The sequence below is a fragment of the Phaseolus vulgaris genome, chromosome 4 (genome assembly GCF_051622355.1).
Source record: "Phaseolus vulgaris cultivar YP4 chromosome 4, ASM5162235v1, whole genome shotgun sequence".
NCBI classification, from domain to species: domain Eukaryota; kingdom Viridiplantae; phylum Streptophyta; class Magnoliopsida; order Fabales; family Fabaceae; genus Phaseolus; species Phaseolus vulgaris.
The window spans coordinates 36,543,389-36,615,477 of record NC_143501.1 but is presented as its reverse complement, the minus strand read 5'-3'; the positions used below and the strand labels follow the sequence as shown (position 1 = coordinate 36,615,477).

The 72,089-nt window shown below is 37.7% G+C and overlaps 4 protein-coding genes, 2 long non-coding RNA genes and 1 pseudogene across 7 annotated transcripts in view; 3 read left to right on the top strand and 4 right to left on the bottom strand.

Moving 5' to 3' along the window:
- Positions 1-32,646: 32,646 nt before the first annotated feature.
- On the bottom strand, positions 32,647-33,324 carry LOC137838694 (uncharacterized). The gene has a single exon (XM_068647926.1). The coding sequence runs from the start codon at positions 33,322-33,324 to the stop codon at positions 32,647-32,649; it is 678 nt and encodes a 225-aa protein (XP_068504027.1).
- A 2,357-nt stretch (positions 33,325-35,681) lies between these two features.
- LOC137838695 (uncharacterized) lies at positions 35,682-36,290 on the bottom strand. Its single transcript, XM_068647927.1, has one exon. It carries the CDS (start codon positions 36,288-36,290, stop codon positions 35,682-35,684), a length of 609 nt encoding a protein of 202 aa, XP_068504028.1.
- Positions 36,291-38,737: 2,447 nt separating this feature from the next.
- LOC150028034 (uncharacterized) lies at positions 38,738-39,127 on the bottom strand. Its single transcript, XR_016520592.1, has 2 exons — positions 39,065-39,127; positions 38,738-38,977 (listed from the first exon to the last, which is right to left on the bottom strand). It is a non-coding gene; the product is annotated as an uncharacterized LOC150028034 (long non-coding RNA).
- Positions 39,126-40,462, bottom strand: LOC137838696 (uncharacterized). Its single transcript, XM_068647928.2, has one exon. The coding sequence runs from the start codon at positions 40,251-40,253 to the stop codon at positions 39,126-39,128; it is 1,128 nt and encodes a 375-aa protein (XP_068504029.2). The 5' UTR covers positions 40,254-40,462.
- A 2,501-nt stretch (positions 40,463-42,963) lies between these two features.
- Positions 42,964-44,354, top strand: LOC137838698 (uncharacterized). The gene is made up of 2 exons (XM_090301748.1): positions 42,964-43,321; positions 43,561-44,354. The coding sequence occupies exon 2, from the start codon at positions 43,568-43,570 to the stop codon at positions 44,234-44,236; it is 669 nt and encodes a 222-aa protein (XP_090157874.1). The 5' UTR covers positions 42,964-43,321; positions 43,561-43,567; the 3' UTR covers positions 44,237-44,354.
- Positions 44,355-45,666: 1,312 nt separating this feature from the next.
- Positions 45,667-48,979, top strand: LOC137838699 (receptor-like protein EIX2; annotated as a pseudogene).
- A 22,687-nt stretch (positions 48,980-71,666) lies between these two features.
- The window catches only part of LOC137837542 (uncharacterized), a 3,283-nt gene continuing 2,860 nt past the window's right edge, over positions 71,667-72,089 (top strand). Inside the window, exon 1 of one of the 2 annotated variants that reach the window (XR_011085483.2) lies at positions 71,667-72,089. This exon is cut by the window's right edge and continues 51 nt beyond it. This is a non-coding gene — a long non-coding RNA (uncharacterized LOC137837542). The other variant, XR_011085482.2, reaches the window with a different exon arrangement.

Below are 72,089 nucleotides of genomic sequence, written 5' to 3'. Positions count from 1 at the left end.
CAAGACCATCCAAGATTCAAGTGATGAAAGTGAGGAAGAGACTCTTAGCTTGCTGTCCAAGAAATTCGACAAGTTCTTAAAGAAGAACCTAACAGGTTTGACAGCATGGATGCACATTTCATGACCGTAGATGAACAGATTGAGGCAGTACATAACCAAATCTTTGATCTTCAATATGCTAATGATGATGAATGAAGAAAAAAAAAACAACCGGTTGATGTATCGAAACAACCGATTGTTTTTGGTGGTTATATCAGTTTTCTATTTTTCTGCTTTTGCTATTTTAAATATGATGTATTGAGAACAATTATCTTTTTCATCTCTTCTTTTTTTCTATTTGTGAAGACAAATAGGGGGAGCTATATGTTGTGTTTGGTTTCAGTTTTTATTTTTCTGCAAAACAGTTTATATGAGTTAAACCTCATAGGTTTTTGCTCTAATATTTGTTTGATGTTTGCTCTGATATTATGTTCTGAATTTCTATATTTTTTTCTATGCTAACCAAATATCAGAAGTTTTATGCTTTGCTTAAAACTGTGCTTTGCAGGAACTGCTTCAGATTCAATCAGGTACAACACAAGCATCAGGGATTTGTCTTCATCAAATAGGGGGAGATTGTTGAACCAAGTGGTGTTCAAGCTTTGAAGAATCCAAACCCTTTGAAGGATGTTGAAGGCTGGATGGCTTTAAACTAGAGGGGGGGGGGGTGAATTGTTTAAAGAGAGTTTTCGCAAAATTTTAAGTCAGGAATGAAATTATATCGAGAAACAAATGATAAAGAATTCAGTTTGCCAAAAACTCAAAGCAAAAACAACAGCACCAGAAAAACAATCGGTTTTTTATACCAGTTTGCAAATATTAAAACTGAATTTAAAGAGATTAAGGATAGAGAGAATGCACACAAATGTTTATACTGGTTCACTCTAAACCCAGAGCTACATCCAGTCTTCTCAGAAACCACTTAGGAATTCCACTAAGCAATCAAACCTAGATCACTTACAACAAAACCAAGAAAGTGACCTTGATCCCCTCAAGAAACACACTTCTCTTGGCCAACACACCAACACTAAGAATGTTGATCTTGATCCCCTCAAGAACACACAACACTTCTCAGCAAACACACAGAGTTCTTTCAACAGATACAAGGATTACACTTGTTACAGAAGCAAATCTGAAATCAATACAAGAGAAAATCCTATTTCACACTCTTTGATCAATCTCAATCTCTAAGCAATCTCAACTCTTTCAAAACTCAAAAACTATCTTCTTGTAAAACCAAAATCTGATTTACTGTTTTATATCAAAGTTGTTGTTTGTTATGAAATCTTAACAAACTATTAATTGCCTTTAAAGATTGGTCAAAGCATTAAAAACTGGAGCGTAAACAGTTAGAAAATCATTTAATGCTCACTCAAAGCACAAACCATTTTTCTGTTATGGTACAAAAACAAACAATCGGTTGTTTCCTTGAATCAATCAGTTGTTTTGGTTTTAACAACTCAACCATTTGAAACAGTTTTCAATCTTTTCTAAAAACACCTAAGTATAAAACAATCGGTTGTTTCGACAAAACAATCGGTTGTTTTTCACTTAGTTTGAAAAACATTTTTCTTTTAAAAGATTGAGAATGCCTATGCTTTGGATTCAATCAAGAGTGGATTACAAAACTCAATCTACCTAGATCCTATCTAAGACAACTCAGAAACAGCAAGCACAACCTAGCCTTCAACATCCTTCAAAGAGTTTTGATTCTTCAAAGCTTGAACACCACTTGGTTCAACAAAGATGACACTCAAGACATGTATGGTAGCAAGAAACCTAGTGATTTCAATGCTAACAAATATACATGCTATGGTTGTGAAGAACACAGGCATATAAAGGTTGAATGTCCAAATAAAGAAAGCAAGGAGAAGAGGCCAAGCAAGAAGGTTGATAAGAAAGGCAAATAAAAAAAGGGCCTACATTTCTTGGGAAGATAATAATGTATCTTCATCAAGTTCCTTATCAAGTGAAGATGAAGAAACCAATCTGTGTCTATTGGCCAAGGAAGAAAATGATGCAAGCAGTGAATTCTAAAGGATTAAGAAATCTTGAATTAAAATACCAAGCTTATGAAGGGAAAAGATTCTATTTGGACATTTTATTGTTGTTCTTTATTGCACTCAACTATCTTGAAAGTCAAGTGAATTTCTTTCATAATGCTCTATGGCTCATTAAGAGTACAACATTGTCTAAATGGATAAAACCTTATATTTTTTCTTTACACTTGGATTATGAAAGATCTCATTTGATATCTTTAGGTGTAAAAGCTTTCATCCATGTAAAAGCTATGTGAAGCATTTCTGTACCAACCAGTCCTCGGTCATCGACTCCAGAGGCTGACCTCAGACATCACGCACCGGTGCCTGATAGTGGAAGGGGACCACGTAAGGTGGGCCCCAAACGCACCTATCAAGGTATGGTTCAGTCTTCGGACATCGGTACTATAAACATCAATGTTGGAGATCGACATCAGACCTCGCCAAAGAGGGAGAGATCGGACGTCGAGGAACTATGCAGGGATTTGCAACAAACGGGGGAGCGCACGGTGGATGAACGTGCCCCACCTGTACCACTTGGGCACGTCCCATGACGTTCTCTCAAGTGATCATGGATACAGCGTTGCCAACCATATCTCTGGGCCTGAATGTCAACTTTACAGGTGTATAGAACCCAGAGGTCCATCTCACGGCGTTCCACACTCAGATGATGCTCACATTAGGGTCTGACGTTGTGTACTACAAGCTGCTTATGAGCACTTTGGCAGGTGCGGCGTTGGAGTGGTTCGTCAGCCTCCCTGATGGACACATCACTTTCGACCAGTTCGCGACGTTGCTCAGGGAACAATACCCTGTTAACAGGGCCCCCACTCGACTTTCTTATGATGTCTTTGACATTAAAGTGTACTAGGGGGATTCCCTAAAGGAGTTCTTGAATAGGTGTGGGGTCCAGGTACTGAGATTAAAACTGACAAAAGAGGCCATGACGGTGCACGCCTTCGTCAAAGGAATGTTGCCATGATCTTTCAGTGAATCACTGCTAAGGTTCTACCCGAAGAGGTTCACCGAGATTAGGCGTCGGGCTTTGGCGCACATCGTTGCAGACGATCGAGTAAAAGAGAAACAGGTCGACCTCAACCCATGAAGGTGAACGAGGCAACCACAGAGAAGAAAGGAGCGGGGAAACCCTATGAACAGTCCCCAGCAGGGACACGCACGTGAAGGGACCCGCCCTCGAAACATAATTTTCGTGTGGAGCTCAAGGAGCTGATCACTATTCCAAACATAGTTGTAAGGTTGAAGGTACCTACGAAGATCGACAGAAAGATGGGGCCCAACAAAAACGTTTAGTGCGAATTTCACCAACCACATGGCCACTATATACGCAATTTCTTGGCCCTAGTCTAATTTCTTATGTCATCGTCTCACCATGGACCCCCAGGTCAGGCCTGTTCGCCAAAGAAGAAGGAAGTTCAACGATGAAAGGCGTCAGGTCATTAGAGAAACGCTGGCCACATCAGGGAGATCCAATACCCAGAGTGGCTAGCAAACGTTGTGTTGGTAAAGAAGGCTAACGGAAAGTGAAGGATGTCCGTAGACTTTACAGACCTCAACAAGGCCTGTCCAAAGGACTCCTACCCATTACCCAGCATAGATGCCTTGGTGGATAGTGCGTTTGATTGCAGACTGCTCAGCTTCCTGGATGCCTTTTCTGGTTACAACAGATCATGATGCACCCTAGGGACGAGTGGAAGACAACGTTCGTGACAGAGCTGTCTTGTTATTGTTATAAGGTGATGCCCTTTGGGCTGAAGAACGCAGGTGCCACCTACCAGAGGTTGATGGACAGAGTGTTAACGACAATGTTAAGGCGGAATGTCCAAGCATATCTAGATGACATGGTGGTCACCTCCCAGCGAAGGGAGCAGCATGTAGCAGACCTGAAAGAGCTATTCACCACGATAACGAAGAAGTGTTATGAGAATAGCCTTAAGACGAAGAGAGGAGTGTTCGCCGTTACCACACAGCCTCCAAGAGAAGAAGGGGTCACCCGTGTAGAGATCGCTCGGGAGAGACGGTCAGAATCTGCCGGAGACATGTTAGAAAGGGAGATCGGCGGTAAGGTGTTCAAGCTTAGCAAGTCTTTGGACCAAGAGACTCAGGACCAGATTGCCGAAGTTATAGCACGACATCTGGACGCATTTGCCTGGTCTTCCTCAGTCATGCTTGACACAGACCCAGACTTCTTATGTCATCGTCTCACCATGGACCCGCAGGTCAGGCCTGTTCGCCAAAGAAGAAGGAAGTTCAACGAAGAAAGGCGTCAGGTCATTAGAGAAACGCTGGCCACATCAGGGAGATCCAATACCCAGAGTGGCTAGCAAACGTTGTGTTGGTAAAGAAGGCTAACGGAAAGTGAAGGATGTCCGTAGACTTTACAGACCTCAACAAGGCCTGTCCAAAGGACTCCTACCCATTACCCAGCATAGATGCCTTGGTGGATAGTGCGTTTGATTGCAGGCTGCTCAGCTTCCTGGATGCTTTTTCTGGTTACAACAGATCATGATGCACCCTAGGGACGAGTGGAAGACAGCGTTCGTGACAGAGCTGTCTTGTTATTGTTATAAGGTGATGCCCTTTGGGCTGAAGAACGCAGGTGCCACCTACCAGAGGTTGATGGACAGAGTGTTAACGACAATGTTAAGGCGGAATGTCCAAGCATATGTAGATGACATGGTGGTCACCTCCCAGCGAAGGGAGCAGCATGTAGCAGACCTGAAAGAGCTATTCACCACGATAACGAAGAAGTGTTATGAGAATAGCCTTAAGACGAAGAGAGGAGTGTTCGCCGTTACCACACAGCCTCCAAGAGAAGAAGGGGTCACCCGTGTAGAGATCGCTCGGGAGAGACGGCCAGAATCTGTCGGAGACATGTTAGAAAGGGAGATCGGCGGTAAGGTGTTCAAGCTTAGCAAGTCTTTGGACCAAGAGACTCAGGACCAAATTGCCGAAGTTATAGCACGACATCTGGACGCATTTGCCTGGTCTTCCTCAGACATGCTTGACACAGACCCAGACTTCTTATGTCATCGTCTCACCATGGACCCGCAGGTCATGCCTGTTCGCCAAAGAAGAAGGAAGTTCAACGAAGAAAGGCGTCAGGTCATTAGAGAAACGCTGGCCACATCAGGGAGATCCAATACCCAGAGTGGCTAGCAAACGTTGTGTTGGTAAAGAAGGCTAACGGAAAGTGAAGGATGTCCGTAGACTTTACAGACCTCAACAAGGCCTGTCCAAAGGACTCCTACCCATTACCCAGCATAGATGCCTTGGTGGATAGTGCGTTTGATTGCAGGCTGCTCAGCTTCCTGGATGCCTTTTTTGGTTACAACAGATCATGATGCACCCTAGGGACGAGTGGAAGACAGCGTTCGTGACAGAGCTGTCTTGTTATTGTTATAAGGTGATGCCCTTTGGGCTGAAGAACGCAGGTGCCACCTACCAGAGGTTGATGGACAGAGTGTTAACGACAATGTTAAGGCGGAATGTCCAAGCATATGTAGATGACATGGTGGTCACCTCCCAGCGAAGGGAGCAGCATGTAGCAGACCTGAAAGAGCTATTCACCACGATAACGAAGAAGTGTTATGAGAATAGCCTTAAGACGAAGAGAGGAGTGTTCGCCGTTACCACACAGCCTCCAAGAGAAGAAGGGGTCACCCGTGTAGAGATCGCTCGGGAGAGACGGCCAGAATCTGTCGGAGACATGTTAGAAAGGGAGATCGGCGGTAAGGTGTTCAAGCTTAGCAAGTCTTTGGACCAAGAGACTCAGGACCAGATTGCCGAAGTTATAGCACGACATCTGGACGCATTTGCCTGGTCTTCCTCAGACATGCCTGACACAGACCCAGACTTCTTATGTCATCGTCTCACCATGGACCCCCAGGTCAGGCCTGTTCGCCAAAGAAGAAGGAAGTTCAACGAAGAAAGGCGTCAGGTCATTAGAGAAACGCTGGCCACATCAGGGAGATCCAATACCCAGAGTGGCTAGCAAACGTTGTGTTGGTAAAGAAGGCTAACGGAAAGTGAAGGATGTCCGTAGACTTTACAGACCTCAACAAGGCCTGTCCAAAGGACTCCTACCCATTACCCAGCATAGATGCCTTGGTGGATAGTGCGTTTGATTGCAGACTGCTCAGCTTCCTGGCTGCCTTTTCTGGTTACAACAGATCATGATGCACCCTAGGGACGAGTGGAAGACAGCGTTCGTGACAGAGCTGTCTTGTTATTGTTATAAGGTGATGCCCTTTGGGCTGAAGAACGCAGGTGCCACCTACCAGAGGTTGATGGACAGAGTGTTAACGACAATGTTAAGGCGGAATGTCCAAGCATATGTATATGACATGGTGGTCACCTCCCAGCGAAGGGAGCAGCATGTAGCAGACCTGAAAGAGCTATTCACCACGATAACGAAGAAGTGTTATGAGAATAGCCTTAAGACGAAGAGAGGAGTGTTCGCCGTTACCACACGGCCTCCAAGAGAAGAAGGGGTTACCCGTGTAGAGATCGCTCGGGAGAGACGGCCAGAATCTGTCGGAGACGTGTTAGAAAGGGAGATCGGTGGTAAGGTGTTCAAGCTTAGCAAGTCTTTGGACCAAGAGACTCAGGACCAGATTGCCGAAGTTATAGCACGACATCTGGACGCATTTGCCTGGTCTTCCTCAGACATGCCTGACATAGACCCAGACTTCTTATGTCATCGTCTCACCATGGACCCCCAGGTCAGGCCTATTCGCCAAAGAAGAAGGAAGTTCAACGAAGAAAGGCGTCAGGTCATTAGAGAAACGCTGGCCACATCAGGGAGATCCAATACCTAGAGTGGCTAGCAAACGTTGTGTTGGTAAAGAAGGCTAACGGAAAGTGAAGGATGTTCGTAGACTTTACAGACCTCAACAAGGCCTGTCCAAAGGACTCCTACCCATTACCCAGCATAGATGCCTTGGTGGATAGTGCGTCTGATTGCAGACTGCTCAGCTTCCTGGATGCCTTTTCTGGTTACAACAGATCATGATGCACCCTAGGGACGAGTGGAAGACAGCGTTCGTGACAGAGCTGTCTTGTTATTGTTATAAGGTGATGCCCTTTGGGCTGAAGAACGCAGGTGCCACCTACAAGAGGCTGATGGACAGAGTGTTAACGACAATGTTAAGGAGGAATGTCCAAGCATATGTAGATGACATGGTGGTCACCTCCCAGCGAAGGGAGCAGCATGTAGCAGACCTGAAAGAGCTATTCACCACGATAATGAAGTACAGGCTAAAGCTGAACCCGAAGAAGTGTGTGTTCGGGGTGGAGGCAGGCAAGTTCTTGGGATTCCTACACACTGAACGTGGGATAAAGGCGAATCTTGAGAAGTGCGCTGTGATAATAGTGATGAGAAGCCCGATCTCAGTTAAGTAGGTGCAGCAGTTGACAGGGCGCATGGCCGCTCTGTCCAGATTCGTATCGGCAGGAAGAGATAAAGGTCATCCTTATTTCCAGTGCTTAAAGAGAAATAGTAGGTTCATATGGACCAGAGAGTGTGAAAAGGCGTTCTTAAAGTTGAAGGAGTACCTGGCCAGTCCATCAGTGTTGTGCAAGCTAGAACTAGGTACTCCACTCCGCCTATACTTCATAGTTATAGAGAAGGCGATCAGTTCGGTGTTGCTGCATGAGCAAGATCAGGTGCAGAAGCCGATCTACTTCGTCAGTAAAGTGTTGCAGGGGCCAAAGGTGAGATACCAGGCCTTAGAGAAAGTGGCTCTGGCAATAGTGTTCTCAGCGCGAAGACATCGCCACTACTTCCAGAGCTTCATCGTAATAGTGATGACAAACCTTCCAATTCGCAAGGTCTTACAAAAGCCAGGTGTGGGAGACAGGATGGTGCGATGGGCAGTGGACCTCTTGGAGTGGAGCTTTCCTCGACAGCCACACACCAAGAAGGAGCAGGTTTCAGATGGGTACTCTCTGTGGATGGTTTCTCCAACCAACAAGGTAGTGGGGCTGGTGTCATCTTGGAAGGGCCAAATGGGTTGCTAATTGAGCAGGCCTTGCGCGTCTCTTTCAACGCCAGTAACAACCAGGCGGAGTGTGAGGCCCTGATCGCTGGAATGTTGTTAGCAAAGGAGATGGGTGCGAATGGTCTGCTGGCGAAGGTCACAAGCCAGGTCACGGGGGAATACCAAGCTAAAGACCCTCAGATGGTCGCATACCTAGAGTATGTCCAGGTACTGAAGGAGATGTTTGAGGTGTTCGAGTTAGTCCACGTCCCCAGAGAGCAAAATGCCCAAGCAGACTTGTTTGTGAAGCTTGTCAGTTCGGGCAAGGGGGGCTGACAGAGAACCGTAATTTAGGAGACCCTGAGGACACCTCGAACTACCGCATACAATATGGCAGAAGTCCAGCAGATCAACACATCGGAAGGGGTAAGGAGGAGTCATCGGTCGTTAACATAGGAGACAGTGAACACGCCCAGAATAAGCGTGTACCCGGTTGTTGGGGAGATGTCGTCACAGGTTTACCAAGTTGAAACAAGAGAAACTTGGATGAAATCCTACCAACGCTATTTGGTTGATGAAGTACTCCCGCTAGAGCCCACAAAGGCCAGAAAAATCAAGAAAAATTTGAGCAAGCACACCTTGATTGATGGAAAGTTATTCAGGCATGGGTTCACCCACCCTATCCTGGTATGTGTAAGTGGTGAGCAATGCACGCGCATTATGGCAAAACTGAATGAAGGGATATGCAGTAGCCATGTCGGTGGCCGATCCCTCTCATCGAAATGCAGGATATTACTGGCCAACCATGAGGGAAGATTGCACGAGGTATGCACAACGGTGCAAGCAGTGCCATGAACATGTTGACTGACACAAGGTGCCTCTAGAGGAGTTAAGGTTGATCTCTAGCCCATGTCCATTTCATACTTGGGGGATCGACATTATGGGGCTTTTCCATTAGCAGTGCGAAAAATGAAGTACCTCGTGGTTGCCATAGAATACTTTACAAAGTGGATAGAGGCTGAGACAGTAGCACAGAATACAGCCCATAAGATCCAGCACTTTGTGTGGAAGAACATAGTGTGCCGCTTTGGAATCCCAAAGAGGTTGGTGTCTGACAATGGTACCCAGTTTGCAATCCAACAATTGGGTAAGTTATGTACATAACTGGGAGTAAAGCAGGTGTTCGCGTTAGTTGAACACCCCCAGACGAACGGGCAGGTGTCTGCCAACCGAGTTCTACTCAGAGGTCTGAAGAGAAGGCTAGACAAAGCCAAAGGGACTTGGGCAGAAGAAGTTCCTAGAATTGTGTGGGCTTACCACACTATTCCCCAGTCCACAACCAGAGAAACGCTCTTTAGCTTGGTGTACGATTCAGACGCAATGATTCCAGTAGAAATCTAGGAGAACTCGTCGCGTTTCCAAAACTTCGTGGTCGAAGAGTCCAATCAGGAGAGAAAGGTGAACCTGGACCTACTGGAAGAAGTAAGGGAGGAAGCAAGGATTAAGGCTGAAGTCTTGAAAAGGAGGGTGAAGTACAAGTACAACTCCAAGCTGAGACCTCGGCAGTTCCAGGTCGCCAACCTGGTGATGCGAAAGGCACATCCGCACCAGCTAGAAAACAAGTTGTCTCCCAAGTGGACTGGTCCTTTCAGATGTTAGAAAGTGGCGTGATCCCTCGTACTTGGAACGCGACCAATCTTAAGTTTATTTTAGTTAAAGTTGTTATGCATTGTACATGGTTTAAAGGGGACACTCTTTATCCCTCATAAGGGTTTTTTAACGAGGTCACCGAAATAAAATTTTAGTCATTCAATTAAGAAATATGTGTGCAGTGCAGTTAATGAACCTCTCCCTTGAAGTCATACAGCAAAATCGGAGGTAGTATGGTTCCCCCAGTGAGCCCCCTCTTGTGTGAGTTCACCAAGGAGATGAATAGTATGGTTTGCCAGTTAATGAACCTCTCCCTTGAAGTGTTAAACCAAGAGCAGAAGTAGTATGGTTCCTCAGTGAACCTCCCTCTTGCGTGAGTTCACCAAGACTGAGAATAGTATGGTTCGACAGTTAAATGAACTTCTCCCTTGTAGTGATACGCCAAGCTTGGGAATAGTATGGTTCCTCAGTGAGCCTCCCTATTGCGTAAGTTCACCAAGGTTGAGAATAGCATGGTTCGGTCGTTAAAGACCTGTCCCTTGACTTTTTACAACAAGGTTGCGGTGAGTTATTCTGACCTGTCCCTTGGCTTCATATAGCGAGGTAGCGGTCATTTGATAAAAACCTCCCTTGCCTTATGGGCGAGGATGAAGCCAGTTAAGAACCATTCACTTCGGTTAAGAAACACCAAGGTTGGGAATAGTATGGTTCCTCAGTGAGCCTCCCTCTTGCTTGGGAACGCCAAGGTTGAACAAAATTGTTCATTAGTTAAATTCATTCTTACGCTCATGATGCAGGGTCGAGATCGGAGGGATACACTTCTCCCTTGCTTGTAAGCCAAGGTCGAGAGCGGTGTGGTTCACCAGTGTTACCTGTAAGACATTCCCGTCAATCTGAAGGGGGTAGGGATGAGGTCAGCAGGAAGCCTTACCTTGCAATAAGAAGATCAAAAACAGCAGGAGGAGTTTTCCTTATCCTCGCACGACAAAGATTAAGCCAGTTAAAGGTTTGCGCACATGTCCGTAGTATCTTGGGATAATAAAGGTCGAGAAAGGTTAAGGCAGATGGAATTAGGCGCGCTACCTAAGAGGTAAATCTACGTCGAAGGCGTTGTTAGTTGATGTTAATGCAAGTAAAAGCAGCTAAGTGATCAAGACAGAGTAGTTCAAAAAAAGGGAAGATAGCCATAAACATATAAACATGTATATACAGAGGGCAAATTGTTTGAGAAGGTGAATTACAAATGGAAGATTACTCCCTAGGCACGAGTTGCCCCTCAACGACCTGCTTGGACTTAGAAAAAGAGGAAAGATCCACCTCTGAATGCATGTAGGCAAACTGAGCTATGACATCTTGGAACCCCTCACCATAAGCGTCGACAACATCGTTAGTAAGCTCTTCTTTTGTCTTCTTCAAGAGCTCGACCTTCTCAGCTAGCTCCCCCTCCACCTGCCCCAGTTGGACTTCCCATTGGATGGCCCTCTCCTCTAGTTTCGCCATCTTGGCCTGTTGATGAGCATATATTTATTCACACTTAATAGCCTTAATCATAGATTATTGGACTATAATAATTAATAAATCCATTGTTTTAATTAATATTCTTATAATTGGGTTTATTTAGGCCTTAACTATTATTATTGTTAATTTTGTGTTTTTAGGGTAAATGATCTGAAGCATCTACCTTTGTGAATGGGCCAAATATGCAAAAGTCCAAGTTGCTTCTTTGAATCAAAACAGAAAACAAATTATGTTGGAGAAGAAAGAGAAAATAAAAGCTACAAGATTCCAGAAACAGAATTGGAAGCAAATCTTCTGCAAAATAAAAAGAATTATGGAAAGTGGAAACTGTTTACAAAATCTAAACTGCAATATCTTCCCAAGATCCTTGGAGCAGAAAAGCCTTATAAAAGGACACAAGCATCAAGTAGAGAGGGAGAGAGCTTCATAGGGTTTTCTTAGTTTCTTTTCTTATTTGTAATTCTTTTGCCTCCGCATGGAAAGCTAAACCTTTTGGTTGATTCCTTTGTGATTCCCCATTGAGTTCTGAGGTTTTGATCAATAAAAGTTTCTATTTTTAATTCTCTATAGCAGTTGTTTTTATTGTCTAATGTCCTGGAAAACTAGTTTTTGTGAGAGGTTGTACTTGAACGCATGATTGAGAGTCTTCCTTATCTTAAACTTTGGTTTCTTAGTTAGTTCGTATTGTTCTAATTAATTTCTTGGGCGCATGATTCAAGAGAGAGGAGATAAGCATTCCCATGGAGTATACGCATGGAACAAAGTGGGTATTGATTAAATCGGTAGACGCATGCTTTACTGGTGAGCTTCAGTTGAATTAGGTTTGGCGCATGTTCAATCTAGTTTAGCTCTGCAGAGGATTGAGAAAAGAATAATCTTTAGAGAGCCCGTGAAGAATTCATTGGTGGAAGAACTTGGGAGTCAATCTGCATTCTTTACTGATTCAAATCATCATTTATATTTTCTTGCTAAACGATCGTAACCCCTGTTTCTTTACCATTATTGCTAATTTTCATTGTTTGCAGATAGGTTTTGAATTCTATTCACTGAAATTACTATTGGATTCGTTGGGAGACGACTTGGGGTCATCTGACCACAATTATACTATCATCTCTCTAGTGTTAGACAAGACTACGCTAGAATCATATTAATTTGACAGCAAAACGACAGCTATCACCTGTATCCCTCAACCTTCTCTTTCAGATCGACCACCTTGGTGTAGAGGGGAAAGATCTTCGCTTCCAATTGGACGACTTTATTCCTCGTCCTCGGTGCCGACGGCCACAACTACCCCGTTTAGCCTATCATGAACAGGGGCTGGTTCATATGAGTTGGGGGTAGAAGTGGTAGAGGGAGGAAGATTTGTGGGAGTTAAAATGCCCACACCAGCAGCGACGACCCTGCGTTTGGCAAGCAGCGCGACCAACTTCTTTTTCTTGTCTTCGTGGAAGGCCATGTGATATGATTCCAATAGCAAGATATAGATGATTCTTTGACATTTTATGGAATCAACTTGAGTTGGAGAATGAATAGGCACTTTTATAGAAAGGGATAAATGTTCTATGTTTCAAGAACTCACCAAAACTTGCACCAAACACCAAACTCACATGGAAGACCCATTTCTTGCCAATTGAACCAATTAAAAGAAGCAAGAAAGCAAATGAACCGTTTAAATTGCCTAGGAAATGAAATGCACCGAACAAATCAATAGGAAATGAAGAAGAACCAATTGAATTCCAGCAAAAGAGAAGATGAACCGAACAAATCATGAGCTAAAGCAAAAGCACCGAATGAAATTGCTAAAAAGGAACCTAAGACATGTTTTAGAGTTCATATGAGCATGAAAATGGAAGGAGAAGATGCTTTACAAAAGAGGTATCTAATGTTTCCCTCTAAGCACCTTCCTAAAGACTATGTATTTAAACATTATACAAGAGACACTATAAAAAGAGAAAACAATCTACCACTACTTCCTAATTCCTTAAACTTGCTCCTTGTAAGCCTATGAGGTAAGCTAATGACTTCTTGAGCTTCTTCAACTTCGGCCTCTACCTCCTCTTGTCCTTGATCTTTGGCCTCTATTTCTTCTTGATCTTGATCTCCATCATACTCCCCGAGTTGGAGAGAATTCGACCACGAATTCTACCACGAATTCTGGAGACCTACATAAAAAGGAGTTAGATCACTGATATTAAATGTATGACTACCAAGGTATGTATCACGCATATCTAACTCATACGCATTGTTATTAATCCTCTTTAGGACTTGGAAAGGTCCATCACCACGAGACATTAGTTTGTGTCCTCCTTTGGTACACTCTTGATAGATAAGAGAAAAATCAAAGTCATCGATGATAAAGATCCTTAATGTGATCAAAGCCAAGAAATTGAGAACCCAAAAGATTTAGCAAAGCATAGCGTCTAGAAAGTGCATCGGCCACAACATTAATTTTGCCTTGCTTATGCTTGATCACATAAGGAAATTGTTCAAGGAATTCCACCCACTTAGCATACCTCTTGTTAAGTTTGTTTTGGCTTTTCAAATATTTAAGAGATTCATGATCACTATGAATCACAAACTCTTTAGGAAAAAGATAATGTTGCCAAGTAAACAAAGCTCTAACAAGTGCATATAATTCCTTATCATAAGTGGAATAGTTGATATGACTTCCTTTCAATTTTTCACTACAGTAAGCTATGGGGTGGCCCTCTTGAAGGAGAACAACCCCAATGCCTATGCTTGAAGCATCACATTCAATCTCAAATGTTTTAGCAAAATTAGGAAGTGCTAAAATGGGAGCTTTAGTAAATTTTTCTTTTAAAACATCAAAAGCATTTTGTTGTGCTTCTCCCCATTTAAAAACCACATCCTTTTTCACTATATCATTGAGTGGTGCAGCCATTGTACCAAAGTTGGGTACAAATCTTCTATAAAAAGAAGCAAGTCCATGAAAACTTTGGACTTCATTCATGTTTTTAGGCGTTGGCCAATTTTGAATGGCCACTAGCTTAGCTTGATCCACATGGACCCTTTTGCCACTCATAACAAACCCTAGGATTTCTATATGATCAAGTGCAAACATACATTTAGCAAGGTTAGCATACAAATGTTCCTTCCTAAGGGTTTCCAAGACTTGTCTAACATGCATCCTATGGTCATACAAAGACAAGCTATAAATGAGGATATCATCAAAATAAACAACAACAAACTTGCCAATGAATGGTCTTAAAACATTATGCATGAGACGCATGAAAGTACTTGGAGCATTAGTTAAACCAAATGGCATAACTAACCACTCATATAAACCAAAGTTGGTCTTAAAAGCCGTCGTCCATTCATCACCCAGTTTGATACGGATTTGATTGTAGCCACTTTTAAGATCAATCTTTGTAAAAAAATTTGAACCATGCAATTCATCCAACAAATCATCAAGCCTAGGTATAGGATGCTTATACTTAATTGTAATGTTATTTATAGCCCTACAATCCGAACACATCATCCATGTGCCATCTTTCTTAGGGACAAGGATAATAGGCATAGCACAAGGACTCATGCTATCTTGAACCCAACCTTTAACAATTAATTCCTCTACTTGTTGGCGAATTTCCTTAGTCTCACTTGGATTGGTCCTATAGGCCGGACGATTGGGTAAAGAGGATCCCGGAATCAAATCAATTTGGTGTTAAATCCCTCTCAAAGGTGGAAGGCCTTTTGGAGGATCTTGAAACACATCTTGAAACTCCTTTACCAAATTATCCAAACAATGAGGACTATCTACAAGTGGTTCTAGCTTAAGAGGTCTAGGAATAGCTAAGAAGATAGGATTGTGAGCCACTATATCCCTTTGGACCTCATGCCTAGAAATAAGAAGCGTATGCTTATGAGTCTTTTCTTTTTCACTCTCCCTCTTTTTCTTCATAAGAATTTGGTCCTCATGGACTTCTCTTGGAGAGAGAGATTTTAAAATGACCTTGTGACCATGGAAATCAAAAGAGATTTTATTGGTAAAGCCATCATGAAAAACGTTTCTATCATATTGCCAAGGCCTTCCCAAAAGAACATGTGTTGCTTCCATGGGTACAACATCACATAATACCTCATCCTTGTATTTTCCAATAGAGAAATGAATGAGGACTTGCTTATTCACAATGATTTCGCCTACTTCACTAAGCTATTGCAATTTGTAGGGCTTTGTATGAGAGATAGTAGGCAATCCAAGCTTATCAACTACTCTTTTACTAGCCACATTAGCACAACTACCCCTATCCACTATTAAAGAACAAATGTTGTTTTGAATAAGACATCTTGTATGGAAAATATTTTCCCTTTGACTTTCATCAAAAGGTTGTAAAACTTGTCCAAGAAGTCTTCTCACAACCAACAAATCTCCTTCAAGTGGACTTTCACTCTCATGTTCACTAGATGATCTAGAATGTGAAGAATATGGATCAAGTCAAGCTGCTGGGAACAAAAACAGTTAAGACTCAAGTGATGAGAGTGAAGAGGAAACACTTAGCTTGTTGCTTAAGAAATTCAGCAAGTTCCTAAAGAAGAGAAACAACAAAAGTGACTCATACAACAGGTATGATAGCAAGAAACCTACTGAGTTTAACACTACCAAATGTACATGCTTTGGATGTGGTGAACAGGGTCATATCAAAACTGAAAAATGTCCCAACAAAGAGAGGAAAAACTTCAAGAAGCATGAGAAGAAAGGAAAATCAAGAAGAGCTTACAATGATGACTCGTCAAGCTCTTCTTCAAGTGATGAAGAAGAAGAAAATTTATGTTTAATGACAAGACAAGAAAGTGAAACAAGAAGTGTAAGTTCAAGCACTTCCATTAATGTTGAAAATTATAGCCATCTTCTTGAGGCTTTCAATGAGACTCATGAAGAAGCTAATAGGTTGGCCCTTTTGAACAATCGGTTGAAAGGTTTAAACAATTGGTTGGAAAATCGAGTCAAGACTTTGGAAGAAGAGTTGAACCATTCAAAAACAGATTTTAAAAGTTTGGAAATGATTTACAAAAACTCTTCTTGCAAGTGTGATTCTAGCTTTTGTGAAAATTGTGAATCACTTGAAAAGAAAGTCCACTAGCTTTTAAAAACCATGGACAAGTTTTCCAAAGGCCAATCCAATCTTGAAACTGTTCTTGCTTCTCAAAAATGTGTTTTTGGCAAGGCTGGATTGGGGTTTAATCCAAACAACAATAACAGATCTGTTTCAAAACCCTTTTCAAGTTTCTTTAAAAAAACCTATTGTTTTATCTAAACAACCGGTTGAAATTTGTCATTAATACATGAAAAGGGGCCACACTATTAGATTCTGCAGAAAGGTTTTTTGTTCCCAAAGGTATTTTGAAATGGGTTCCTAAGGTTTCTAAGGTTCCTAAGGCTCCTACTAACATCATTGGACCCAAATCTATAAGGGGACCAAATCTTGCTTCTTAACCTTTCTTGTAGGGATCTTTGGCAGCCAAGAATCATTTTTGGACTTGAAGAATGACTGCTAAAGGGAAAAGATTCTTTCTGGACTTCAAATTACTATTTTGTACAAAGCCTAGTTTTCTTGAAGGCCAAGAGAAATTACTTGATTATGGACAATGACTCATTGAAAGAACTACATTGTCAAAAGGATAAGACTTTCCTTGTTTTTATTTTCTTCTCTTGAATTTTTCTTTAATTTTGTAGTATGAAAAATATTGATTGATGTCTTTATCTTTCATCTATGTAATGTGAATATGAAGTCTATCATTCTGATTCATCTTTACCTATCAATTCTGAATCTGTGAAATGCTTAAATTGTTGTCACAGAAAAACAACCGATTGTTTTCACAAAACAACTGATTGTTTCCTTCTAACAACACTGCATTAAATTGAATTAATTTGTTCTTGCATTCTGTCTGTTGCAGATTCTTTCCCCAAGCTGTTATGGGTCAAAGTGCATTCATCATGGGTCTGATTTCGTTCAGAAGAGGGTTACTTTTGTCATAAATGGAATATATTCCATGATTTCTTGGAAAATTAAGAATCTTTATGACTAGTCAAAGTCTTCATGTGCTTCCATGTGAAATTTTCCCCTGAGTGACGTGCCACTGTGTAGTCTTGGACCAGAGTCTCTTTCTTGAAGACTGAAACCGACTAAATGCTAAGAGGATCAAAACAAGGGCTTAAAGAATGTCTACTAAAAGGAAGAAACATCCTTGGCTCATGCATAGTGGTTGGAAAAAAGAGAAACTTCAAGAATAAAGAGTATGTCCGTTTTCATTTCTCAATTTATGTAAGTGTGCCTTGTGACCATATGAACATCTCAAAGTCTTCTTTTTGGGTGAATCTATTGGGGTTCTCGGTTGTTTTTTCGATTGTTTTTTCGAAACAACTGATTGATTTTCCTTTGGCACCTCTGTATAATGTTTCCAAATTTGCTTATGCATGATTGAACCTATTTCTCTTTTTCAAATCTTGCTTTTGGATAAATATACTTTGAGTGTGCCTCAGAATCTGATAATAAAAGATTATATCCATTTGTTTTCTTGAAAGCTCTATGTCATGTTCTATTCCTAAAATGTCAAAATTGTTTATACTGCTAAAACTATTGTGTTATCATTCTGATTTCTGCTTTGTACAACCCTTCTCTTTGTCTATTTGTAGATCAAATAGGGGGAGAAATTTATGCTTGATTTGGTTGTATAGTTAGCTTTAAAACTGATGCATTATGTTGTTGTTTTTCTGCACTTGAAAGCTCTTGAACACTTCACTTTTTCTGGTTTTTCTACTAATGTTGTATATGCAGAAAACCAGTTTGTGTGTGTCTTGTTATCTTGTTGCTATACTTGATTTGTATATGCATCAATTCTGTGTTGCAGGACCTTTCATGTACAGGTGTTATGATGAAGAATAATCAAAGTGATGGTTATGGTTCAAGAGCATACAGCTTACTCAAATTCTTGACAAGTCAAAATTCATGACCTATGTAAAGTAAGTTGTATATGTTCATCCTATGCTTTTGACTTCATAAGAAAAAATGAAATTCTAAACATGCTTAAGGTAATGCAAAGGTGAAATTCTAAACATCACTTTGAAAGATGATTTGCTTTGAAAAATAACATTTTCTTGTTGTCTTAGAAAAACAACTGATTGTTTTCACAAAACAACCGATTGTTTTACCTCTGGCACATTTGAATAATGTTGTTATGATTTCTTATGCATGATTACAGTTGTTCATTTTCTTTCATAACCCATTATGAGTCATATATGTATACTTTGTGCCTCTGAATTAGATCATAAAGAGATATAATCTTTGTTTTTCCTTGAAATTCAAAGCTTTTTATGAATGACAACCACATTAGTGGTCATGGGATTGATGAATATTTGTGAATGTATCTTTGGAATGTCTGGAAGGTTTGCTCTTAACAGAAGAAAGAATATTTTTACCAAATCCACCTCTTGAGCAATCATTTTACCAACTTGAATTATTGGATGGAGAAAAGATAGGGGGAGAATCCTTGCTAAAATTGTTGGGGTCTATGGTACTTTGATTCTGCTGTTGTCATAGCTATGATACACCATAGATTTTTGCTGCAATTTTGATATGGAATTACAAGTTTGATGCTGCAATGGTGCTGCTACACATACTGGTATTATGGTTTTTCTTAATCCTGTTTTTATCCCTTCTTTCATTCTATTTGAGAAGACAAATAGGGGGAGAATGGTGTGGTTTTATGTGTTGTATTGGTGTTGTTACACTCTAGTGTTATCTGGTTTTATCATAGTTTAAATTTTGCTGCTTCCATGCTGGTATTCACCATAGTTTTGCTGCACACAAGTCTCATTTTGGCACTGGATTTTATGGCTATTTGACTGGTTTTTCTGCTTAAAGGCTTATACAGAAAAGTGGTTTTGTGTGCCTTAGTATCCTGTTGGTATACTTGCTTTGTATATGCACAAATTCTGTTTTGCAGGAACTATCAAGTTCAAAAACAACAACACAAACAAACCAGGGATTTGTCTTCATCAAATAGGGGGAGATTGTTGAACAAGATGCTCTGATGTCTCCAAATCCAAGAGGAAAGCTTGAAGACCTTGCTGTTGGGTGTGTGTGTGTTGTCTAGCTGTTTGAAACTTGTTAATTCACTCCTTAAGATGATCCATGTTCATTTGAATCTTTAATCTTTTGAATAGATGAGTTTTCTACAATGTTGTTGAAATTTCAACAAGTTGTTTTTTGAAACCACAGGTTGTTTTACCTTAGCAGTTTTTGAAAAGGTTTTTGAAAAGCTTGACTTTGCTATCAAGTCAATTCAACCGATTGTTTTGACAAAACAATCTTTTTTTTTTTCCTGAGAACCTTAAAAGAATTTTGTTAAGTGGTTTTAATATGCTTTAAATGATCATAACTAACTTGGCTCCTTTATTAAATGTTTTTGACCACTTGGTTGGTCTATATAAAGATATAAAGGTGGTTTTACGCTCCTAATCTTGGAGTAAGAGAAAGAGTTTATCAAAATAGTTTTTCCAAGATTTGAAAGAGCTTTGGATCATTCTTAAGTGTGTGGAATAGGATTGAGTTGTATTCTAAACTTTAAGCTTTGTAATACCCAGGTGTATTCTATTCCCTTCTTCCTTGATTACTGTATTTATGTAATTGTGTTGCCAATGAGTGTTGTGTGTTCTTAAGGTGTTCAAGATCAACACTCTTGGTGTGGTTTACCAAAGGTAGTGTGTTTCTTGAGGGGTTCAAGGTCACTACTTTGGTGTGTGGTGTTTGTAATCTGGTTTTGATTGCATAGTGGAATACCTAGTGGTTTCTGGGGACTGGATGTAGCTCTTAGTGTAAGAGTGAACCAGTATAAATTGCTAGTGTGCTTATCTCTTACTCTTAACTCTTTAAATTCTGTTTTTAAGCTGTTTATGTTCTAACTGGTATAAACAACCGATTGTTTTTCTGATATCATCTTAAAACAGTTTTGGTTCTTTGTTTCCTTGATTTCTTTCTCTGCAATTTAGCATTGAATTTCATTATACATTCAAAGTTTGCGAAAATCCTTTAAAAACAATTCACCCCGCTCTTGTTTAAGGCCATATATTATAACAGATAAAAGATTGCATACTTCTCGCTCTTGAGGAGGAAGGTCCTCAAGGTGTCTGGGTTTCTGTAGGTTGGGCTCCTCCGCCCAATAGAGGGGAAACTCATCCAATAGAGTGGGGTCCCTCCGGTTGCACCGCACCTTGAAGAAGTGCTTCCTGAAACCTTTGCAGGATTGCTGGAATAGTGTTAGGAGCATCCTCCCCGCAACACCGTTGAAGCTGACCCACAACTTCTTGCCCAAGCTCTTCGCCTAAAAAAAGAAGAGAAACACGTCCACTGATGGCGTATGGCCAAGGTAGTGCCACAAGATTGCGAAAGACCTCACGAACGCCCAACTGTTAGGGTGTAGTTGAGCGAGGGAAAAATCCACCTCAATAAGAAGGGCTTGCTCAAATGGGGTGAAGGGCAATCGTAGTCCAAGTCTCCGAAAGACCGCGAAGTAGATGAAGCAGAAGGGACCTTCGGGGTCTGAAGACTCATCAGCACACACCGGTTCACCTTCCCTATAAGCCACCATCCTCATGAATTTGTTGTGGTCTTTGCCAAAGACACGCGATTTGTGGCAGGTTTGTTTCTTCCTATAAACAGTTATACTCGCAAGGGAGGTAAAGCTGGAGGTCTCATTTAAAAGAGCATCAGGTGCCCAGCGGTATAGGGACTTATAGTTAGAGGCAGAAAGAGGTTGGGGTGGTGTCAGGGATGGAGCGGAGGATGGAGGTGGAGTTGTGGTTGAAGTGGAGTTAAAGTGTGAAGAGGAAGCCGGAGAAGGGTTCTGGTGAGTCTTCTTAAATAAAGCTAAAAAAGAGAAGAAAAAAAAACGAAACTTTAGAAGATGGCGATGGCGTGACTCGACAAAACCCAGAAAACAGAGACCCAATCGAAAACAGAGAAAACCTAAAATGCAGAAAACGTAAACAGTCTTAGAACAGTTATAACATGTTATGGGTAGCAGAATCATAAAGCAAGAGCAAGCAACGCATAAAGTTTATACCTTTGATCAAGCAAGATTTGAAGGTCTGAGTTTTGGATGGAGAAGAGAGAGCGTTTTGAAGAATTTCTTGAGAAATTATTTGCTTAAGTGAAAGTAATGAAACAATGACAGGAGCGTAAGGGTTTAAGGGTTTAAACAGTGCACGAAGAAGTTCAAGCGCCAACAAGTCCCAGCCGTTGATCATGCCACGTGTACGCTGGTTTAAAAGGTTTGGTGAGACGTCCCATCACCCAGAGCCACGTAGGTCGCCTAGGCCGATCACTTAGTCTCTTCACTGAAACAAGTTACAGCTCGAGACTATGGGCTTGTGTACCGACCAGTCCTCGGTCATCGACTCCAATGGCTGACCTCAGACATCGCGCACTGGTGCCTGATAGTGGAAGGGGGCCACGTAAGGTGGGCCCTAGACACACCTATCAGGGTATGGGTCAGTCTTCGGACATTGGTACTATAGACATCGACGTTGGAGATCAACATCTGACCACGACAAAGAAGGAGAGATCGGATGTCGACAGTCTGAACAGTTATATTGGGCCACGTAAGGTGGGCCCAAGAGTTATACTAAGTTATCAGTTAAAACCTCAGATATAAAAAAAGTCTAAGTCACGAGGGATCCATACAGGTGGTGTGTATAGCGCATACATGCACGACACAACTAAACAACCCTTAAGAACACGAAGGCCCACTAGGGTTAGGATTCCCAAGGGTAGCTACATGCATGGCACGTGAATACTTACGGCACCCACACAACAGATGGCGCCAGAGATTACGTGCACAAGTTGGTACCCAAGCGGCCACTCTGTTAGTCGTTGCACTCAAGTTAAGGAAAGTTCTATGTGCCAGATACGCTAAGATTATGTAAATAGCGACGCAAAGAAATTCCCCAAGGAACCCCAGACCAGGGTAAGAATACAAAGGTAAACCCTAGTTTCAACCTATATAAAGGGTGCTAAGAACCCTAGCAAGGGACACAGTTTCTAAGACTGAAGCTATTTTATACACTTGGTGTTTCTTTTCCCTAATACTGACTTGAGCGTCAGAGTTTAAACGACCGCTAGGGCACCCCTTTGTCTTTGCAAGTGAGAGATTCTTTGATCAAGGAAGTACGATTCTCAGGCGGAGATAGAACGGCCAAAGGCTGTTGCTCGATTCAACCGGCGGAGCGAGTCAACCGGCAGGAACAATTTCAATTTTGATTCTTCTTTGCTAATAAATCTTGGTCTGTGAAATGTCTTAATTGCTGTCACAAAAAAACAATCGATTGTTTTTACGAAACAACCGATTGTTTTTACGAAACAATCGATTGTTTTTACGAAACAACCGATTGTTTTGCCTATGTCAGCATTGCTTTACAGCTGGTTTGGTTTTCTGTGTATTGATTCTATTGCAGATTCTTTCTCAAAGCTATTATGAGCCAACATTGCATTTATCATGGCCTTGAATTCGTTCAGAAAGGCAATTACCTTAGTCATAAATGGAATATATTCCATATTCTCTTGGAAATTTAAGAGCCTTTATGACTAGTCAAATCTTCTTGTGTCAACCATGTGTTTTCTGATTCAAAGCTGACGTGGGTTTGTGTGCCTCTGAACAGATTCTTTTTCTTGAGGAAAGCAACCCACTAAAAGTCAACTTTAGTAGTTACTCTCTATCTTTATAAAACATACTTTATGCATCTGTTTTTCTTCACAAAATCAACCAATTGTACAACTCTTTGTTTCATCTCAAATTTGGTGCATACTTCTCCTGTCACAGCAAATGTCCTTCTTCCTCCATGGACTCCACACCTCCTTCATCCAAAAGAATGAAGACCCGTGGGGTAAAGAGGGGTGGACACTTAGAAGGTTGGTTCTCAGGAGAGGAGGAGAAGATTGAGAAGTATCTCCATGAAACTACCAGAAAAGCCATCAACAATCCAAAGATTATCTCTTTCAATTGGTTGAAGGAGCAAAAACTCACTGAAGTAAGCGTACTTCTTAAAGAATAGCCGTTGAAGAGATTCTTGGAGGTGTTAGGGAACATTATCCTGACCTTGAAAGAGTGTTCTACACCAATATGAAATTTGAGGGCAATAACATTAGCTCACTAGTAAAAAGAGTGGATATGGAGATAACTCCTGAGGTATGGACAACAGTCTCTAGTCTGAAGTATGTTGGATTAAGAATAAATAAAGGAAACATTGGAGTGATTGAGGAATTCAACAAAATACAATTCTATAGAAGTATCAAAAGTAAGAAACTTTTCTGTAGGAGGTTTGAAGTTGAATGAAAGAATCATTGCCTTCATAGTAACTTGGATGCTAACATCAAGGGGGAGTAATCATTTTGTGTTGACCGAAGAAGATTTTGTCTACATCTATTGCATTATGAACAAGATGAAAATTAATTGGATTCATATTATCAAGGAGCATATGCAAAAATCCATGAGGTTAAGTGACTATCACTATCCCTATGCTTCGTTTATTTCTAAATTTTTGCATTATTTTGAAGTGGATCTAGAAGAGGAGCAAACATAATTGGTGAAGTCATCTCATGAGGTGAACAATGGTTCACTTAGCAAGATGGGTTTCACCAAAGTTGATGGAAAATGGGTAAGCAAGGATGGAGATCAAACTGGCTTGTTAGAATTTATGGCCTTAAACAAGAGAGGGGGTATAATGAAATCCAATGATGAATCACAGAGAAAGAAATCAAGGAAGCCAAAGAACAAAATTGATTAAGTTGATTTCCATAAAATCAACCAGTTGTTTTTATCAGCAGTGATTACAACAACTTAAAAGCATAATGTAAATGAGTTCAGGGCAAGAGAAAAGCACGCAAGCAATTTATACTGGTTCACTCTTATCCCAAGAGCTACATCCAGTCCCCATAAACCACTGGTGTCTACTATGCAATCAAAATCCAGATTACAAACAACAACACCAAAGAAGTGACCTTGAACACCTCAAGCACACACACTTCTCTTGGAAATCACACCACAGAATTCATAACAACCTTTGATTCTGCACACACCAAAAAAGTGATCTTGAACACCTCAAGAACACACTTCTTTTGGCAAACACACCACAGAATTCAGAACAACCTCTGACTCTGTACACACCAAAGGAGTAATCTTGAACACCTCAAGAACACACAGCACACCAAAAAATTCAGAACAACCTTTGATTCTGCTTACACCACCAATATTCAGAAATACAAGAGATAAAAAAAGGATTACACCTGATCAATATCAAAAACGAAAGATTATAGCAACCCTAATCCACTCCTTTGTGAAAATCCAAAAGCTTGATGCAAATCTTAAAAACTCAAATTTGTTTTCTCAATCTCAAAATGTCTAAACTGTTTTCCAATTTTCTTTAAGAGCGTCAAACAAACTTTATATACTCCAAAGGTTTGTTAAAAACATTTAAAGCAGAAGCCAAAACAATTAGAAAACATTTAAAGCTGATTTACCAAACTTAACAGAAATTTTGTTATGGATTTTAAAAAAAAAATCGGTTGAATTGGTTTGACAACAAAGTCAATCAAGTCAAACAGCTTCAAACCTTTTTCAAGAACCACTAATTGTCAAACAACCGATTGAAATGATAAAACAACTGGTTGTTTTTCCACATCTTCAGAAAACAATCTTTTTCAAAAAGGTTTATGATTCAATCAGTTTTAGATTCAAACAAAGAGTGGAATACACTTTAATCTACCCAGAACCCACCCACACAAGCAACAACTCCATCCTTCCACCAAACACCATGGATTTGGAGACATTAAAGCACAAGATCATCCTTGGTTAACACTCAAGAGGTGTTCAAATTGAAAAAGAGGATGAAGAGCGAGCTATTGTTGTTGGTCAAGAGGCTGATGCTGCTGCTGATGATGTTTATGCAGTTGCTGGATTTGTTGGAGAGGAAGGTGTTGGTCCAAGTGCTCGAGAACGCATCACTTCCATGCCTCCCTTTGAAAGATTGTTGCTGGGAAGGATGGGCAATTTTGCTGATGATCAAAGAAGTCATCATGAATTTTGTGTGGCTCGTTTTCAGAATCTGGATGAATAGATTGAAGTTGTTCAGAATCAACTCTTTGAGCTGCAATATGGGAAGGAAGATTAATGTTTTTTTAAAATTTTGCACAGTCTTTCTTAAATTATGTTTTTACCCTTTCTTTCACTCTATTTGTGAAGACAAATAAGGGGAGAACGGTTTGGTTTATGTGTTGTATCCTCTGCTGCAAAACTCTGAATTATTTGCAGAACTCTTGACTTTGTATGGTTTTAAAATTATGCTAATGTATGCATAAATACACTTGGTTTTTCTGCTTAAAGGATTATACAGAAAACTGGGCTAAGAGTACCTTTATATCATGCTGCTATGTATGCTCTGTATTTGCATCAAATCTGTTTTGCAGGTGCTGAATCAAATTCAAACAGGACAACACAAGCAACCAGGGATTTGTCTTCATCAAATAGGGGGAGATTGTTGAACAAGGGCTTTGATGTCTCCAAATCCATGAAGATTGTTTGAAGGATTAGTTGTAGCTTGTGTGTGTTGGTTCTGGGTAGTTTGAATTTGTAATCCACTCTTGGTTAGAATCCAAATCTGATTTAAATCAAAACCTTTTTGACAAAAAGTGTTTTCTAAAGAAGTGGAAAAATAACTAGTTGTTTTATCATTTCAATCGGTTGTTTGACACTTGGTGGGTTTTGAAAAGGATTTGAAATTGTTTGACTTTGTTGTCAAACCAATTCAATCGGTTGTTTCGTGATTTCAACCAGTTGTTTTTTTAAAATCCATAACAGAATTCTGTTAAGTTTGGTAAATCTGTTTTAAATGTTTTGAAACTGAATTGGCTCTTGCTTTAAATGTTTATAACAAACCTTTGGAGTATATAAAGGTTGTTTTACGCTCCTAAGGAACAAGAACACAGATTGGAGAATTCAGATTGAGCATAGTAACTTAAGTTTTCAAAGATTTACTTCAAGCTTTTGGGTTTTCTCAAAGAGTGGAATAAGATTATTGTTTGATCTTTTGATTTGATTTTGATCAGGTGTAATCCTTTCTCTTTATCTCTTGTATTTCTTGAATACTTGTGGTGTGTGCAGAATCAGAGGTTGTTCTGAGTTTTGTGGTGTAGTTGCCAAAAGAAGTGTGTGTTCTTGAAGGGTTCAAAATCACTTCTTTAGGTGTGTGTGTGTGTTTTGTAATTTGTGATTGATTGCATAGTGGAATTCCCAGTGGTTTCTGGGGACTGAATGTAGCTCTTGGGATAAGAGTGAAGCAGTATAAATCTACTTGTGTACTTATCTCTTTCCCTGAACTCTTTAATATTTGATTTAAGTTGTTTTTATTAACTGCTGGTAGAAACGATCGGTTGAATCGCAAAAACAACTAGTTGATTTTCTGTAAATCAACTAAATCAGTTTTGGTTTTTGGTTTCCTTAGTTTCTTTCTCTGTGATTCTTCATTGGATTATTTGCGAAAATCTTTCGTAAAGAATTCACCCCCCTCTTGTTTAAGGCCATAAGTTCTAACAATCACAATGTCAAAAAAGGTTATGTTCCCAATGTGGAATAACTAAAGAATAAATTAAGTAGGATGCATCTCAACACAAGTTGGAAAGGACGCTGGAGCTGGACTGATAAAGATGAAACGTTAATCTTCTATTGTTGGGAATCTTCGTATAGACAATTTGTTTTCACAGGGTCTACGAGTTAAATATTTCACACTTAAATATCTCAGTACATTGCATTGGATGATCTAGGTTTTGCATATGATTAGACGATCTAAAGTTCCTTTGCATACATATAGATGGTCTGAAATTTGGTGTATCAAACAATGTTATCTTGTATGCATTATATGTTTATGTTTATATATGTTGAAATAAGAAGCTTTGATGATTCCAAATTTGTCTTGAAGATCTACTGTTGCGTGTATATGTGTGTTTAGTTAGGTAGATTTTGTTATGCAAATTTGCTTCTCAGTATGATCCAAGTAAACTGATTTGAAATCTCCTTTAAATGTTTTGTTTTCCAAATCAATAGTTATTTTAATTAATTGATTCATTTATTAATCAATTGAAATTACTTCTATTCAAGTTTGTTGACTATAGTAAGTATTTTAAAATATTGATTTATCCTATCAATCGGTTGAAAACACTTACGATTTTTAAAGGATTTAAAAATTATTTGTTTTCTTTTCTGTCTTTTCTAATAAGTGAAATCAACCAGTTATTTTCATAAATGAACCGATTTTTAATGTGATGATTAATTTTGTTAAAGAAAATAGTCAGTTATTTTCATAAATCAATTAAATGTTTTTAACAGAACTTTGTTATGTTAATCGAATTGTTTTTAATTGATACAACTAATTTCATTAAATGATCAAACTGTTTTAACAATCTTTCCTAACTTATATAAAGATTTTTTCTGACCATTTAACATAACACTTTTCATAGAGAGAAAACATGAAGTTTTAAATCATTCTTGGAGATTACATTTGGATCTTGGATCACTGTTGTGGTGTGAATAAGGTTTTTGGGATATCAATTATGTTGTTCTTCATTTGTATTAAACCTAGGTGTATTCCAACTTCATTATTTTCACTGTTTTGTGTTGTAAACAAATTCATATAGGGTTTCTAAATTCAGTGTGTGGTTAAGAGTGTTGTGTATTCTTGTAGGGTTCAAGATCAACACTCTTGGTTGTTCTTGTTTGATTGTTTTTAGTGAATTCTCGGTGGTATGCTAAGGACTGGATGTAGCTTTTGATTAAAAGTGAACCAATATAAATCTCATGTACATTATCTCTCTCTTGTACAATCCAAATAGCCAATAAGATGACCAAGGACTCAAGAGACACTTCACACTTTGATAAGTCATCTCGGCATCAAAGACAAGGCCCCACCAAATGTCGGAAGAACCTCAGCAGAAGAAGAACTGGGCATAAACCATAACATCAAATGTTCTTTCTTCTGGTCTTCTAACAATACAAAATGTTTGTAAATAAATTGGTCTCACTTTAGGGGTCTAAATTGGTCTCACTTGGTTAAGCTTGTGTCCAGTGGGGATCTTCTTTGGGTTCTTACCTTAATTTTTAATCTCAACAATAATAAATAAAAGAGCAACCTCTAAAATGTGTCAATCTAAAATCAACTCACATCACTCTCTTACTCTAATATCTGTTATATAATATTTTTTACAGTATTTTGCGTTTAAATCAATTGATTGAATTCTCAAAACAACTGGTTTATATTTTGTTTAATGCTTGTTGTTCTTTTTATAATTAGTTGAACATGTAAATCATTTAGTTAATTTTATTGCGTTTTTCAATCTAACTCCAGTATTTGAGAAAATATTGTGAAAACAATTCACCCTCCCTCTTGTTTCAAGTCACATATTCTAACAATATAATCAGGTTTGTATGTGCTAAATGTATCTAAAAATATTTCATACTTCATAATGCATTTGATTAATTTGCAATTATAAAGTGCCTACTTGCAAACAATATAGTATTTCCAAGTATTAGATGGTCTAAGTTGTGTGTGCATTTCGATAGTCTAGGCAGTACAAGCGACAGATGATTAAATATCATTTTTTGTAAAGCCAAACTTCTTGTATTAGGAATAACCACAAATCTTGTTGTACATTTGATTTGAATTTCTTGAATAGTTTATTTATATTAATGATATTCGTTGATTTTGTGATACCAGATTATGTTTTGATTGAATATTTGATTGAAATGTTTGAGCATGTGATTATTTACATTATTGAGGGTTTTAGTTTCTCTAATTTTAGAAAGAAAAATATGAGTTGTAATCTTTTCAATATTACCATTGCTTAGTTACTATTTTTAACCCTTTCGTATAACCTAAAAACCCTTTTGTATATGGAACATTACTATGATCTACAACAACTTGATGAAAGAGGTTTTGGAATTTAGTGTGGATCTTGAACGTTGTATTCAAGGTTTCCTTCTTGAATTAAACCATCTACCCAAAATTGATAAGGATATTCTGGAACTATGTTAGGTTAGTAAAGAACTGTCCATCAGTCCAATTAGTATCTCTAATGCAATCGCTGGGAAAGGGTTCCTAATTGATTTTATCCTAAGAGGAAAGCGATTTACTATGGAATTGGCACAATTGTACAGAAGCTATATGGTGATAACTTCTTAGAAGAGCCTCTTGGTCAGAAGATTGATTACAAGAAGCTGTATGCAAAAGGAAAAATATGAACAAAAGTGTAACAAATGATTGCTTCAAAAATATGGTTCAAAATACCATATAACAGAGTATGGAAGGTTTGTACCATATAACAGAACACCATATGAACAACACGAATTTAAAGAGAAGAAAATTAGGAGAGAACACACTTGGCGCTTGAAGAACCAAAGCTCTAAATACCAAATGATAGCATCCTCTCATCCGAATTGAGTTTTTCTTGAAATTTGAAGGAGATTGGTGGAAGCTTAATGGAAGGAGTATGTCAAGGATGGCTTCATTGAAGTTATGCATTCATTGGAGTTGCATGAAGAGTAGGGAGAGTGATTGGTTCGGCCATATCACTTGAAAGAGGTGGAGAGGCTAGACAAGAGAGTGCTTAGGCTTGCAATTTGGCAGCATAATACTCATATATTTTATCTATGTTTTCATGAGCCAAGCACCTTAATTTATAGGAGAAAGGGCTTAATATTTTGGAGCCAAAATTTAAAAATTCAAAATAAAACTCTCCAATGAGAAGGTGCCATGTGGACTCATGCTTTCCATGTTTAGCTCACACCTTCCATGCTAAATCCTCCCCACTCCCAGGTTGCCATGTGGACGTCCATGTGCTCCTTGTCAAGCTAATTTTCATCCTATATTACACCCTGGATGTTCTAGGATTACATTGGGCTAAAAAAAGTCCAATTGTTACCCTAATTATACCTATTCTACTATTGGTCGAAATACAAGCCCAAAAACCTATGCTACTTGGTCCAAATATTTGGTCCGATTATTTTATGCTACTAGGCCCAATACACCTATGAAATCCTAAACAAATTTATACAATTTATTTAAGTTAAAGTTTTACCCAAAAATAATGTTGACTAGTCAGCCGAAACTCAGTTTTCTTGTTCTTCTGACCAAAGCTCCAATTTATGTTTTGATGAGTTGGAGGTCTTCTTGGATTGCTTTGTACATTCATTCATTCTAGAGTTGTCCTCTTGATTGGGCCTACAAAAATAAACAAAAGCCCAATTAGACTTGTATTTGTAAATAAGTCCATAAACAGGCTCGAGGTGTTCATCCTTTTTATTATGTGATTCGTGTTCATCCTTTTTATTATGTGGTTGTATGTGATTGGGAGCTTAGCCATTTGGAAAAAGAATATTTAAGGAGAACTTTCTTTGTTTTGAAATAACTTTAGACATTCACATGAATATCAAATACAAAGTGTTTATTTGCCTATTATGTGTTTCTATGTGATATTTGTTAATGCTTTCATGTGTTATTAACTTATAGTTTTTCTTATATAACTCGATTTTGTCTTAATTTTTAGATTAATTGTATCTTTTCAATGTTTATTTTATTTTTATTTTCTATTTTTAAATTAGATTTATTTTCTATTTTTATATTAGATTTATTTTCTTATTTTAGATTAGATTTATTTTCTGCAAGAAATTAAAACTTTTACAAAACTTAATAAATTTTCATCTTAAAAAAACTGTATTTTCCTGCAGTGAATTCAGCTGATTGTTTGCTTTATGTTTTTTTTTTCTATAGATGTCTCCGATTTTTGTTGGAATTCTAACTCATAATTTCAATTGGAATATGAGAACATAAATTTTGGAGCTGGGTTGCAGCAAAGAAGTAGTTTTTAGTAGATTTGGTTATAAGGATATTTTTACTAGTTGAGTTAGGTGGGTCAAGTTTTGTGCAGTTGTTAAGGTGCATAATTTTCTTTGTTTCAGCACTTTATAAATACAGTGCATCTGAGCATATGAATGACATAGAATAATTTTAGATAGTAGTGGTTTAGTTCTACGTTTTTTCAACTTTTAAGTCAATGTAATATAATATTTTATGTCTACATAAAAATAAATAACATTATTTTGTTATTCAAGTACCCTATTAAATTGTATTAATTTGGATTCTTTCTATTTCGTTACGAAAAATTAACCATCTTATTAACTTTCAAATAAAGATATTGCAAATAGTACAATTTGTTCAAAACAATTGCATTGTGAAATGCCTTTTCAAAGCAATTTCTTAATTTTGTATCTTTCAAATATTTACTTTCAATTCTTTCATTATTTGCAAGGAGGAATTTGATGGGTTATTTTTTCATAAAATTTTGTCCTTTAAAATGAAAATTCAGAAGTCTTCGAAGTCAGATTAAAATAGAATTATTGCCCTAAAAAATGTTCCGATGATTGATTTATTCCACAACTACCAAATTTGTGTTCATACTATAAAACCAACAACATTTCATTTGGCAGCAATTTCATTGTGGATGCTATGTAATTTATAGTTTATTTTATGCATAAGATAAATTAAGTTATTTTTTATCAGCAAAAAATATAATAAAATTAAAGAGGTACTTCAGGGGTACCTCAACCCATATACAAGTATTAAAGCACCATCATACCTAGCAAACAAAAACCATATAACAGCCCATAGCCAAACTACAACATAAACATATCTTCTTATAAGGTGTCTCTCAACTTGAAAGAATCCAATCACATATTCTGCTCCCCTTCCTTAAAACAGCTTATTACCGAGCCCTTAGTCAACTTTCTATCACTATTCCAGGCCACAATATTAGTGCAAGATAGAAGAAACCTGAATCTTCCAGGAATGAGGACCACCTGCCACTGGCAAGTGAAAGCAGTAGCCAACCAGGGGTTTATGATGGCATCCAATCCACCACCAACTAGCTCCACTGTCAGAACCTTCCAGCTTTAACACAGCCACCTATTAACAACCCTCCAATATGCAATCCTCTTCTCCACTACTCCAAAGTTACCGCCTAAATATTACAAGGCACATCCATGACTCCAGTCTCTACCCGATACTACGTATACCGGAATCCCTGCACTCACCTCTTCCTTGGAAAACCAAACTGCTTCACCCAAAGCTAGCCATGCACCTCTCTTTATTATCATCACCTTCAGCCTTCATTTCCGAGCCTTCATTCATCCCAGACCACGCCCCCAGGTATGTACTCCTTACACAAACTTCCGTAAGCTTCCATCTGGCATCTGGAGTACCGTGGACCCTTCCAAACACCCATCCTTTTGTTAGATGTATCAACTTTCGCCCCACCATACGAACTCCCTACTCTCTATACAGGTAACTACTTGTAGCTGCTGATACAGGGCCATGGGTTCAACACCCAATCAGAGAGCGAATAAGAGAACCTAGGTCCCTTATGCTTCAACGCCATCCACGATTTCAGCTGTACCTTATAGAACACTTCATCCACATCCACTACACCTTCATTGAAAACCACTGCATTTCTATGCTCCCACGAGCATCGAATAACAGCTGTCCACACACCTTTCCATATCAAATTTTGTTTCTTACTACCAGCAGTGAGGATAAAACTCTCAAAATGAGTCTCAATGACATTATGTTGGACAAAAAGAATACCAAACCATTTAAAGCACAGATTCCAGACCTTCCAAGCATACTTACACTCCAGAAACAAGTGTTGACATGATTCCTCCTCAGACTCACACAAAGCACACAAGGCAAAATTTAGCAGCACTCCTCTCTTTTTCAAACAGAGTCTTGTTGGGATTTTTCCCAGCAACACCCTCCATGTTGTAAGCAGAACATAAGGAAACGTCTTCACCTTCCAGAGATTAATAAACACTTGTTTTTGCGTGTCCCTGTCCATACTGGTTAGGCTCCCGTACGCTAATTTCACCGTGAAACAGCCTGAATCCTCATTCCGCCATTCCAGGATATCCACAACATCCTTCTTAACACTTACCCTAGTTATAATGCTATCTAACTCCATAACCTGCATCTCCTCCCACCGAAATCTACGTCTTCTCCAAGTTAAGTTCCACCTCCACTCCACATTATCCTAAACTCCCACCTCTTCTACCTTCTGGCCTTGATTGAGGGATAACATAAATAACCTCGGAAACTGCGCTTTCAGATTAGAATTTCCTACCCACACATCCTCCCAGAATCTCACCTTATCCCCTTTACCTATTTTCCAGCTCACTTGTTTTTGAAACCACCCTTCTCCCCCACCTTCTGTACAGACTCTCTGCAGATCTTTCCACCAGTATGAGTGAGATTTAGCAGGAGAATGATCCGAATTGTGGTCCAGTCTGTACTTTGAGTCCAGGACGTCCTTCCACCTTCCTTTGTCGGCCGAAACACACCTCCATTTCCACTTGGCCAATAACGCATGGTTGAACCTTCGGATATCTCTAACACCCAGCCCTCCTTCCTCCTTCGGTTTGCATATGTCCTTCCAGCTAACCCAAGAAATAGGTCTCTTCTCCTTTCCCCACCCCCATAGAAAACGCCGTTGAATACTAGTAATACTTTTACATACACCCTCCGGAACTTTGAAAAGGGATATGTAATAGAGCGGTACTGCAGCCAAAACTGATTTGATGAGACATAATCTTCCTGCCATAGAGAGAAACCTCCCTTTCCATACACTAAGCCTGGATTTCAACTTACTCAATACAGGCTCCCAAAACTTTTTCAATCTCGGGTTACCCCCTACCTCAATGCCCAAATAGGTGAACGGTACCTCCATCTTAGAGCAGTTGAGAATTTTTGTATAGCAGCCCACTTTACTGCTAACGACATTTATCCCAGCTAGCTTAGATTTATAGAAATTAATCTTTAGTCCTGAAGCTATTTCAAAACCCCTGAGGATGGCCTTCAAAGTGATCACATTATTGAGTGCATCTTGGCAAAAAAACAGAGTATCATCAGCGAACTGGAGCATACAGAGCTCCACCTCTTTTCTCCCGATGAGTAGACCTGTGTAAAGGTTAGCCTTAACAGCTTGCCTAACAAGCCCTGCTAGCCCTTCAGCAACCACCAGAAACAGGAACGGGGTAAGGGGATCACCCTGTCTTAACCCTCTTGAGGGTTCGAATTCCTCAGTGGGGCTCCCATTAACCAGCACAGACACAGAAGCACTAACCAGGCAGCCTTTAATCCAAAGAATCCACTTACTGTGAAAACCCATCCTACTTAACGTATCATAGAGGAACTCCCACCTAACTGAGTCATAAGCTTTTTCAAAATCTACCTTGAAACACAGCCCACTAGTACCTCGCCTCTTGAGATCTTCTACCACCTCATTAGCCATTACCACACTGTCAAGAATCCCTCTATCCTTTAGGAAGGCAGATTGGCACTCATCTATTACATACGGAAGAACTTTCTTGAACCTTTCTGCCAACACCTTAGAAATAATTTTATACATCACTCCCACTAAGGATATAGGTCTATATTGCTCTAGATGGATAGGATCTCTCACTTTTGGAACAAGGGCAACAAAGGAAGCATTACACCCCTTTGGGATAGCCCCTGATTCGTGAAAGAGTGTCAAAGCTTCCACGACTTCAGTTTTGATGACTTCCCAGTTTTCCTTTACGAAATTCAGATTAATCCCATTAGGACCTGGGCTTTTAGCACCGTCACAATGCCACACAGCCTCGCGTATCTCTTCCTCTAAGAATGCCATGATCAGACTTTGGTTACTTTCATAAGACAGAGATCTAAACTCTACCTTATCAAACCTGACGCCAAAATCCTCTGTGGCTTGGAACCTACTTTCAAAGAGCTTCTTTGCTTCTAAGCGCACCGTACTAGGTTCCTCACACCACCTTCCACCAATCTCCTAACTTCGTTCCTTAACCTTCTCCATCTCAGTGACGTGTGAAAAAATCTAGTGCATGAGTCTCCATTCTTCAGCCAATTTACTCTAGCCTTCTAACAGGTAACTGACTCTATCTTTTTATCAATTTCCTTTAACCGACTCACCAATTCCAGCCTTCTCACGAAGTCTTCTTCCCTAAGCTCATCATGACAGTCTTTGCAATCTAGGTCCTCTATATCTTGCAATATCTCCTTCTTTACAGTATAGATATTACCGAACACATCCCTATTCCATTTTTTAAGATCACCCTTCAGAGACTTCAACTTCTCTTTGAACCTTACAAATGCGTTCCCCTCGACAGAGTACGCTAACCAAAAATCTTTCACCATTCCACAGAAACTCCTTTCCTGAAGCCAAATATCAAGAGAACGGAAAGGTTTAGGACCCCAGTCCTTCTGTACATCCTTCACCACTATTGCACAATGATCTGAAACTTCCCTACTTTGCACATATTGTTTGCTCATTGGTCACCTGACCAACCACTCTTCAGAGACCAGAACTCTATCTATTCTACTTTTCGCCGTCCCATTTGGTTTGAACCATGTGAAATTCTTCCCAACAATTGGCAAGTCGAAAAGCATATTGTTCTCAATGAAACTATTAAAACCTACAATTTCACTAGAGGAATCAACACTGACCCTAATCCCCTTTCTTTCACAACGGCTTCTGACGGCGTTAAAATCACCACAAAGGCACCACACCGGAACCTGCAAGGCCTCTTTAACAGACGTTAGTTCCTCCCAAAGGATCTTCTTGTCTCTTAAAATACAGGCTGCATAGACATCGACCAAAACACATCTAAGATTTGCTTTAATATGAGTTCCAACAACTGTTATAAAACCTTTCCCCACAACATGACTGTCATAGCTAAACACCTCCTTATGCCACATAGATAACAAGCTTCCATTCCCATTGTCCCCTTCATGGTGTATCCATCCGATTCTATTGTTTCCCCAAACAGCAAAGCATTTAGCCTCCGTAACCTCCCTAGTTTTTGTATCTTGCAAGCACACAAACTCAACCCCTTCCCGATCTATAATATGGTTCAGATACCTGGATTTAATACTCCCCCCCATACCTCTTATATTAAGATCAACAATTATCATTACAGAACATTTTACCTCCCTCCTTCGAATCCTTCAACACCTCTTCATCGCGTGCTTCCATACGGCCGTACTCTTTGATCACCTCCATCTCTTCCCCCCGACAGAGCATCCCAACTTGCTTTCCCACCTCCCATAAGTTCTCCTATTCCATGGTGTTATCAGAGGTACATAACCGCATATTACAATTTCTAATACCCCTATCCGAAATAGATGTTGAAGAAGAGACATCTCGGCATAATAAAGAGTACCCAATATTAAAGCTTTTCAATTGAAGTCGCGCCGACCTCCTCAGTTGCGGGCATGAATCCCTCAAGTCTGCAATCTCTTTCTTCTTGCGCCGGCGAGGTGGTGAGTTTGACCTACTCTTTGCAAAAAGACCGACTAGCCCAGAGTGTGGGGGAGACTCACCCCTTGGATTGACAATCTCCATTAGAGCATCTTGCCCTTGCGATCGCAATGCATCGCCATTTCCCGCCAACGGCATCTCTATTGCGTCTTCTTCCCCCTCAACCACCATCCTTCCTTCTAATTGTACAGGTTCTTTCCTCTCCACCTCCAAATTACCCATATTCTTCGAACCAGGCATTTCCTTCGCCAAATTACTATGTTGCCCTTCGCATTCTCCCTCCACATGGGCTAGAGCATCAGGACCTCCCTCTCTTGAATGGGCCTCAACAGGAGATTTTTGGCCCACTGAACAAATGGACAAAGAAAGATTACTAGAGCACTCAACCTCTATCACAGCTTTAGCTACCTCGGATAGACAATCCTTACTATACAAGGTATGTGCACAACAATGATCAGTGGAGTTGACAGCATATCTTCCTTCCTGAACTAGGAGATCCTCTCTACCATCTTTCCAAGCGTAAGTACTACCTTTCCCCTGGCTTCTAACTCCTAGGTCGGACCCTACAAGAGGGGAAGTTGACTTTTGCCCCCACCTGCTCCCCTACTACTTCCCCGGGCCTCCTTTCTAGCCGTCGGTCATCCTCCGGCAACAACCGTCCATTCTCCTCACCACTCCTAATAGACTGAGCTGTTTCTTCAACGTACGTCTCTAACGATGATACACTATCAAATGACTCATCCCATGCTGGAATTCCTTTGCACCCTCTTCCATTACATTTTGGTTCTACACCCCTAAGCGTTTCCTCCTCAACTAAGATGTTACACATAAACCCATTGATCAGAATTCTTCTCGCAATGCTAACACTTCCAACATTCTGGATGCGCACTTGAAACCTCACATATTCCAGAGTTTCCCAATTAAGAGTAGCTTCATCAATAGACATTAACGTAGCTTCCTTATACAGCTCCTTAACCAGTTTACAAAAGCAGTCCCTGTTCCATACAGGTAGAGGCACCCCATAACATCTCACCCAGACTATTCTATGGTTTATTCCTGAATTAATTGACCATGGGCATACCCTGACGAACACTCTATCATACCATCCTTTGTTCAGCCTCATAATTTCCTCCATATCTTCCCCTTCTGCTGGAGTAAGCAATACCAAGTTGTCTCCCATTGGTTTGGCCCTGACCATTAACATGCCTCCCTTCACGATTTCCTCTCCCAGCTTAGCAAAATCCATCCCATTACCAAGTTTCCCTACGTAGCTTTTCACCATCCACTGGGGTATAACTTCTTGTGTTTTAAGCCTCATACCCTTCCATCCCTCATGTGATGTACCTGCAGCAACTTCAGCAAAGGACCTACTCCTTTTCTTATCCACCCATACCTCCTTAGTCATCTGTTTACCCTTCCTTCCTGCATCTTTCATTGGTCCAGCCCAAGCTTCCTTTCTATTCTCCATGTTTCCATTCCTTGGCTTGTTCCACTCTTCCCTTTTCACTTCAAGGATATGTCTTCGGTACTTTGGAATATTCACGAACAGCTTCCACTACAAAAAAAAGTGTATATTGTGGCGGTTTTTTTCGTATAAAGTGGCGTTTATAACCGCCACAATATACGCTTGTGGCGGTTTCGCAAACCGCCATAGAACTGGCCGCCACAAAGTTTAATGTGGCGGTTTTATGTTACCCGCCGCAACACCCGCCACTTTAAACATAGTGTAAGTAGTGGCGGTTTTTTATCTGTAAGTAGTGTCAGTTATAACTGTCGCAATTTACAATCATTGAAGAAGATTCTGACACCATAATATTCGTAAGTAGTGGCGTTTTTAACTGACGTAATTTTATTACTGAATAAGGAAAATTTAACCACTTTTTTATAATCTTTTTTATAATCTGTTTTATACAATTATAAAATTTAACCACCACTTTTCTATAATCTTTTTTATAATCTGTTTTATACAATTATAAAATTTAACCACCACTTTTTCAAAATAAAATAAAATAATGTATAAAGTTATAATCATCCATTCATTTCATTAAAAATTAAAGCACACATAATAATGTTCAAATGTTTATATGTAATTGAAAGTTAAAACACACATAATAATGTTCAAAAGTTTAAAACACATAAAAAGTTCATACATCCCTAATTAAGTTTAAAATTCCAACACATAGTTGTTCAAAAGTTCATACATTCCTAGTCAAGTTTAAAATTAAAACACACATCTCTAATCAGTTTTGCTTCCGGCACTTGATCCTATTACTTGATTAGGTGATGGAGCACCACTTCCATAATCTGATGCCTGAAATAAATAATTTTAAGTTAATGAATTTGTATGTTTATAATTATAAAATAAAAGACACCAATAAATATTTAAATATATTAATACCTCATTGGTGGATGCATGAACCAAATTAGCTGCTATTGCAGCAAAATGTTCTGGAACGTCTTTACAACCAAGAAGAGTCGGTTTCAAAGTTACAGGTAGGGCAAGCAAGACCAGTGTGCGTGTTCCATCCAGACAAATTACCTAGCCCAGGGAAGTCACTAATTGTCCACAACAAAGCTGCTCGCAAAGTAAACATTTCTTTTTTTGAATAGTCAAATGTTTGCACTCCATCAAACCATAAATCCTTCAATTCGCTTATGAGTGGTTCTAAGTAAACATCAATGTCATTTCCTACCATTTGTTTTCCAGGAATTATCATGGAGAGGATAAAAGATGTTTGCTTCATACACTGCCAAGGGGGGCGATTGTATGGGATGAGAACCACTGGCCATATACTATGGTTTGTACTCATGTTTCCATAAGGATTGAAGCCATCAGCAGCTAAGCCTAATCGTACATTTCGAGGATCATTTGCAAATTCTGGATGCAATAAATCAAATGATTTCCAAGCCTCGGAATCTCTAGGATGCCTCATCAACCCATCTTGATTATCCTTTGATGCATGCCATGTCATAGACTCAATCGTCTTAGAACTCATAAACAATCTTTGCAAACGTGGTTTTAATGGAAAGTAACGCAAGATTTTTGCGTATTGCTTCTTATCTTTATTTTTCCACTTAGATGTTTTGCATCGTTTACATTCTTCTAAGCCTTCATTGTCTTCACCCCAATATAGCATACAGTCTTTTGGGCAAGCTGGTATTTTGACATAGTTAAGTCCAAGTTTGGTAATCACAGTTTTCGCCTCATAGAACGAGTTAGGAAACTTAGCATGTTCAAATGCGTCCTTTAGCAACTCTAGAATCATGGTCATTGCTTTGCCACTCATTCTACTCATGCATTTGATATGGTACAACTTCAACATGAATGATAATTTTGAATACTTTGTACAACCTTCATATAAGGGTTCATTATTGTCCCTCATCAATTCATCAAAGTTTGTCTTTCCTTCATCACCCACCATATTAGTTTGCAGATCATCAGCTTCAGTATCCTCATCATGCCCCGCAAACCCGAATGCATCATTCAACATGTCTTCCATCGGATTTTGAGATTCCAATAAATCTTCAATGACATGCGCACTTGTGGCGACCATTGACTCAATTACACTTGATCCTTCACCACGCATATACCAAGTTTTGTAGTTCTGAGGGAAAGCTGTACATGTTAAGTGTTCTTGAACTACATCCCTTGTTTGCCACTTTTTGAAACCACATTTTGCACATGGACACTTAATTACAGGACCATTAGCATGTTGAAATGCAATATCCAAAAACACATTCAACCCATTTGCATACTCAATGGTGTTTCGTGGTTTACAAATCCACGATTTATCAATTGGCACGACTACACCAAAACAGCAAAATAGAACATTACTTATCTAGTAATGTGTACATATATTATATATTAAACTGAAGTAAAAAAAGTTAACTAAAACAAACTTACTTGGAGTGATGGTTGTGAAGTTGTGAAACTGCTAGATGATTGTGAAGCTGGAAATTGTAATATAGTAGGTTTTATCCATTAATTGAGTCATAATATAATCAATCTTCACAATCTAAACTACATTTTATTCTGGCAAATCCATAATTTAAAATGGATGAAAATAATATTATATAATTTAGAAGGAATGTAATTTTTTTAAGATCGAAAACATTTTTTGACACATCTAAAGCTCAATAACTATGATAATTATATTTGGCCTTTCTTAGGAACTATTAGATTGGGTATCTCTTTTCCCCAGAAAGGATATAAAAATAAGCTAAAGTAACTTTTGCACAGGCCTGAAAGTATTTGATTAGATTAAATTGACATTTATATTTTGTTTAATAATCAACCAGATTATAATTCAATTAAGTTAGGTCAAGTTATCAAATTCATTAATTTTAATTATAAAAAATTTATCCATTCAAAATAAAATTTAACGTTCTTTAGTATTGGCAACATGTTAAGAATATGATATACAAATAATTAATATTAATATGATAAAACATAAAAACAATTGTAAAAGTATTAGATGTTATGAATTAGGTTAACTAAAAAATTTAATACAACTCACTCAATCTAAAACTATATAAACAACATATAATAAACTATATGAATTGTATTAAGCAATATTCAAAATACATTAATTTATAAAATCTGATATAATTGGTGAGTAATTTGTCTTTGAACGTACCCTTTTGGGTGCTGCCTTAAGAGCAATTCTTGTCCTATGATTCCTAATTATCAAAGAAGTCCTGATTCACAAAATGATTCAGATTAGTACATAAAATACAATAATCACCTTACACACTATATTGATAGCAACATGAACTTAAAAGAGCAGGGTAAGAATATTCCAAACAAGTGACATCCAACTTAAATAAACTTAAGAATTTTTTATGGCAAAATAGAATTTTACGAAAGTCATACAAGATTGCTTTTGCATAAGCTAGTTTTAACATTTGAAAAAACTTATTTTATTTTTTCCTCTTATTTTTCTTTTGTAGACTTATATAGATAAGTTTGGTCAATCAAATACACAGAATATAGCAAATCAGAATAGTCACTCAATCAGGAGAGCATAGTCACCATCACCAAAGCATCAAGAGGGACAAGTTATGGGCATCATAGTGAAAACTGAATTCTAAAAAGAGTTGTGAAAACTCAATTCTTAAAAATAATCTCAACACATTAAAACAATGATTTTAAATTTTTGGGAAATGAGAATTAAATAGAAAACTAAAAAAATTAAAATATATAAGGACTTAATAAAATCCCTTGACTTGACTTCTTTAACAATCTCCATAGATCCAATGCTTAATACAGAAAAGCAGTTTCTGCAGCAAACCAAATCCTTCTCTGTGTGATTCATCAACAGCTTTCAGAATAATAATGCACTATAATTGTGGCATTCACTTTTAAATCAATTTTCAAAACAGTTATTAATTAGGAATCATTTAGATTCTGGTATTTAATATTTGTTTTTGTTGAACATTAGTATTTTTAAGTATATTAAAAATTATTGTTGACTGAAAAAACTGAAGACGTTGTAATGTGGTAATTCTGGAATGGTTATGACTATTTAAAAGGAAGGGAAGGGCACAGCTCACACACAAAAGTTGCTTACACCCCACACATTATGAAAGCATATTAAGAAGAGAATACTATAAATAAATGGTACAATCACATTCAAACTATTAACTTTTGCTTTTTCTCATATATATTCCATACATATATATATAAAAAACTATAATCTACAACTTCACATTTGCAAGAGACAAATTCAGTAAAGAGGTACCATCAAGCTAGTAGCCATTTTTATTGTTTGCTTATTAATTATACCAACAATGTGAGAGAAAAAAGTCTTAGTTTAGTTGGAAAGAAAACAAAAGGTGGATTAAAAATGGGGTCCACAACATACATGCACCTATATTAAGAATATGGAGTTATAGCTAGCATGTTCAATTAAGCTGACAGTAATATTATTCATATATCACTCATATTTTATATTTTTTTAAGGAAGAAGGACAGAGAAACAAAACACATTCTTCCTTTCTATTTTCTCTGTCATAAACCTGAGGTTTAAAATAAATTTTCAAATAAAGAAAGCGTATAATTATTGTGCGTGTGATAATTAGCATAAAAGTGAGAAGTCCCTAGCACAGGTCAAACAGTTAACATAATCACGAGCTAGCTAGTCAGAGACAGACAGAGAGGTAGATTGATTTTTACAACTGTCATGGGAGGGAGAGTAAATCTGATATTCAAACGTACCCTTTTTTGCTATAACTCCAAATTATCCAAACTTCTCTTTTCTCTTTTCACGACCTTCTTCTTTCCTTCACCCTTCAACCATTGCTGAAAACACTGCTAACACCACCTCCAGAAAGTGTTGGGATTTTCTACTCAGAATGGCGGTTTTCCAAAAATGTCCTGATTCACAAAATATTCAGATTAGTGCATAAAATACACTATATTGATCTTTGATTATGGTAATCCCAGCTCAGAGTTTGGGAATCCCTTATATAAGTGCATATCTTGATTCCCATGGCACCAACTTCTCACATGGTGCAAACTTTGCAACATCAGCATCAACAATTGGACCTCCACCTAGTGTTTTACCTCAGGGTGGATTCAGCCCCTTCTATCTTGATGTTCAGTATACTCAATTCAAAGAATTCAAGCCCAGAACACAATTCATCAGACATCAAGGTAAAGATAGAACTTATAAATATAATAAGGGCATGGTTAAGTTTTTGTTCTAAGATATCGGTCAAAATGATCTTGGTGCTGGCTTTTTTGGAAATTTGAGTGTTCAACAAGTCAATTCTACTGTACCTGATATAGTTAATGCTTTCTCAGAAAATGTTAAGGTAGTTCAATACCCTTCTTGGATACTTTATTGTGTATAGTTAATTCATTATTCTAAGTACATTATTGTGGTGATGAAGGACATATATGATCTGGGAGCAAGATCATTTTGGATACACAACACAAGACCCTTCCTTTAATCAATACAAAGATTCATCCAAAACAACAGCCGGAAAGGTTGGTATAGAATCAAGGAGAAGTGAGTCAGGTCACAAAGAGCATGGTGATGTGAAATACCCAAAGGGATCAATAGTAAATGATTCTAAAAGTAATGGCAAAGAAAAAGAAGTACAACTCAGGAAACAGCTAAATGATGTGCCTGCTAGACAGAATGCTACATTAGATTTCTCAGAAAAAGAGAATGATGGAGATGAATGGCCAATAATTAGAGAAAAGAAAACCGGGATACAGAAAAATGTGGTGGAGGGTGCCACAAATGCTGAATTGACAGAAGAAATAGATGAGGTCCAAAGCTTTCATGATGAAAATGGTGTCCCACCTGATGTCAATGAAACTGAAATAGTATTTGGTCGGGCACACATCCGGCATGAAGAAAACCTGTCAAGTGTTAGTAAAGGAAGTTGGCTCAGAGGACACATATATGAAGTCACATACGTAGAAGATAACACTGTTGAAGTGAATTTGGAAGCATCAAAGAACGATGCTGATGAGGAAATTAATGTAGGAAATAGTATTACTCATGCCTATACTTCAGGCATGAAACACAGTTCAGAAATCGGTGAAGCAGATAGCTAGTTTGGTTTAATAAGATTATGATTCTCATCTTTGTAAACTAGAGTTCATAGATGCCATTTTCATTACAAAAAAAATACAGAGCTGTAAGGGGTGAATTTCTAGGCTATAGAGTTTCTTTAGTTCATGACTATGTATGATGTAATTGTACTTAGGGAATTGTAACATTGCATATATTTTTCTTGAAGAGATCACTTCTGCAGCATTGTTTTCGTTGGATTTGAAAAACTGTATAGACTAAGATAAATGTAATTGTTGTGAATGATACATTTTGTTTTCCAGCTACAAACGAAAAAGAAGAAAAGAAATATTGGCATATGAATGGTATAATATGATTGTAAAAGGCAACTCCTAGAAATGCCATTTTTGGTAGCTGTTGAATATTAGCAAAAATGAAAAAAATAGATGAAAATGAGATATGTTGACGCAATAATAAAATATACAGATGATACGCTGTAAAGGGTTTAAGGAAAGAGGTGATGCCTTATTCCTAAATCTTACTATATTTTAGGTACTTCATAATGAAAATCACATTCTGAGAGTTGCAATAGGTAGTAATAGAAAAAGGTAATAATGCAAAAAGGCTAGAAAAAGGTAAATAGAAAGTGAGAACTTTAATTGCATTGTCTCTAAATTTGGCAGCTACTCACCCAAACCTACCCAACAGTAGCTCCTCTGTTTGTTAGACTACTGCATTCATTGGAACCTAACTTGAATTACAATCACAACCAGACACAGACAGACTAAAAATTATATGACCATAGAAACCACAGGACGAGCTGACATTCATGTTACCTGCAACATCTCAACAAGAAGAATGATGCGCGGATTCGTGTGGAGGCAGAGAGCGCGGGTTCGTGTGGATGAAGAGAATGTTAGGGTTCATTGCATAAAACCTAAAATGTAAAGGATAAAGCAGCATATGAAAAACTAGAGTTAACAATGACAAACTACCATAAGTATAAGGAATGCACAGCAGGTTAATTACCTTCAAATCGATTCCATGTAAAGGCAGAGAGTGTTAGGGTTCGTGTTGAGGCGAAGAGCGCTAGGTTCGTGTGGAGGCAGAAGAGCGTTAGGTTCGTGTGGACGCAGAGATCGCGGGTTCGTGTGGAGGCAGAAGAGCGCTAGGTTCGTGTGGAGGCAGAGATCGCGGGTTCGTGAGAGCGTTAGGGTTAGGGTTCATGTGAGGCAGAGAGAGGGACGAGAGTGATGAGTGTTAGGAGTTAGGGTTTTTCCAAACTGAAATTCAAAAAAAATTATTTTCTTAAGTTTTCAAAAAGAAAATCAATTTTCAAGTTAAAATCTGAAGGATTTTTAAATCAAGTTAAAAATGTAAATATAGGAATAAAGGAATAAAAAGTTTTCTCTGAAAGAAAATTATGACAGTTGAAAATGACATAATTTGAAAGTTAATTGTGGTGGTTAATGAAATGACGTATTATGCTGAAATTTGTGGCGGTTATTAATAACCGCCATTTTTTACACATTTTTTTGTAGTGTTCCTATTACCAATATAGATCTGATCAAGTTCACCTTCCAGTCTCTTCATATTTTTTACATCTGAGAATCTAACAAAACCAAACCTCCTGCCCCATCTATTCAGTCTACGGGAAATAAAGACCTCTTTCACCCTAACCCATTTTTGAAACTCCTTAAACATATCCCCTTCACCAAACCCTTGTGGGATGTTTGAGAAGAAGAAAGTTGAGGAGTCATAACCTTGCTCCGACACTCCATTTCTATCCCTCCCCGCTACGTAGACCATTGAGATCTAAGTGAGTTGTAAAGCTCTTAGATGTTTTACTCTTAAGATAAATTAAGTTATATTATTTTATGTGAATTGAATAAAATACTGATTAAAAAATTTAATCTATTGAAATGCATAATAAATATAAAATTGAAATGTCATTCATTTTTTTTATTATTTGAAGAGATAAAAATAAAATGAATTTCAAAAGTAATCATGTAGTGCACTAAAGAGTGCCTTTCCTTACTCTATATTTGTTGCCAAGCTCCCAAAACTAAGAGAACTGAGTTTAATTGACTGTGGCCTTTCCAATCATTTTCCCCATTCATTCCAGCCTTCCAACTTCAATTTTTCTACTTCCCTTTCTGTCCTTGATCTTTGTCAGAACTCCTTCACACAAGCAATGATATTCCAGTGGGTGTCAAACACCACTTCCAACCTTGTTGAGCTTGACCTTTCGAGTAACCTCTTGGAGGGCTCCACATCAAATCATTTTGGCTTGGCCATGAATTCGCTTCAACACCTTGACCTCTCCTATAATGTGTTCAAGGGTGAGGATTTGAAATCATTCATGAATATATGCACCCTACGTTCTTTATACATGCATAAAAACAATATGACCGAAGACCTTCTGTCAATTCTTCGTAATTTTTCTAATGGTTGTGTTAGATACTCACTTCAAGAGTTGCAGTTGTCAAACAATCAAATCATGGAATCCGTATCTGACCTTTCAATATTCTCATCTTTAAAATCATTGGATCTTTCCGGCAATCAATTGGAACATTTGTCAACTGGATCTAAATCTTTAGAAGACAGTGTTCCAATGTCATTTGAGAGCACATGTAATTTGGAGTCATTGGATTTGTCATATAATAAGTTGAATGAAGATTTGGCTGTCGTATTTAATTATTTGTCCAGATGTTGTAGATATTCATTGCGAGAACTATATCTTGGTCAAAATAAATTCAACGGTGCACTTCCTGATTTCTCAATGTTTTCCAAGTTGGAAATCCTAGATGTATCAGGGAATCAATTAAAGGATGGAGTTCCAAAGTCACTTCACAATGCTTCTATACTAGTTTGAGTGAAAATCTTCCCACAATAATAGTTTGAGTGAAAATCTTCCCACAATAATCCATCACTTATCCCAATATGTTCGATACTCATTGCAACGTTTACATCTGAGCTTGAATCAAATTAGAGGCATTTTGCCTAACACCCTCACAATATTCCCATCATTAAAAGGATTATATCTTGATGGTAATAAGCTAAATGGGACAATTTCTGAAGATCTTCGGTTTCCTACTCAACTTGAAGAACTAAGTTTAATGTCAAACTCTTTGAAAGGTGTGATAAAGGACTCTCATTTTACTAATATGTCAAAGTTAGAAACATTGGAGTTATCAGATAACTCATTAGTCTTGAAATTCAGTCCAAATTGGGCTCCAACATTTCAATTGGGTTATATTAGATTGAGATCTTGCAAGGTTGGTCCATTATTTCCAAAATGGATACAGTCACAGAACAAAATTCGTTTCCTTGACATTTCAAATAATGGAATATCTGACACTCTTCCAATATGGTTTTGGGATAAATTTGAATTGCGATACCATATCAGTATCAACATTTCATGCAACAATCTACGAGGTATGATTCCTGATTTGTCACCAGAGAACCATTTTTTGCACCTTAATTTTGGTTCAAATCAATTTGAAGGTCCTATTCCATCATTCTTACGAGATTCACTGAACCTTGATCTGTCGAACAATACATTTACAGATTCTTTTTTGTTTTTATGTTCTGGTGGTGTAGTTGGAACTTTATATCAATTGGACCTTTCAAATAATAAGTTGTCTGGAGAAATTCCAGATTGTTGGACCCAATTCAAATCATTGGTTTATTTAAACATGAGTCAGAATAAATTTTCTGGAAAAATTCCTACTTCACAAGGATCACTCCTTGAACTTCAAGTATTGTTATTGAGAAACAATAACTTAACAGGAGAATTCTCTTCTTCCTTGAGAAATTGCACAAAGTTAGTGATGCTAGATATGACAGAAAATAGATTATCAGGATCTATTCCAGATTGGATTGGAAGCAAATTGCTAGGGTTACAATTTTTAAGCTTGGGAAATAATACCTTCAATGGAAGTTTACCTTTACAAATTTTTTATCTAAAAAGAATTCAGCTCTTGGATCTCTCACTAAACAACCTATCTGGACAAATTCCTAAATGCATAAAAAACTTATCCTCAAAGACTCAAGTGCCTTCTTTGAGAGATTATCAAGTTCATCCGTATATGGCCTACACAAACTCTTTCTCGGTTTATCTTACATACAATTTGAATGCATTCTTGATGTGGAAAGGATCAGAGCAAATGTTCAAAAATAATGGATTATCACTTTTAAAAAGCATTGATCTCTCGAGCAATCAATTATCGGGAGAAATTCCAAAAGAAATGGATAATCTTTTTGGATTGATTTCATTGAATTTATGAAGAAATCTTTTGATAGAGAAAATTCCTTCAAATATTGGAAAGTTAACCTCACTTGAATTTCTTGATCTGTCAAGAAACCAACTTGCTGGTTCAATTCCTTTGAGTCTTGCTCAAATTGATCGACTCACGGTATTAGATTTGTCACATAATTATTTATCTGGACAAATTCCAACTGGCACACAATTACAGAGTTTCGATTCATCAAAATATGAAGGCAATGTTGATCTGTGTGGACTGCCATTAAAGAAATTGTGTATTGATAGAGTGTCGAGACAAGAACCAATTGCTAATTTTCACGAGAATGACAATTTGATTTTCAATCGTGAGTTTTACACAAGTATGACAATTGGATTTGTTGTGAGCTTTTGGGGAGTGTCTGGCTCAATCTTAATAATACATTCTTGGCGCCATGCATATTTCAAGCTCTTAAGTAATTTAGAAGACATTCTTTACATCATTGTAACAATGAAAGTTTTCAAGTGGTGGCAAAGAAGATAATAGGTAATATTCTTCTATTGTTGTGTTACAAACCTGATTTTCCCTTTTTTTTATTATTATAAATAATTTTCACAAACCTCAGTTTCTCTTTGTCAAAATTATTGAACATATATCTTAGAATAGAAATTATTTTTCCTATGATATTAAGATTAATATTAAAGGGAATGTGTCAAAATTCTATTGTGTCATTTACTCATTTGTATATTTAAACATTGTAATCTTTATACCGTGGGTGATAATTATAATTATTTTTATAAATACTCCTTTTGCTTTTAATATTTGAGTTTTCTTTAGATTTATGCTTTTTTTCATCATTCTTATTATTTCCATTTTTGGCAGAGGAAATCTGGATAAGAGGTGTGAAGTAGTGTATGTGGGAAAATGAATTTGTTATTGAAGATTGAAAGTGTTGTGAGGGTAAAGGACATTAAAGAACACAACAAATAGCCACTTGGATTTGAAAAGGGTTGTTGAACACCTTTGGACTTGAGGGAGCCAATTGTGATTGTGATGTTTTTCATTTTCCTTTTTCTAAGCATTTTGTTCATAGCTTAGCCTTTAGATTTGCTTACTCTTTCATCTCAAGTTGTTGGTTATGTTGAACAAGGTGCTTTGATGTCTCTAAATTCAAGAGGAATGCTTGAAAACCTGTGTTGCTGGTTTTTTGTGTGTCTAGTAGTCTTTGATTTGTTAATCCACTCTTTATGGTGATCCAAGATTAATTGAATCTTAATCCGTTTGAAAAATATGTGTTTTCTAAAGAGTGTAAAAAGTCAACCTATCGAAATATCGATTTAACCGGTTCTTTTACACTTAGTGGTTTTTGAAAAGGATTTGCAAAACTTAACTTTGGTTGACTTTGTTGTCAAACCAATTCAACCGGTTGTTTCAAGATTTCAACTGATTGAAATTTTGAAAACCTTAACAGAATATTGTTAAGTTGGTTAAACTATTTTTTTTTTAATTATCGTAACTGCTTTTGGTTTTGGATAAAATTGTTTTGACCACTTGGTTGGTGTATAAAAAAGTTATTTTACACTTGTATTCTTGGAGTAAGAAAGAGAGCTTAATCAAAAACAGTTCCAAAGATTTCAAAGAGCCTTTGGATCACTTTCAAGTGTGGAATAGGATTGGGTCTTGTATTCTGAACTTTAATCTTTGATTTTACCTAAGGTGTATTATATTCCCTTCTTACCTTAATCATTGTATTTCTATGTGATTTGGTGTGGTGCAGTTTCAGAGGGTTGTTCTGAACACTGTGTTTTACCAAAGAGTGGTGTGTGCTCTTGAAGGGTTCAAGATCATCACACTTGGTGTGTGTTGTGTAATCTAGGTTTGATTACATAGTGAATTCTCAACGATTAGCTGATGACTGGATGTAGCTCTTGGTTAAGAGTGAACCAGTATAAACATCTTGTGTGAATCTCTCTATCTTTACACCTTTTAAACTGCTTTAGTTTTGATTTCCTAAACTGCTGGTATAAACAATCGATTATTTCGCAAAAATAATTGATTATTTTTCTGAAATCAAGTTAAAAACAGTTTTCGAATTGGCTGAACAGTTTTCCAATTGATTGATTTTTCATAGTCTTTCACTCTATCTTCAATCTTTGCAAAAATCTTCACCCCTCTTGTTTAAGGTCTCTAATTCTAACAAGTCATACAATGATTTAATGAATCTTCAAAATGCTAATTACTTATTGATTTTTGAGTCATGTTCTTTGATTATGTAAAAATAACATTTGATATATACTTGTTTCTAATTTGATATTCTGTATGTGATTAAAACGGTTCATATGTTAAATCAATTTAATGTGTACTTTAGTAAAATATTACCTTCATCCGAGTAATGTGGTTTGAATTACAAGAAAGTGAATGTTAGATTGTAAGTTGAAGAATTTATAAAAGCACAAGTTGAATTTTTTTATCATTTGTAAAATAATTTATTTGAATTGTTAAATTTCTTAATAATTGATTTGAGTGTTAAAGTTAAATACAGATTTCAAAAAATTGAATTCACCCTACCATACTCTTAGCATGCTTCTTCCATATTCAAAGGCCTGAGGGTAATTTGTTGGCTTCCTTATATTTATTGTTTGAAGCATCTTCAGAGTTTAGACTTCAGCTTCTCTTTTCTTCTTTTCCTAAAATATGATGCAGATGATATTTAGTTAGATCTTCATCTTGAATTGCATAGAGATATTATCGATATTGCATTAAAAAATTACAAAGTCAACACTAATGGAACTGAAAAGCAAAGAATTCATGAGCTTTATGTTTAGTTTAACATAATGTAATGTTTTTCTGAATTCTTAAGTTAGGTAAAGTTTTTTTTTTTACTTGTATAAGGTTAAAACATTTCTAAAATGTAATGTTTTAATTTATTAATTTTTTACTGATAAAAATAACACTTGATTTTACTGTACCTTAAAAGACATATGACAAGCTCAATTTTGTTCATTTTCCTTACGTTTTAGCCTTTAAATCTAAATTTCTATGTTTCCTGTAAAGTTATTAGTCATACAATTTGATTAATCTTCATAACGTTCGTTATTATTTTGAACATTTTTTTAGCCATGTTCGATTATGTTAAAGTAATACTTATGTTATAAGAAAAATCAACTATACTTCGCACAGGTAAAATTCTTCGTGTATTAAAAAATTTAAACTTTATATTTATGACTTCAAAATTCATTTATGATATATATTTAGATTGTTTATTTTGTCCTCTTGCATGTATTTTCCTTTATTTCCTATAATAAAATCAATTTCTGAACGAGGATATTTATCTCCAAGTCAATTGAAAGTTAGTTATTTTTATATATTTTTGCATGAATATGTTATCCGGTTTGATTAGGTTTTTCGTTAAAAAAATATATATAAATCAAATATTAAAGAATATAATGTTTGGTTCGATCGAGTTTGATTTTAAAGAAAAAAAAATCTAAATTAAATTAGTTTGGATCAGTTTTTGTAATTTGTAATTTTACTTTTTTATTAAAAATTTACTCTCTTTTTTTCATCTTTTAAGTTAAACTATAATAATAAAAAATATAAAAAATATATTACTAAAAATCTAATAAGTATATTAAATAATAAACTAATAAAATTATAAAATTAATACTTAATATCATTAAAAGCTAAAATCATATATTATTGAGTTTAACACCCACAATACGCAAAAATTTAAAATCTTCAAAACATAAAAATACAACAATAGGTCTACATGAAAATTTTGACTAAGTACCTAATATTGTAACTTGTAGAAAATAAAATATCTATCACTTAAACTTAAACTGCAACACTTTTTTTTTTTTACATAAAGAAAATATAAAAGTAAATTACATCACTAGTGTTAAAAAGCCCACTTATGACACCCAATATATATCTCTTTTACTGTCAAACGTTATCCATCAAAACGCAGTGATATTTTTTAAATTAAAATGAATGTAAAACGACGGTTGTGGATGAAACCACTGTTTTAGACAAAAGTTGTTTGGTATATAAAACAACGATTATCAAGTAAAATCGTCGTTTTAGAATTATTTTTTAATCCTAATTCGAAACGCACCATTTACGCATTCAATTTTCGTTTTGTTTTTTTGCAAAACTTACTCCTTGCTCTTTGGATTTTGTATCCATTGCACGCACTACTAATCACTGTAAGTTCTTCCTCAATGAATTCTCCATTTCACTCTTCTCATTCACTCATTACAAACTCCATTTGTATTTATTTTTGTCTTTCTCTTATTGGTTTCAATGGTGAAGGTTTTCTTTCCGTTGCCAACACTGCTTCATTAGTGAACATCTCTTTTTGTGCTCTTTTCTCCTTCACTCACTACTTCTCGCTACCATTGCCGCTTCTCGCTGCCTTCACCACCATCGCTGCCCTTCACTGCAGGATGGTGCCTTTAATTTTTTTTTAATATTATTAATATTTATTATAATTTGTATTTATTATTAATTTATATTTGTATTAGGTTAGCTGTTAGGTTAGAATAGAATTATTAAATTGTTAGATTGTAAATAGATTTATATTATTTAGTATTTATAATTAATTTAATGATTTATAATTTGTATATTTAATATTTATTATAATTTGTATTTATTAGTAATTTATATTTATATTATGTTAGTTGTTAGGTTAGTGTACTGGACCGGAGTGCTCAGTACTCGGAGGTCGGACCTCAGCATTTGCCGTAGACAGGACAAATCGGCTTTTGGGTCAAGTTGGTGGGCCATGAGATTGAGCCCCCATATGTATGTGTTGGTTCTTTTTTAGTATAACCCTTTGTGCATAAGGGCTAGGCGGCTAGCGATGGGTAATGTTGGACTTTGGGGTGTACTTAGTACGCAGGAGGTCTAGCCACTAGTACAAAAAGGTAGATTAACGACGGTTAAAATCAACATTTAAAGACGGTTCCAAAACCCTCGTTATTACGAGCGTCGTTAAAAGGTTTAGTTTTTCATGACGGTTCTGGAACCGTCGTTAAAACCCCTACTTATAACGACGGTTCTCCCACAACCGTTGTTAAAGGTGACTTTTTTTTATTTATTTTTTTAAAACGCACGGGGTCGCTGGAACGGTCAAGGTCGCGCGCGCAGGGTGTCCATCGCGGGTCGCGGTCGCAGGCGGTGCGGTCGGCGCGCGGTCGCGGTTTCGCGCGGGGGTCGCGGGCGGTGCGGTCGCCGTGCGGTGCGGGGGTCGCGCGGGCGATGCGGTCGCAGGTGGCGCGTGGTCGCGGGTTCGCGCGGGCGGCGTGCGGTCGCGAGTTCGCGCGGGCGGTGCGGTCGCCGTGCGAGGGTCGCGGTGCGCGGTCGCGCATGGGTGCCGTCACGGTCGGCGCGGGGTCACGGGTTCGAGCAATCGGCGACGGGGTCGTGCGGGCGGTGCGGGATGTAGGGTCGCGGTGCGGTTGAGCGTTAGGGTTGCGGTCGCAGGTGGCAGTCGCAGTTGTGAGAAAGAAGACAAGTTTTCTGAATGAAAATGGGAGAGTGTGAAAAGTGTTTAAAAAATTTGAGTGTGAAAAGAAGCTTTTAACGACGGTTCTAGATGAACCGTCATAAAAAACCTAGCTTTTAACGACGGTTATGGGTTGAACCGTCGTTAAAAGTCCAAAAAAATTCGAAAAAATTACCGGATTGCCACCGCCTTGTTTTTAACGATGGTTGTCTTCAAACCGTCTTTGAAAGGTGTCGTTATTGAAGAATTTTGTACTAGTGAGCTTAAGTAAACGTTTCCTTTAAAAACCTAAGCCCATGTGTGCTAGGGCACGTAGAGGTTAGGTTGCATGTGTTCAAAGGATAGCGTAGCACCATGTTGAGGGTGGCTTCGTAAAAAAAATTGGACTCTTGATGCTGGTACATGAGTTGGTACCCTGGTGGTTTTTCTGTTATGATTTTATGCACTCCATAAAGGAAAGATTCTATTCGGTTGCAGCACCAAGAGAGTGTGTCCTTGAACAAAATATTTTCCTGTTGAGTATGCCTTTCAATTGAGATTATATTCTCGTGAAGGAAAGTTGTTACAAAGGGTAAACTATAAATGGGACTTGAGATCCCAGGTTATGGTACACTGTTTCTAAGACTTAAACTAATTACTTCTTAAATTCTTATAAGCCATGTACTGACTTGATCATCGGAGTGCAATAAGCAGGTAGGGCCCCCTCTATTTCAACGGAGCTACGTTCCAGAGCAACAAGAGACAGACGAAGCTAGAGCTTGTGATCGGAGTCAACTGACGAGCAGGTCAACCGACAAAAAATTTGGCGCCCATAGTGGGGGTCCGATAAAACTAGGCCCCACCCCGCAGTTGTGCTCAAGCTTTTAGGCATGATGAGGAATACGAGGCAAGGTCCGTTAGGACCAAAAGGGAGTGACAACCCCACCATACAACAACTTATGGAGACCGTAAGTGCTCTCCAGGAGACGGTGGCGACATTCAGGGTTAACCAGGAGAGGCTCATGGCGGAGGTTCAAGCCGAGCACGTGCTTAGGCAAGGGCAATTCAGGGCAGAACTAGATGCGTCACGAGCAAGCAACAAGGAGTTACGCAAAGCCAACGAGGAATTGCGTAGGGACCTACAACATTTGGGAGAGCGAGGCTCGACTATGCAAACAAGGGCTCGCCCCAAGCCGTTCTCACAGGCGATTATGGACACTGTCGTACCAACCAGTTTCATAACACCTAAGATCGTTTTTACAAGTACAAAAGACCCGGAGACCCATCTCACGACATTTATTGTGGGTCAAAAATGCATTTATTATGTCTCTGAATTAGATAATAAAGAGATGTATTCTTTGTTTTCCTTGAAATTCAAAGCTTTTTATGAATGGTTACCACATTGGTGGTCATGGGGTTGATGAATATTTGTAAATGTATCTTTGAAACGTCTGGAAGGTTTGCTCTTAACAGAAGAGAGAATATTTCTACCAAATCCACCTCTTGAGCAATCATTTGACCAACTTGAAGATGAACCTTTTGAAGAGCTCTATTGCTGGTACTACATATTGTGTGCACTCTAGTGAGGATGAACTTGCTGCATAAAAGCAGATGGCTTCTGATATTAGGGACCAAGATGTAAGGTTTTGCAAAAGAGTTGGCATTGGGAAGATCATGCTTGTCAAGGCTATTGTTAAGGAGTCTGGAGCGGTTTTTATCAATGGTTGAATATCAAACTTGATGAGCAAGTGGTTTGAAGATGCTCAAACTTGTGTCTACCATATTTAGCCTAGCTCATAAACTCTGTCTGCAATCATATTCATTAATGAAGTTGACAACTTTTTGGAACTTGATGAAACAATACTTAGACGTCTTCCTCAAGCATTTGAAATTGATATTCCAAATCAAATGAAAATGGCTGAGATATTGAATGTTATCTTGAAACGAAACTGTTAGATGAAGAAAAGATAGGGGGAGAAACTGTGGTTTCCTTGTTGAAATTTTTGGGGTCTATGGTACTTTAATTTTGCTCCTGACATAGCTCTGATACACCATAGATTTTTGTTGCAATTCTGATATGCTATCACAGGTTAGTTGCTGCAATGGTGCTGCTACACACATTGATATTCTAGTTTTTCTTATTAAGAAATGAGTTGGATATTCTTAATTCTCAAATTCATTCTTAATTTTGTTTTTACCCCTTCTTCTATTCTATTTGTGAAGACAAATAGGGAGAGAGTTTTATGGTTTGTATGTTGTATGTTGCTAAATATCTGCTTTAAAACTGGGTTTATATGATTTAGTTAGCTGCTGCATATCTCTGATTTTGCACCTTGTTTTCACTAGTTTTCACACTGATTTTGCTGGTTTTCATTATGATAATTACCTAGTGAAAACTGGTTTTGTAGTGCTAATGATATTTGGATATGATTACTTTTGGTACATGCACAAATTATGTTTTGTAGGTACTAATAAATTCAAACAGAACATCACAACCAAACCAAGGATTTGTTTTCATCAAATAGGGGGAGAGTGTTGAACAAGATGCTCTGATGTCTCCAAATCCAAATGGAAAGCTTGAAGACATTGTTGTTGTGTGTGTTGTCTAGTTGTTTGAAACTTGTTAATTCACTCCTTAAGATGATCCAAGTTCATTTAAATCTTTAACCTTTTGAAAATATGGGTTTTCTAAAAGGAAGTGAAATTTCAACAGGTTCAAATTTCGAATCAACAGGTTGTTTGACACTTAGTGGATTTTAAAATGATTTGGAAAAACTTTGTTTTTGCCTTTGCTGTCAAATAAATTTCAATAGGTTGAAATTTCGAATCAATAAGTTGTTTGACACTTAGTGGATTTTAAAATGATTTGGAAAAGCTTTGCCTTTGCCTTTGCTGTCAAACAAAAATCAATTGATTGTTTCGATAAAACAACCGATTATTTTTTTTAAATCCTTAACTGAATTCAGTTTAACTGATTTAATTTGTTTTGTTTGTTTTAAAACTGATTTGGCTTTTGCATTAAATATTTTTAACAACTGATTGGAGTATATAAAGTTTGTTTTACGCTCCTATGCATAATAAAAGAGAGTGAGATAAATCAAAAACAGTTTTCAAGTTTTCAAAGAGCTTTTGGATAATCTCAAGTGTGAAATAGAATTGAGTCTTGTATTCTGAACTTTAATCTTGTGATTTACCCAGGTGTATTCTATTCCCTTCTTCCTTAATAATTGTATTTATGTACTTGGGTTGCCAAGAAGTGTTGTGTGTTCTTGAGGGGATCAAGATCAACATTCTTGGTGTGTTGTTTTTGCCAAGGAGTGGTGTGTGTTCTTGAGGGGTTTAAGATCATCACTCTTGGTGTATGTAGCTTGTAATCTAGGGTTGATTACATAGTGAATTCTCAGTGGTCTCTAAGGAATGGATGTAGCTCTTGGAGAAGAGTGAACTAGTATAAACATTCTGTGTGAATCTCTCTATCCTTACACTCTTTAAACTGCTTTAAGTTTGATTTTATAAACTGCTGATAAAAGCAACCGATTCTTTCGTAAAAACAACAGGTTTATTTTTTGCAATCATATTAAAAACAGTTTTTAATTGGATAAACAATTTTTAAATTGATTGATTCTCCATTGTCTTTAACTTTACCTTCAAAGTTTACCCCCCTCTTGTTTAAGGCTTATAATTCTAAAATTATCTTGAGTTTTTTACACTTCAAGTAGCGGCTCTTCACCCATCATCTTGGAGTTTCCTCCCCCTCCAAGTGATGTGACCACTCCTTCATCATCCTAAGCTTTTCTTTCCTTTCATCTTTTTATTTTTCCATTACTCTATGTTCTTGTGTTCATCTTTTTCTATTCAGTTTCCATCTTCTTTCTTTCCCTTGTATGCTCTTTAATTTTGTATCTATTTATCATCAACACCATATAATTGTGTTTTCTCTTTGCCCTTTAGAAGTGAACCTTCACACTTACTTAACCACTTGGTTAAGTTCATGTCCAGTGACAATCTTCTTTGGGTTTTTCACCATATTCTACTTAAAATCCAAAACCATAAACAAAATGCAACCCATAAAATGTGCAATCTTAAAATCAACTCACATCACATATAGTCCAAACTTAGTCTTAAAAGCTATTTTCCACTCATCACCCTCTTTGATTCTTATTTGATGATAACCACTTTTGAGATCAATCTTGGAAAATATAGTTGATCCATGCAATTCATCAAGCATATCATCAAGTCTAGGAATTTGTTGCCTGTATTTGACGGTGATATTATTGATTGCTCTACAATCAGAACACATTCTCCACTTGCCATCTTTCTTAGGCACCAACAAAACAGGTACAACACAAGGACTTAGGATCTTTTGGACCCAACCCTTCTCCAACAATTCTTGAACCTGTTATTTTATCTCCTTAATCTCTTCACGACTAGTCCTGTATGCTAGTCTATTTGGTAGACTAGCTCTGGGTACTAAATAAATTTGATGCTCCTTCCTTAGGGAATACATCATTAAATTCTTTCATACGACTTTTGACTTTAGAAGGTAGAAAACTAGATTCTAAAAGTCTGACAGAGCATGCAAGTGCTCCTTTACAAAGAAGGAGACATGAAGGTTGTTCAAATAGAAGTATTTTTTAACTTCATTTTTTTCAAAATTTTGTTCTATTTGAATGACCTTGTGGGAAAGAGCACTCTTGTCCCACACCTTAGCATTGTCCCTAACGACTATCCCTTGATTTTTAAAAAAAATTCTCACGTTTCATTTTCATTTGTACTCGGTCATTTACCACTTGTCAAGGTGTTAAAGGATATAGTACAAACTTTTTCTCCCTGTGAGTAAAATTAATCTCGTTGGTAAGACCATCATGGGTGGTTTTCTTATCAAATTGCCATGGTCTTCCCAATAAGATGTAGCAGGCTTCCATGGGTACATAAAACATGCTGACATGCATTTGCAGTATCAAATAACAAGGGGAGGCATATAGCAGGCTAGACGGGCTAATGGTGGTGCTGCTGGAAAGAAGGAGGGTAAGGACCGGGTAATAGCCACTATGGTCAGAGAAAGGAAGTGAAATGGGTACAGTAGGTCTCTGAAGTAGCAAATCTGGAGAGATGATACTATAGTCGGTGATCGTCGAAGGTATGCAAGTCAACATGATCGCCGGTCGGTGAAGTGGTGCTTTACATAGGTTAACTTGATTGCCGATCGGTGAAGCGGCATGACCCATTTGTATGTAGTCGGTGATCGCCGATTGTGCAAAGCTCAACATGATCGCTGGTAATTGAAACGGCGATTTCAACATGATCGCCGGTTGATGAAGCGGCGCTCTCCATTTCTGTGCAGACGGCGATCATAGATGGCAACACTCAACATGATCGCCGATTATAAAAAATGGCGATGGTCAATATGATCACCGATCGAGGAAGCGGTGTTCCCCATATGTGAGTAGTCGGTAGTCGCCGTAGCTACTTGAAACGGCGTGCTCCATATGTATGTAGTCGGTGGTCGAAAAAATTATACAAGGTTAACAGAATCACCGCTTGATGAAACGGCGATCTCAATGGGTGCGTAGGCGGTGGATGTCGAAATGATGCAAAGGCTAACATGATCGCCGGTCAGTGGTCGTCGAAGTTATGCAAAGATAATCGCTAGTCGAGGAAGTGGCGTGCTCTTTATGGACGTAGTCGGTGGTCACCGGAGGCAATGTGCATGGGTAACTCGTTGCGTGGCGAGGTGAATGTAGAGGGCATCGGTTGTGGGCGACTCGAGTTGTAAGTTGCTTAAGGTACTCTGGTAATGCCTGCAAGCTTAAAGACTTCATAACAGACTGGAGTTTCAGGTGTCTTATTCAAAGCACAAGAAGTTAAGCAGGTTCCCTATCCGTATCCACTGTTTCTGGATGAGCAGCTGCGTGGTTGGTGTGCGGTAGTTACAGGGGACTAATGAGTATAGAGCCTGCGGTGGAGAACGGGTGTTACTCAACACCGTTAACTTAGCGTAACTTTTCTGGCGTGGAGGGAGCTGGTGGTTTTATAGAGTGTTGATATGGTGTGCTGTGGAGGTTTTCGTGGTCTTCTATAAGGGTTAAGTTTGGTTCTGTCTTAGGTGGTGAGTGAGGGTCTTTTGTTGTGTTTTTGTCTGTTGTGGTAAAGGGGTAAACCATAAATTTGAGGTTGGCTCTTTTATGTCTAGCAGAATCTGTTTAGCTTATGCGTACAGTCTAGCCTTTAAGGTCTGATGTATACGGGTTGGGACACCCCTAAAGTCTCTCTTTTAATTTTTATTAATTCGTTGCTGATAAAAAAAATAAAACATTCTCATTATAGTTCCCCACAGAAAGGTTGACTTTTACCTGCTTATCTAGAGTTATATCCCCATCTTCATTCAGCCATTGCATTTTATAAGGTTTTGGGTGGCGTAAAACTTGTAGATTAAGCTTCTCAACCAACCTTGTGCTACAACAATTACAGCAAGAACCACTATCCACAATAAGAAAACAAGTATTTTCTAAAATTTTACATCTTGTATGAAAGATGTGTTGAAGATGGATGAAGCCTCTTCTCTACCTAGTGTTAGAGTGTGTTTGATGTAGAAAGATAGCTAGTTTGGTGTAATGTTTGTAATAGGTTTAGATGATCTTGTATGTAGGCTTGTATTTGTGTAAGGTTGCCTTTTGCTACATGATCTATCCTAGATGCCTAACCAAGCCTAGATCAAGCACATGATGTGGTTAAATGGTTTTTGAAAAGCTTTTTAAAAGTGTTCTTAAAAGTTTTAAATCAGTACACAAAGAAATCTGTTTTATGGACAAAAGAATCGGTTTATTTCTTCTTTGTTAAAAGGCTTTTCTAAAATTCTGATAAGGCACCACAGGTAAAGCTTAGTCAGTTATTTCAGTTAAAGCTAAGCTGGCCTGTTTGCTATATTTTAATCTGTTTCACTCTGAAAGAACAGGTTTATTCTTTGGTCAGCTGAAAGGTTTTTCACAAGTTAGTTAGGGCACCAAAGGTACAACTCAGACAGTTATTTCAGTTAGCTGAGTTGGCGGTTCTCACAAAATAAATCTGTTAAGTTCAAAAATGAATATGTTGTTTTCATAACTACTTTTCAACTGTTTTTTGAAAAGAAGTTAGAAACTGTTTTCTATATAAAGAAAAGCCTCTCTCACGTGAAAAGAAGCTGAGCAATTACGTTTTTGACAGATATCAAACATTTTCCATGTGAGAAGAAGGATCAAAAGATTTTTGAAAGGTTTTCCAAAGTGATTTTCAAGTGTGCTTGTTCTAGGAAACCTTTGATCTTGGTGAAGGTGCTGGTGCAGTTCTGCAGCAAATTGAACTACTGGTTTTGAGTTCTTGCATCTTCTTTTCAGGTGTAATCTTTCCTTATTTTGGTTTGTAAAGGTGTATGTGTTAGTCACTCCTTGATAGGGTTTCTTGGAATGCAAGGTGTGCTGAAATATCATTTTTCAGCATTGATTGTGTTGTTCTTGTAGTGTTCAAGAACTGCTGTGTTTGTAAGTAATTGGTACTATTTTTAGTGGATTCCACCTTGGGATAAGGTGAGACTGGACGTAGCTCTGCATGAGTGAACCAGTATAAAAACTTGTGTGCCTTTTCTTCTCATCCCTACACTCACTTCTGGTTTTGCTTAATTCTGTCAAGAACTAAATCTGTTCTTTTGAAATTGAATCTGTTAATTCTGGGTTTAAGTAAAAACTGTTCTTCCTGATTTGTTAGAGCTTTCTAATCACAAACAAGGCAGTTGTATATGATGGTTTAAGTGATCTGTGAACAAACAGTCTATTCATTAAAATCTGAGAAAGAACCATTCTCCTTAGAACCTTGTGTTGAGTAAATTTGTTTGGTTTCTAAGCATAACTGTATCCTTCATCCTCATAATATTCAGCTGATCTGACTCTATTATAATTCTCTGTTAATCACAATTCTACATTGAACAAATTCAAATTGTGCTAGACTGCTCTGAAGAATCAATCTGTTTCATGTAAAAACAATCTGTTCTTTTTGCCTCTGGTATACTGAAAATTGTGTGTTCCTGCGAAAATTTTATAAGCTCAATTCACCCCTCCCCTCTTGGACTTAGACACTAATAAACCCAACAATTGGTATCAAGAGCTAGGGCTTGTATTTTGCTGTGCATGATGTCTGAGTTTAAAATGCCTTTTGCTGAAGGTGCGTCTATTAATAGACCTCCTATGTTTGGTGGTGTTAACTATGCTTTCTGAAAAATCAGGATGAAGATCTTTATGGAGTCTATTGACATGGGAATCTGGGATGCAGTGGTCAGTGGACCTTTTATACCTATGCAGGTTGTCAAAGATGAAACAATAAAGAAGCCTTGGTCTGAATGGAGTGAAACCGAGAAGAAGAAGGCCCAATATGACTCCTTAGCCAAGAATATCATCACATCTGCACTGAACATGGATGAGTTCTTTAGAGTCTCTCAATGTAACTCAGCTACAGAGATGTGGGATGTACTAGAGGTGACTCATGAAGGAACTGATGATGTGAAACGGGCAAGGAAGCACTCACTAATTCAGGAGTACGAGCTGTTCAGAATGCAATCAGAAGAAAGTATTGCAGATGTGCAGAAATGATTTACACACATTGTAAATCACCTCACTGGCCTTGGTAAAATCTTTGATAAGGAAGAGCTTAACATAAAGCTATTAAAATGCCTTGATAGGAGCTGGCAGCCTAAGGTAACAGCAATCTCAGAATCCAGAGATTTATCCAAAATGTCCACTACTGCACTTTTTGGAAAGCTGATAGAGCATGAAATAGAGCTAAAAAGATTGAAAGAACAAGAAACTGTGGAGAAGAAGGCCAAAGGAATTGCTCTGAAAACTACCATGGAACATGATACAAGTGAGGAAGAAGTTGATCCTGAACATGATGAGACCGTGAGTCTGCTCACCAGAAAATTCAGCAGGTTTCTTAGAAAGAAAAATCGTGACAGAACTCAACAAAGAAAGGGGTACTCTAAACAACCTAATGATTCAAATTCTTCCAATTACACGTGCTTTGGATGTGGTAAACTAGGTCATATAAAAGCTGATTGTCCAAACAATCAACATAAAGAAAAATCAGCAAGCAAGAAGAGTGACAAAGGCAAAGGTAGAAGAGCATACATCTCATGGGAAGAAAATGATGTATCCTCATCCAGTAATTCCTCAACTAAAAGTGAAGAAGCAAATCTGTGCTTCATGGTGAATGATGAAGGATCCAACTTTGACTCTGATGAGAATCAAATAAAGGAGGCTTTTATTAATGGAGGAAGAGGACATCCACCCTCATATCTGAAGTTCTTCCTTCTAGTCTTCTCAAAATTAAAAGAAGACATAAAATAAAGGTGAGGCCCAAGCCCAAAGCCCAAGCCCAAGACCAAGAAGGCCAAAGCCCAAAGAGCCCAAGTCCATCCCATGAGGGGCAAGGCCAAGCTTTGAAATACTCTTGTATAGGTTTTAGGAGGTGTGGTTAATAAATAAAGGAGTGTGAAAATGTAAAATAAAGTCACATTGCCCATGTGACTTAGGAGTGTGGTGTAGGTGTAGTTTTGGGGAGGTGTCATAGTAGAAAAAGGTCACACCTCCCATGTGACTTGTTTTTGGTGGGAATTTCAAATGAGTTTATTTGAAATTTCCCACCTATTTTTCAGCACCTCTAAGCTATAAATAAAGGTGCTTAGCTTGTACAATTCAAATTTGAATTTATCTAAAGAAACTATACTCAAAATTGGAGTGAGCATTGGAGAGCTTTTGACCCTTCTTCTCTAGTCTTATCTTGAAGGATCATGGTTTCCTCAAGTGGCGGCTTGCACACTCATCTAGGAGCATCCATACTTCTAGTGGCGTGATCATCCAACCATTCTTCCATCTTCATGAGCATTCTCTTCTCCTTCCTTTCTTTCTTGTTAATTTCCTTGTCTTAGCTTGTTTCCTAGTTGTTTTGGTTCGGCAATTTCAGCTTGTTTTGTGATGTGATTCCACTAGCCACATAGAGAAAGGTTCTTGACCTTCTTAGGAATCACCTTGAGTTGGACATTATAGAGGCACTTTTCTTAGAGTTGGATCATTGTTCTAAGACAAGAACTCACCAAAAACTAGTACCAAATCCCAAACTCATTGGATGAACCAATTTTAGTCAAATTGAACCGAATAAAAGAGGTGAAATTAAAAGGAACCGAACAGAAACAAAAGGTGCTGGAAAAACAGAAAAACCGAACCAAAATTCTCAAGAACACAAGACAACAAGAGCAATTGAAAGAGAAGAAAGGAAGGAGAAGAGAGTGCTCATGAAGATGGAAGAATGTTGGATGATCTCGCCACTAGAAGTGTGGAATGCTCCTAGATGAGAGTGATGCCGCCACTTGAGGACTCCAATGATCCATCAAGATAAGACTAGAGAAGAAGGCTCCAAAAGCTCTCCAAAGTTCACTCAAAATTTGAGTAGAGTTTTCTTAGATTAATTCCAATCTGAATTTTACAAAGAGAGCACCTCTATTTATAGCCTAAGGTGCTGAAAAGTAAGCTACACAAATTAAAAAACTCCCTCCTAAAAAGCTTCTAGAATTTGCGCCTAAAACAAAGCATGAGGAAGGTGTGATCCCTTCTCTCACTTTGGCACCTCCTTATTTACTCCTACACCTATCTACTAACACACCTGATGTGATTCCAATAGCCACATAGAACAAGATTCTTGACACTTTGAGGAATCACCTTGAGCTGGAAAATATAGAGGCACTTTCTTAGAAGTTGGATCATGGTTCTAAAATCAAGAACTCACCAATAACAAGTACCAAATCCCAAACTCATTTGGATGAACCAAATATTGTCAAATTGAATCAACAAAGGAGAATGAAAAGAAGAGACCGAACAGAATTGAATTAAAAACAAAAGTACCGAACAGAATTAAGAAGCAAACAGAAAATAGGTGCTGGAAAATTAAAGGAACCAAAACAAAAACAACTCAAAACTCAAGGCTACATGAACAAATTGAAGAAGAAGAAAGGAAGGAGAAGAGAATGCTCATGAAGATGGAGGAATGGTTGGATGATCACGCCACTAGAAGAATGGATGCTCCTAGATGAGTGTGCAAGCCGCCACTTGAGGAAACCATGGTCCTTCAAGATAAGACTAGAGTAGAAGCTCAAAAGCTCTCCAAATGCTCACTCCAATTTTGAGTATAGTTTCTTTAGATAAAATCAAATCTGAATTTTACAAAGAGAGCACCTCTATTTATAGCCTAAGGTGCTGAAATGTAAGCTACACAAATTCAAAAAAAACTCCCTCCCAAAAAGCTTCTAGAATTTGCGCCTAAAACAAGGCATGAGGAAGGTGTGATCCTTTCTCTCACTTTGGCACCTCCTTATTTACTCCTACACCTATCTACTAATACACCCCCCCTAAGACTCTTAACTAAAGACTAAAAGATGTTTTAACAATAGAGGTTTCTAATGTTTCCCTCTAAGCACCTTTCTAAACAATATTTATTTAAAACTTGGCCTTGCCCTTCATGGGATGGTCTTTGGGCTTTTGTGGGCTTTGGCCTTCTTGGGCTTAGGCTTGGGCTTGGGCTTTATCTTTTGCAAAGATTAACAAGAAAAACTTTAAATGTGAAGGCGAATGATCTTGTTCTTCATTATAAAAAGCCACCTTTAGTTGATTCTCATCATACTCCCCGAGTTGGAGAGAATTCGCCCACGAATTCTGAATCCCTGCATATAAGAAAGTCAGTGTACTTTTACAATCAAAAGAGTAAAAAAAAGGAATACATGACTTAGTAGAGGGAATCAAAGGGATTGCAGAAAAGGAGGTCCTATGAATCGACCAAGTTGGAAAAATTTGTTTGGGAATGATGATATTTTTTGGAAAAAGACCTCTTAAATGGTGAAACCCATTAGGAGGTATGAAAAAATCATCCCTAACATATTTTAACCAAGGTGGTGTTGAAATAGGAACCTTGGGTAATGAAAAAGATAAAGAAGAAGAAGACCTTGGATGGTCCATTTGAGGTATAGCACGAGTCAACATGATGGATTTAGAGGAGAAAATGGTGTGACTCGGTGTAGTACTTACTTCTTTTTCTTTCTCATTTTCTCTTTTAGTTTTCATTTTTATTTGGTCCTCATGAACCTCTTTGGGAGAGAGGGGTTTTAATATAACCTTGCGCCCTAGGAAGGAAAAAGACATTGTATTGGATAGGCCATCATGAAAAACATGTCTATCATATTGCCAAGGCCTTCCTAAAAGAAGATGAGAAGCTTCCATGGGCACAACATCACATAAAACCTCATCTTTATACTTTCCTATAGCAAAGTTAATGAGGACTTGTTTATTCACCATGATTTCACCTACTTCACTAAGCCATTGTAATTTGTAGGGCTTGGTATGAGAGATAGTGGGTAAGGCTAACTTCTCCACAACTCTTGTACTAGCCACATTAGTGCAACTTCCCCCATCAATAATCAAGGAACATAACTTGTTGTTGATAAGACATCGGGTGTGAAAAATATTTTCTCTTTGAGTATCATTCAAAGATTTTGGAATTGTGCCCAACATACGTCTTACCATCAATAAGTGGCAGGATTTTCCAGAACTGCTCTTCTCCAATTCTGAGTCTTCATGGGTGATGCTCCTCCCTGTTACAAATCCTAGGCTCCAGTGCCTTTGCATCCCTTAGTAAAACCTCTGCAAGCCCCAGCAACCCCAATCAGCAAAAAAATTACATCTCCTCTTACTAGTCCTATGCCGCTAGCTTTTGCTCCTTGTGACCAAACCAATCTTCAACAAACATCCGAGAAATACCTCTAAGGTACCCCAACCATTTCAGCCTACGATCTGCTCCTGGACCAAATGTGACACAAGTTGTTGAAGAAAACTGTTGGATTTCTCTAAGCTTAAAGTCAACAGTGCAGTAGTTCCACCGCCTAGGGAGTGCCCAACGATCTTGATTTTGAAGTGGGGGTATTGATGATGAGCTTCAAGTAGTACAGGAATGCAGCGTTTTCTAATCCAATTTGCTGCAGCAATCATACCACGGTGTGCATGTCCAGAAACTATGTTGTGCCTCTCATGACCACTCCAAATGAAGTGACCGAAAGAGACTGGAGCACAGAGTGCATCTGTGAAAGTGTCTTTTATGCTACGCATTCCACGGATGAACACAAGCAAACTTTTTGATTCTCTATCACGTATAACCATGAAAGCGGGCTTCAGAATCTTGGCCTGCATAATGTCCATTGGCCAGCAACAGCAGAGAAAAAGGAAGGTCCCAATTTTTCATTCGTTACCTAGTGCGTGGTACGTAGCTCCCACCGAAGGGTATAGGCAAAGCCAGCTTCTCAAAAGCACTATGTATGAACAAAACCAGAAACAGAAGCTTCATACCTCCCCAGCCAAATAAAGATAAGGGTCCACAAAGTTCCTGTGCTCATAGCAGCAGCGACTGCTATGGATCCAACAAACCATCCAAGAAATCAATAATACACACCGCTACAATACGAGATTTGGAACTAGTTGTGTGAGGATTGGATTAGAGTATCTTCACCCAAGCCTCAAGCATGTTAAAAAATAACAGGTGTACCATCATGACGAGTAACTAAAGGAATGGCGGCAGCCACACCATCCTTCAGCTAAATTCTGCGTCAAAAAATCACCTGCCACAACAATACCACCGAACCAACTGCCATCAGCCTAAAGTCAGGTCTGCTATGGCATCTTCTTGAAGGGCACAAGCCGCGCATGGGCTCTTTTACTTTCCAGCATCAGAGGTGAGTAGCTTCGCAATGTTTGGCTCCAAGCCAGCTAGACGAATGGTGGGTGATGGTGGTCCAGAATTTTACAGCAACCCAGCTTCCAAAACGTTCTAGACGTGCCTCTGTTCAACTGCTCCCCTTTAGGTACCTGCAACAAAATCTACACCAGATTGTCCTCACTGTATATAACCAACCCAGCGGCAACCACGATCATCTGCAACCCAGTCCATTCCTTTTCCATACTAGTAATCCAGCTTCATCCCTCACTAGTAATCCTACTATAAGTTTGACTTTTAATTTCAAATTTAAACAAACTAATGGGTAATCATTTAATTAGTGAACAGATTCACTAAAAAGACCAATACGTACTAGGTAAAGAGCATACAACTAATACTAAAAAAACTCAAATCAAAGTCAACGTAATCATGAAATATCAATGCTAATGAAATATCAATGCTAATAGTTATTTTACATCTCTGACAAGATCATAATCAATAAAAAAACATGTTTAGATACTAATGTAATAATAATAATATTATTATTATTAATAATAAATAGTTGGATATAAAGGAATTAAAATTTTAAATATTTTTAAAAATGGTAAATCTAGAGATTGAAATGAGATAATCAGTAAAATATCTATTAAACTTTTTTAAAAACATATTTGCCATCGAAATTTTAATTTCACTGGAGAATGACCGAAGAATAAAAAAACGCATGCATACACAAAAATTTCCTAAAAGGAGGTAAAAAAGAGGAGCGAGCCCATAAAAAAAAAAGTACAAACGATTATACCTAACTCTCTTAGTTACCCATAACCATAGGCAACAAACCAACCACACAAAATGAATGAGAGGTACATTTTTTCCAAATTAAGTACAGTGAAACTCTACTCTTCATTTTGTCCTTCTGTCTTAATTACAATTCATCATTTAAACATTACATTTAAACAATACATCACGTAAATCAGTATTTGCTACTATCTAATCACCCACCAAAGAAAAAAAAACTTTTTGATCATTTTATAACATCAATCACTAATGTTTCAGCCACATCTAAACTTCTCTAAAAGCATTTTTAGGGTGGTTATGAATTAAGACTAACTTCAAAAGTGAAACTAGATCTGTAATAAAAAAAAGATAGAGCTTGTGGAAGGGCTAAGCAAAACTAAGCTCTGTCTAAACACTAAAGCAAGTGTATACCTCACCTCAACCAATTGCCACCGACAGTGTTTCCATGACTTGATCGCGGATATAACTACCATTTTGAATGATTAAACTAGCATAAACCTTAAGAAAGGCATCTCACCCAAAAGTTGTGTATCCTTCCCTTGATGATAAGGCTCAAGATGAATTGCAAAGATGACTTACCCTCAATGAGGTAATGAAACAAAATCTAGTTCATACAAGGAAAAGCAAGTTATAGTACCATACACAAATATTGTTTTAAGAAAACTTACAAAATGATGAACTCAAGACAGGGGTTGATGATCAAAATTGTGAGCATAGTGAGGGTGAACTTGACTTGTGCTTGTTGAGGTGTCACCCTCACTATGAGTTCTGATGTCAGGTATCACAAGCGTTGCCCCCAGACTTCTAGCAACAATCACTGCATTTGCTATCTGATAACCATCAATGGAGTGTTAGAGAATAAGGATATACTCAACAGAAAACTTAAATATGCTTTCCATTTGGTTGTCATTTTAAAAGTATAACATCATTATCTTTGAATAGTCAAAGTTACAAAAGTTAGTATTAAGAAAATCAACATTTGATTAAGATAGTGGCTGGGGAGTTATAAGTAAGTAGTAATATATAAAATCTCAGATTTTGCTTATAAAAAAAAATAAAAGTTGAGATTACTTTTCTTGGGATTCAATTGTAAAATTTCTTCTTAATTAAGATGTTAGGTACAAAAACCATTCATAAACCTAAGCTTTTCCATAGAGAAATAGATGCAGAGAGACAATTATGCTGGGATGAAAGTTTTTGAAAGAGTAATTCTTTGTAGATACCTCTAAGCACACACATCAGACCATAGAAATAAAAATAACTTAGCAGATATGAGAGTTTTAAGTGGCCTTAAGCTTTTCCAAAGATTTTTTATGATGACTATAGTTGGCTTTTTATTGGAATGAAAATTCAAATAATCAGAAACAACCATCTGTTACTGCTACTGGACTTAAGTAATTGATAGTAAGTTTGAAGACAATCATTAGGCTTATAGTTAATTTAAAACTTAAAGAAACAACAACCATATACTATCGCTTATGGCTATTGCAGCACTGAACGCTAACACTACTTATTAAAGTTGTGGATGTCCTTATGCGCAACATTGGCTGCTCATACTAGAAATTAAAAAGGAAGCATGTTATGTTAACTATAGCTCCTTATACTCAAACATTCATATAATCTACACAACATAAAATAAGCTCATTGTTCAAACCTTTTTTTTTCAACACCAACGCTGATGAAGATGGGACGATAGAAAAACAAAAACTATTTTGTCGCTTCAACTCTGCAATTTAAAAAAAAAATTACAAACATATAAACAAAGACTTTAGTCTTTTAATATAAAATAATCGTGTAGATTAAAATTGATTTAACATGTACCTTACCAGTCTTGGAATCTGTTCCTGTCAATAATTACATCATCACACAAACTTAAGCACGGGAAATACAAGTTTACTAGAATCCATCAAAACCAATTATTATGCAACTAAATTTTGCTCAATCAGTTACAAACTCATAATTTATTGCTTACAAGTTGTTTAATATCGATAATTTTTACGTATATATAATATAATTTATAATACTGAAGAGAGGAGAAGGGACACTTACAGCCCTCAAATCATAGGTAAGGAAGAAGATACTATAGCACTCAGCCTTACTCTTGGGATCCAGGGTTTTCACAACTGGCACATGCACTTCACTGGGAAGTCAAAGGAGAAAAATTCAATCAGACCCAAGAAGCAAAAAAACTAAAAATGTTGAAAGAAAACAATAAAGTTACTCACTTTGGTGCAACAGAGCAGGAAATCCTAGCGTGTTGAGTTCTAAGTTTTATAAGATCACATTACTGTATGGATAAACCAACTAGAACTGGGCCACAATTAGAGGGAGCAATTGTAACCCACATGCATTTGAAACCATGTTTCTTAACAAGTCAATATCATCAAAGCTAGGGACCACCACTACAACAAAAATACCTCCATTGTTGGAAAAATCAATCCCATCTTTTCCAGCATTTGTTGTTCCACAAGGAATTTTAATTTATTTTCATTTCTAAAGAAGTTATGAAAACAATGAACAACTTTCAAGGATCTTAATCCCATTGACAAACAATTAAAGTTTATGCTCCCCCCTCCTTATTTTAATTTGGTTACAATTTATTGAAATGCATTTTCATTTTTCTTATAGTAGAGATCATTTATTCGTTGTATCATAAGACCCAGGTTTACATGAAATCCTTTTTGAATATTTGCATTTCACATACACATGAAAACATGCTTCACCAATGTAGAGAGAGAAGTGTCAAATGCTTCCATAAATAACCCAACATTTCCACCAACTGCAGAAGATTATACAATAATATTTTGCTAAGTTACAAGATATCATCAAAAGAATCTCACATGAGTTCTAAAATCATAGAACTCTACAATATACAAATACTTATTGCTGGAAAATATCTTGCCACCTACCACTACAAAAAATCATTGAATTAGCTGCAAAAAAAAAATTAGTATGGACCAAACTGCAGATACTATTAGAGACAACACCACCCACACTACAGCGACCCAACAATAACTCGAATGGGCCAAAAACACTCTGAACCCACGCTAGCAGTTTTAAAAATAATAAATTATTATAAAATTTATTTCAGTTAATTAAATAATATTATTAGGCTTTGAGTGTATTTTGGAAGCCGTTAGTTATTTTTATTTTTTCTCTGAAATAATAAATCCTTCACCTCTTTCTTAAGAGCACCCACAAGTTCAATCTTCTCCATTTTTCATTTTTTTTCTCAAACCAAACTCGCAAGGTTAAATCTTCCCTTTTTCACTCTTTCTTCAGAGCAAACCCTAGATCCTCTTCTTCATTTTTGGCCTTCCTACGCGAGCTAAAATCTTCTCCTCTTTTTCGTTTTTAGCGCGAGTTAGAATCTTCTCCATTTTTCTCTTCTTTCTTAAGAGCAAACCCTACACCTTTTCTGCGTTTTTGGCCAAACCATTTGTTCCTGCCGCGATTTTCTAATCAAGCAGTTGTTAAAACCTCGATTTCTTCCTGTCCCCATCTGTTGTTGCACCGATTGATTTGTTTTTGTAGTGAGTGAGCTAGTGAGGCTACGTAATTGGTTCCAGTCTTCAAAATTGGGAGGATGATGTTGAATTT

Bases quoted from the DNA above. Each gene is read 5' to 3' on its own strand.
- LOC137838694 (XM_068647926.1), bottom strand. From the start codon at position 33,324: ATGCAGGTTATGGAGTTAGATAGCATTATAACTAGGGTAAGTGTTAAG.
- LOC137838695 (XM_068647927.1), bottom strand. From the start codon at position 36,290: ATGGGGGGGAGTATTAAATCCAGGTATCTGAACCATATTATAGATCGG.
- LOC137838696 (XM_068647928.2), bottom strand. From the start codon at position 40,253: ATGCGTGGTGAAGGATCAAGTGTAATTGAGTCAATGGTCGCCACAAGT.
- LOC137838698 (XM_090301748.1), top strand. From the start codon at position 43,568: ATGATCTGGGAGCAAGATCATTTTGGATACACAACACAAGACCCTTCC.